Below are 72,089 nucleotides of genomic sequence, written 5' to 3' on the forward strand. Positions count from 1 at the left end.
CATTTGGAAGACCCATTTGCGACCAAGCTTTAACTTCCTGACTGATGTCTTGAGATGTTGCTTCAGTATATTCACATCATTTTCCTTCCTCAAGATGCCATCTATTTTGTGAAGTGCACCAGTCCCTCCTGCAGCAAAGCACCCCCACAGCATGATGTTGCCACCCACGTGCTTCACGGTTGGGATGGTGTTCTTCGGCTTGCAATCCTTTCCCTTTTTCCTCCAAACATAACGATGGTCATTATGGCCGAACAGTTCTATTTTTGTTTCATCAGACCAGAGGACATTTCTCCAAAAAGTACGATCTTTGTCCCCATGTGCAGTTGCAAACCGTAGTCTGGCTTTTTTATGGCGGTTTTGGAGCAGTGGCTTCTTCCTTGCTGAGTGGCCTTTCAGGTTATGTCGATATAGGACTCGTTTTACTGTGGATATAGAGACTTTTGTACCTGTTTCCTCCAAGCATCTTCACAAGGTCCTTTGCTGTTGTTCTGGGATTGATTTGCACTTTCCGCACCAAAGTACGTTCATCTCTAGGAGACAGAACGCGTCTCCTTCCTGAGCGGTATGACGGCAGCGTGGTCCCATGGTGTTTATACTTGCGTACTATCGTTTGTACAGATGAACGTGGTACCTTCAGGCGTTTGGAGATTGCTCCCAAGGATGAACCAGACTTGTGGAGGTCTACAATTTTTTTTCTGAGGTCTTGGCTGATTTCTTTACATTTTCCCATGATGTCAAGCTAAGAGGCACTGAGTTTGAAGGTAGGCCTTGAAATACATCCACAGGTACACCTCCAATTGACTCAAATTATGTCAATTAGCCTATCAGAAGCTTCTAAAGCCATGACATAATTTTCTGCAATTTTCCAAGCTGTTTAACGGCACAGTCAACTTAGTGTATGTAAACTTCTGACCCACTGGAATTGTGATACAGTGAATTATAAGTGAAATAATCTGTCTGTAAACAATTGTTGGAAAAATTACTTGTGTCATGCACAAAGTAGATGTCCTAACCAACTTGCCAAAACTATAGTTTGTTAACAAGAAATTTGTGGTGGTTGAAAAACGAGTTTTAATGACTCCAACCTAAGTTTATGTAAACTTCCGACTTCAACTGTACATAAATATATATACATATCCTTTAAAAAAATATATTTCCCTTTATTACTTTCCAACCCCACCACCCATTCCCTAATTGGAGTAAACTAGTGAACAACAATGCTTAGGCCTATACTTCCAGTTTATACATACTATATACATTTTATGGACACAGTCAATCTTACAATAATTATATTTTGTTTGTTTTCTACTCCTGAACTTCCTCTACCCTCAACCTCTCCGATCATGTTCATGATGTCCATCCGGTTTGCTTCTATATGCCATATCTTTCTAACTGTTCACTTTCACAAAAGCTCTCAACCTATAACCTATATACTTATAATGGACACAGTATGCTTTACATTAGTTATCTTGTTGTTAGTTGTTATTAGTCCCATCCTTCAGCTCCATTCAACACCTCCCATCTATCTCTTAACACCATCCATATTGGATTTCTATTTGCCATATATATTTCAACTGTACTGTGACTTTCACAAAAGTTCTGAACCCTTCTATTCTCATTGTTTCTACAGATTGTAAATAAACATTTTTGCTAAAAGTATTATTATATTATTGATCGATTGACTATGACTTTTCAGATCACCCATGATCGACTGTTACCGTTATACTGTTGACATGATATTTACATTCATAGACTGGCACTAAATGTAACGCCCATCATATCTAAGAACTAGTAATGTAATTCACTTCCCCTGAAAGTCCCTATCTGTATACCTCCCCAATGTTGACCACGTCTATCTTTTGTCTTTGGCGTTTACTTATTTTTCTTCTTCTTGCTTTTCCCTTCTTTCCCTCTCTTCTTCCCACTGCCCCGCTTGTCTTTGTCCTTGCCCAACTCTCCCTCCTCCTCGATGGCCTTGGCCGCCCGTGCCCTCTTCTTACCCAACGGTGTCTTGCTGTACCACATCTGGCAACACATTCACACACATCAATCAACAGTCGGAGAAAATGAAGCCTGTTATACAGTGGCATTCCCTTCCTAACTGTAGGAACACAGCGCCCTCATGTGGTGATTGTTGGAGCATGACTCAAATTTATATATGGAGTTCATTGGATAGTACTGAATTCTGATTATATACTGAATTCATATCTGATGAGAATAGATGTTGACCAATCTGCACACCAGAGGCAAAATATATTTTTATATATAATAATATGCCAAATAGCAGACACATTTAACCAAAGCCACTTACAGTCATGCCTGTATTTTTATTTATTTTTTACATATGGGTGGTCCCGGGAATCAAACCCACTATCCTGACATTTCAAGCGCCATGCTCTACCAACTGAGCTACAGAGTACCATTTGCACTGTTATAACGGCAAAATAAACACTTCCTTCCTCCTACATAGGGAGCTTGCCAATTGTCACCTCTGATTTCTGTGGGAGTTAAGGCTCGTTCGGGTTGCTATACTGAGCACTTTGGTGATAAGCATATGTAAAAAAGCTTTATACAAATCAAAGGTGATTAATTGATTCATTAATTGATTGATTCTACTAAACCTTAAATGCCTCCTCCTCCTCCTTGTAGACAGGGTCCTGTCTGGCCAGTGGAGGTATGAACTCTGCAGCGGTCAGTGATCTGGTAGTCTGCTGGGCCAGCCTGCGAGGGGTCAGAACCAGCCTCACAGCCTGCAGGATGTGGCCCTGGGTGTAGCCATCTGTCACCTTGGCCAGGGAGCTCAGGTCCAGGCTGGGGGGGAGGTGAGCACCACCGCCACGCAGCAGCTCCCTCCACAGCACTGGAGGACACAGCACAGACAGGGATAGAAAGGTTCGTGTTCAAACCAGAAGTGGGCAATGAATACAAAATGAATGGATTTATGTGGATGAAAGAGAAAAAAACGATTTGAAAAGATGCATGTTTACTGGTAGGCCTATCATATGAATTCATTCCACCAGTATTTTTCATATCAATTTCTAGGTGGCTTCAGGGAATGAAACCGCCACAGATTCTGTTTGGCCATAGCCATCAGGTTGGCCCAGCTATAGACCACTATAGACTACTATAAACCACTATAAACCACTATAGGCCACTATAGACTGCTATAGACCACTATAAACCAATATAGGCCACTATAAGCCACTATAGACCACTATAAACCACTATAGACAACCCACCCAGTCTGGAGGCGTAGTCAGGTCTGGGGATGAGGATGATCTTCCTATAGACTTTACAGAAGGGCTTGAGGTCTGCGTCAAAGGGCCTCCGGGACGTCCCTACGACCAGAACACGATCCTCAGGCTTTATGGACTTCAACACCTTTACTAGGTCCTTCTTCAGACGCTTAGGCTCCATCTAGAGAGGGGGGGAGAGAGAGAGAGAGAGAGAGAGGACAGAGAGAGAGAGAGAGAGAGAGAGAGAGAGAGAGAGAGAGAGAGAGAGAGAGAGAGAGAGAGAGAGAGAGAGAGAGAGAGAGGAGAGAGAAACAGCATCAATATTTGTGACCTGTTGCCACAAGAAAAGGGCAACCAGTGAAGAACAAACACCATTTTAAATACAACCCATAATTATGTTTATTTATTTTCCCTTTTGTACTTTAACTATTTGGACATCGTTACAACACTGTATATATACATAATATGACATTTGAAATGTCTTTATTCTTTTGGAACTTTTGTGAGTGTGATGTTTACTGTTATTTTTTTTTGTATTGTTTATTTCACCTTTGTTTATTATCTATTTCACTTGCTTTGGCAATGTAAACATATGTTTCCCATGCCAATAAAGCCCTTAAATTCAATTGAAATTGAGCGGGAGAGATGGAGAGGAAGTGGAGAGGAAGAGGAGAGAGAGAGAGAGGGGGAGGAGTGGGAGAGAGAGAGAGAGAGAGAGAGAGAGAGAGAGGGAGGAGTGGGAGAGAGAGAGAGAGAGAGAGGGGGTGGGAGAGAGAGAGAGAGAGAGAGAGATGGAGAGAGAGAGGGGGAGGAGTGGGAGAGAGAGAGAGAGAGAGAGAGAGAGAGAGAGAGGGAGGAATGGGAGAGAGAGAGAGAGAGAGAGAGGGGGGGTTGAGAGTTATGACTTTCCACATGAGGGCAGCATAAACTAACTCATTTGTACATTTTCAATTGCTCACAGCTGTCAACTCATATAACCCATGTTACCCAACAATGGATGTGGGTCCCACTTCAGTTAATTCACAAACAATAAAATAATGTAGAAGGTTACCTGACAATCTGCTATGTAAACATTTTTGTCAAAACAAGTCCCTTGATTACACTGTTTGTAAATGTGCAGTGTAGTGTGCCGAGGGCTGGTATTGAGCAGTGTTCATTTTGGCACAGTTTTTTAGATTTAGTCTAGTCTTAGTCATTTTGACTAAAATATAATTAAGTCTTAGTCAAATTTCTGTCATTTGAATAATGATTTAGTCTAGTTATTGTCAAAATGACAAAAACAGTGGGCCATTTTAGTCAACTAAATGCCCTTTCATTTTATCACATCACATTTGTATTGCCTCATTAACCTATAGCAAACATAAATCACTGACTTCCATGTGACTAAACAGACATAGCCTTGTCCTACCAACATAAATATAAGAATATATAACAATTATCTGGCCATGTAAATTCTTCATTCAGCCTACATAGATATTACATACAGTGCATTCGGAAAGTATTCAGACCCCTTCCATTTCAGGCACACACAAGCGCAGAGGGAGAGAGAGGGAGAAGCACAATCACCAGATAGTGCTGTAAAGTATTGGTAAAGTAGTATGTGTTGTCACTCTGTGATGTCATTGTTATCAACATTCCACAGGCATTGATGTCCAGAAGTAGTACGAGGACTAATGACTTTGAATGGGAGCTAATGACTATTTCACCCAGTGACGTAGTCGATTCACTTAACCTCGAGTCCCAATCGAGTCCGCAAGTAGCCTAGTTTTAGAACGGCCTGCCAATGCATGATAGAAAGGAAAGAAACGTAGCGCTGGTAATATGAGTCATATCCTTTGAAAGGTAATGGCTAGAATAGAGCCGTTTTCTCGGAGGAAAAGAGGGAGACTTGGCTAGCACGTTGGCTACAGAACCTGGCTATGAAACGCAGTGGGGAAAGTGTGAGGGTTGAGCGAGGCTACAAATTCAAAAAACGTTTCTATACTCAAGGGAGAGAAAAACATAGCTAGACTGTTGTTTTACTATTAAACTTAATGCTGCTATTGTTTTTCATTTTGTAAAGCATCTTGTGTTTCTTAACCAGGCAAAGGGTATCTAACTAGAAGGCTTGTGGTGACTTGCTAGCTACGAGGAAGCAACAGAGTCGCCTGCGCGATGTGTATAATCGGAGGCGGAGCCGGAGTGGAGCCTGTCTGCTTGCTCCCCCGCAGCTCACCAGCTGATGTAGGCTAGACTGTGTGTGCCGGGTGTGGTGCGTCCTTCCCACTGCTGAACACAACTGCACTGTGCATCTGTTCTGCTAATATTCATTGTGCTTCTCACTGAAAAGCTCTCAATCTCTCCAAAAACTCTTGTTCAGTCCACCAGATTTTAGTCACAGAGATAATTTCGTCTCGTCTCGTTTTAGTCAACTACAATAAAAAAAAAAAAAAATCTGGTTCTATTTAGTCAGTTATAGTCTCGTCAATTGCCACTGAAAAATATGTGTTTGCCGAATATTTCATTCACCATTTTTGTTGACAAAATTAACACTGGTATTGAGATATGCTGCTGTTGTGTAGAAAATGTACCTCTTTCTCCGGCTTTGGGACTTTCTTATAAAAGGTTTTCTCTGCATCTCCGATCCATATTACAGAGGGCTGCAGCTGGCGAGCCACCTGCCACAGCAAAACAAAGCAACACAGAGAAGCAACCGTCACATCTATTATTTCACCCACGCACATTAACGCCAATGTACAAACAACTCTCCCCCTGACAACTCTCTCACATACGGGCAAATTAGTAACCTCAACAAAAGAAACAGTCTAACCAGCAGAAACATCAGTAACAGTGTCACACAGACACACAAACAAAATAACACCCACACACAAATCGTACATTAACTAGACTATCAGTAACATTTAAACTACAGAGTATCTCCTTACCCTAGCCCTAACCATAACCCTTATCCTAACCCTAAACTTAGCCCTTACCCCAACCCTTATTATAAACCTTACCCTAATCCTTATTCTAAGCCTTACCCTAATCCTAACGTAACCTTAGCAAGCAGTTGCTTATCAACAGATAGTCAGTTGCTTATCAACAGATAGTTTGTTGATAGTATGACCATCTGTAGAGCATCTACAGATGGACTATCCAAATAAAGTGTGACCAAAGAGTACATAAAAAATGTTCTCTGTAATTCAGCAATGTAAAGTCCATCCTGTTGTATTGGTCTGAATGCAGGCGGGTCATCAAAGCGGACATGAAGAAGATTGAGGCATTCCATAATGGATTCCCCTGAAGAATTTGCTGCATTTTCTGGCCAAATAACATCACCAAGCACAAACTCTAAAGGAAGTCCAAAAGCCAGAGCATCACCCATCAAATCAAGATCAGACGAATGTGTTGGCTTGGCCATGTTCTCCAGAAGGAACAAGATGGCATCCCAAAAAGGTGGACTCTACCAGGGAGAAGAAGACCTGTGAGGCCTAAAACTACCTGGCGCAGAACGGTGACGGACGAGCTGGCCAAGATGAACATCTCGTGTGACGAGGCACAACACGTGGCCAAGGACAGAAAGCGGTGGAAAGAGCTCATTATTGCCTTTTGTCCCAAAGGGGAGGAAGAGGAGTTAGTAAGTCGTTAGTTATGACACATTCAGGCCTTTGGAGATACTGCATTGTGGACTTGCAGTGTTTCCATGGCTGGCATTGGCAAAAACAACTTGGGGTGAGGGAGGCAGTCAAACCCAAATGTTACAAGCCTTTTAGAAACCAACACTGCCTCAGCAAGCAGGAAGTGCTGTCAGGACACGCTTCAGATCTCAACATGCACTTAGAGAGGGTGCCGACCTAGGTGCTGACAGGCCAGATTCAGAACAATGTGGCTATGGGCTCCTGGTTTGTTTGCCTCTCAAGACAGCTGCATAGAGAGGTGTCCAAGCAAGACAAATCTCTCTCTCTCCCCCCATGTCTCTCTCTCTCCCCCATGTCTCTCTCTCTCCCCCCATGTCTCTCTCTCTCCCCCCATGTCTCTCTCTCCCCCCCATGTCTCTCTCTCTCCCCCCATGTCTCTCTCTCCCCCCATGTCTCTCTCTCTCCCCCCCATGTCTCAGATGAGTCAGTGGTGCAGAATGTCACAGTGTAACCGTGAACAACAACTGTGTTGACCGATAGACAACTGTGTTGATCATCTGGGTGACATAGCAACACATAGCAACATCAAGCTGACATAGCAACATCAAGCTGACATAGCAACACATAGCAACATCAAGCTGACATAGCAACACAGAGCAAAATCAAGCTGACATAGCAACACAGAGCAAAATCAAGCTGACATAGAAACACAGAGCAAAATCAAGCTGACATAGCAACACATAGCAACATCAAGCTGACATAGCAACACATAGCAACATCAAGCTGACATAGCAACACATAGCAACATCAAGCTGACATAGCAACACATAGCAACATCAAGCTGACATAGCAACACATAGCAACATCAAGCTGACATAGAAACACATAGCAACATCAAGCTGACATAGCAACACTTAGCAACATCAAGCTGACATAGCAACACATAACAACATCAAGCTAACATAGAAACACATAGGAACATCAAGCTGACATAGAAACACATAGGAACATCAAGCTGACATAGCAACACAGAGCAACATCAAGCTGACATAGAAACACATAGCAACATCACGCTGATATAGCAACACATAGCAACATCAAGCTGACATAGAAACACATATCAACATCAAGCTGACATAGCAACATCAAGCTGACATAGCAACACATAGCAACAGCAAGCTGACATAGCAACCTTGAAGACCATGTGCAGTAGGTACTGGAGGCAGCTCCTGCCAGGGTACTTCCCAGCCAGGTTTCTGGGGGACAGGTTGAAGAGGTTGGCCCCGGTCTCAGTGCACAGAGCATGGACCAGCATCCTCTTCCCTACGCCCCCAGGACCAGCCAGCAGCAGAGTCTTCATCAGGGGAGCCTTCTGATGGACAGACTGGGAACCTGAGAGAGAGAGAGAGAGAGAGAGAGAGAGAGAGAGAGAGAGAGAGAGAGAGAGAGAGAGAGAGAGAGAGAGAGAGAGAGAGAGAGAGAGAGAGAGAGAGAGAGAGAGAGAGAGAGAGAGAGAGAGAGAGAGAGAGAGAGAGAGAGAGAGAGAGAGAGAGAGAGAGAGAGAGAAGAGAAGAGAGAGAGGATAATAACATATAAATGGTGATGGTTGGGTGGCAACCGGGCCGGACCAGGATAGGACTGTATAATGTAACCTCCAGACTGTACTGAGCCAAGCTGTGAATACACTAGTAGTAGGACAACACAGCAGCAACCATGAACCTGTGAGACTAAGGGCTCTATTCAATCTGTAAAGCTGAAGCGTTACAGATTCCGCGATAGAAATGTAAAACTAATTTCCGATAGAGACGACATATGCAGCGTTTACCGTGAATGCAGTCTCTGCTAAAGCGGGAACATTGCCTTTAAATTTCAATCACAGTGTAAGGCTGAACTTCCGCAATGTGGTTTGAATAGAGCCATAAGGTCACCATAGGTTTGTAGCCCTGTGGGGTCTCTGAGGGCCTCAGCAGCAGCAGTGCTGTTGAACTGTTATTAACTGATTAAGCCAGGTTAACCTCCTACCACAGGGAACAATAGTTTAATTACCCAGCTGGATGATGCTGGGCTGGGGCTGAGACTGGGTTTAGGCTGGGGTTAGGTTGGACTGAGGGTGGGCTTAGGGTGAGGCTGGGCTAAGGCTGGAGTGAGGGTGGTCTAAGTCTGGGCTGAAGTTGGTGTAAGGCTGGCTTGAGGCTGAGGGTGAGGCTGGGCTGGGACTGAGGCTGGGGTGAGGCTGGGGTGAGGCTGGGTTGAGGCTGGGGTGAGGCTGGGCTGAGGGTGCAGCATTGTGTGCTCTCTGATACTAACCGTGATTAAAAGTCCAGGCTGGACAGTGGCCAGGACACAAAGCGTGAGAGCAAACACATCCACTCACAACACCCCTCCATTAACCTCTAGACCCACAGACCCAGAGCAGGTGCAGCCGTGTAACCCGTGTCCCCAGGAATCCCCTCCCGTCCCTGGGGTAGGTCCAGCCAAGAAGTCCCACTCCTGCTGCTCTGACCGGAACTCATTAAAACTACAATAGCTGGCAACAGGCTCTGGCCTCTGATCTCTTTCCTTCTATGCTGCAGGCTGTTTATTGGGTTACTTCTCTCTCCGTTAGATCAGATCACAGTGTTAGTTCATTAGGTACACTACGAGCCCTGATTAGAAGACTACTCCTCCCATTAAGGCCTAATGATGATCTCTTTCCTGCCTCTAACCCATCTGGGACAGATTAGCCGATCAACTGACTAGTGCAACACGTGCACATGTCCTTTTCCATAGAAAATGAAATGTAGAAGCTTGAACAATAATGTAAAACAGGTTCAAATAAGGATCGCTATCAAGTTCAAATGTTGTCGCTTTCTTGTGAAAATAACAGGTGCAAACTTTTTATCTAGTCCTTGTGTAATCTCTCCAAGTGGTACACCAAATGTCTCAGACACTTCACTGAGAATGAGATAGAAGCCAGTCTGGACAATTGGCTGTGAATCGCTAACAAAGGGAGTCCACAGAGATATCTCTCCACCAAGGACACGAACTAGCCAGCCTCCCTCCAGACTGAGCTACTGACCCCATTATACAGTATATCATAGTTCAAACTATTGTCAATTCCATTATCCAATGCTTATACTTCAGAAGGACTATTGCAAAAAACCAAACCAGTCTCTAAGGAATCACTGAATCATCATAGAGTAGCTGAAACTGAGCCGACTCTTGGTGAGAATGAGAATAAAGTTCTGGGAACAACAAAACCCAACAATGTCCTATTGTGATTCATTTCACAATAAGAGGTGGAAGCTTAGGCAGTGTTGTGTGTACACAGTGCAGATATAAATAAACTGTAGCAGGTGATGGTGGTGGTGATTATGGTCAGCCTGGCCTCAGACTAGATGTAACAAATTAGTATGATATGTTATGTTTGGTATGGTTAAATAAGACAGATGGTTAGTGGTGGTGATGATGGTGGTGGAGGAGGTGGTGGTGATGGTGATGGTGGTGGTGGTTGTGATGGTGATGGTTGAGGAGGTGGTGGTGATGGTGGTTGTGATGGTGTTGATGATGGTGGTGATGGTGGTTGTGATGATGGTGGTGATGGTGGTAGTGGTGATGGTGGTGGTGGTAATGATGGTTGTGATGGGATGTGATGGTGTGAGTGATGATGGTGATGGTGGTGGTAGTGGTGGTGATGATGGTCAGCCTGGTCTCAGACTAAATGTAACAAATTAGTATGATATGTTATGGTATGGTTACATAAGGCAGATGGTTAGTAATGATGGTGGTGGTAGTGGTAGTGGTTGTGATGGTGGTGTTGGTGGTGGTGGTGATGGTGGTGTTGGTGATGATGATGATGGTGGTGGTTGTGATGTATTGGTGGTGGTGGTGGTGGTGGTGATGTATTGGTGGGGGTGGTGATGGTGGTGGTGGTGGTGATGATGGTGGTGGTTGTGATGTATTGGTGGTGGTGGTGGTGGTGATGTATTGGTGGGGGTGGTGATGGTGGTGGTGGTGGTGGTGATGATGGTGGTGGTTGTGATGTATTGGTGGTGGTGGTGGTGGTGATGTATTGGTGGGGGTGGTGATGGTGGTGGTGGTGGTGATGATGGTGGTGGTTGTGATGTATTGGTGGTGGTGGTGGTGGTTCTTAACGCCGAGTGACATGAGACGTGTTGGGGAGAAAGATCACGTCCCTTCAGGGTTGGGGTGAACGTCAGTGAGTTGTATCCTATTACCATTAGGATCCCTGGATTAGCTTCAGCCCAGGTGCTGCTTCTAGATTATCCAGTGGTGTGGAATATTCTAATCTGTTCTGTTCTGTTCTATTCTGTCCTATTCTGTTCTATTCTGTTCTACTCTACTCTACTCTACTCTACTCTCTTCTGGTATTGTTTGTTTTCACTGTTCTGTTCTATTCTATTCTGGGTTCTGGACCACTGTTACCTGACACCCCTGTGTTCTGCAGCTCTAGCATAGTGGTGGCAGAGACACAGTGACAGAAAGGCACAGCCAGGAGAGAGTGACTGAAGGATCAAAGCTGCTGGTTAAGAGCAGCCAGGGTCACACACAGTTCACAAGGCCACACACACACACACCTCTCACACACTCATACATATCACACACACTCTACTCTGAAAAATTCATGCCATGCCAGCCGTGGCACTCTAGGGTTTCCCTTTCTGTCTCTGGGAGCTGTTGTGCCCGCTCTTAATCCTGGCACAGCAGGGAGACATGGGCAGGGCACTGAGGTGGATTATGAGGTGGTCGGGATCAATTCATCAATTCTAGTACCTCTCAGTCAAATTGCTTCATAGGACAGCAGTCCTGAACTGACTTTCATATAGACATCATTAATTAACCCTAACTGTTATCATAGGCCATATGACATCAAAGGAAGGTGGCTTTAGAAGAGGGATGCAATAAATAATTGATCCAGCTCACACATCCAGATATTAGTGAGTAATGTTATACTGTATAGTATGTAAGTGTGTGTGTGTGTGTGTGTGTGTGTGTGTGTGTGTGTGTGTGTGTGTGTGTGTGTTGCAAGTACAATAAGTATGAATCAGACTAGCGCGGCCAGGTTGTGGGGTGATGTGGTATCAGACTGGCGCGGCCAGGTTGTGGGGTGATGTGATCACAGTCACAATGATGAGTGTGGATGGGATGGGCTCTCTCTCACTCACCCAGAGGCAGGATCCCATAAAGGGCAATGAGCTGTCTGACGTCTGACAGAGAGGGCATGGGCTCAATGTCTGCCTGGCGCAGGGTCGTACCCAGGTAGCTGAACTCACCTGGAGGGGAGAGGGGGGAGGAGGGAGGGAGGGAGGGAGGGAGGGAGGGAGGGAGGGAGAGAACTCAGACATCCATCAGACAATAGTCTTGTTCTTTGAGGTATGGAATTTGCTCTCTGATGCATATCATCAAACATAGATCAACTCAGCAGAAACCCGTACTAATGAAACTAAGACATTTATTGGCTGTAATTCAGGAGCCCCTAAGGCATCTAGTTATACTATAGCTAGAAGTGAAATAAGGGGAGGTATTTAGGCCTCTATCCTGGACAACACGCCAACATCTAAATTATTTCTCTGTGACCCTTTGGCGAACTCTTCGCCTCAATCATTCCAAACTCCCTCCCAACATCAAAGGCACAGTATGTGGATATAATTAAAACCAACAGTAACAGGCTTTGGGGAGCCTTGGGGGAGCCAAGCACGCGTGTGTCTGTCTGTTCAACATGATAGAGTGTGGTGTCATCCTGACTCTTGTTGCAACATGGCCCCAGCGAGAGATCTAGGGCGGGAGGCACGGAGTGAGTGAGGCACAGAGTGGGATATTGAGTCATAAATCCCTGTGGAGATGAGGCAGGCTCCCTGTCTGATATCCAGCTGGCCCTGCTAGGCACTCGTGCGCAAACACACCCTTTCATATACACACACACCAAAGCAAGCAGACACCAGTAACGGTCAGTGACGTTTAAGATGAGGTAGGCCGTTTTTTTAAAATAAGCATGGCCTTATTTCTATTACAGCATATTGGATGACTGTCATTCATATTCCATTCACCCAGTTCAATGTAAAAGTGATAGGTTTAGGCTACTACATGATACTCTAATGTTCCCTAAACCCATCATAGGTTGCTACAAGCTAGCCTATGAATGAAAGTTTACAACGTAGGTGCACACAGGTCGAGAGACAAATTTGAGGTGACAGACAGTGACATTCAATACTGACTTGATATAGGGTGTAATCATTAGTCCAACAGTTGCAAACGAGAGTTTCTATTAGACAAATTCAGGTATGTTTATCCCCGTTTTGTTCCGTTTGCTTCCGTTTAATAAATGTTTTTCAACAGAATCGGCGGAATGAATACAGTTCACTCTCATAACAGCCACGTTGTATTCCTTCTCTTCCCTTCGCTTGTGGACAATGCACAACAAATCTGCTGTATGTGACCAGTCGAAAAAACATTTCCAAGCCAAACCTCAACAAACAGCCTACATCGTTGTCACCATATTAGCTAAAGTAACGTCATAGTCAGCATAGCTAATAGAACTAACCAGTTAGTAAACCCGCTACAATCATGCAGTAACGTTACAGTGTACAGTCAGTAAGCAGTTACACCGGCGGGCCCCGGTGGCAATAAATGATTAATACCAAAAGCTTACCTTGACTTGAAAGAGTTCCAGTGCTGTGTTGGAAAGTCATAGCCAGCTAGCTAACATAGCATCCCTCTGTTTGAGCAGGATGTTTCAGTAGGCTAAACTAGCTAGCTGCATTTGCTAGTGAAACTGAAAGTGAAAAAAAATGTGAAATCTCTCTATTTCTCTCTTGCTTCGCCTTCATTTTGGAAGAAATTAATTTGTTCAAAACTGTTCAACTATTGTCTTTCTCTCTCTTTGAGTCAACTACTCACCACATTTCATACACTGCAGTGCTAGCTAGCTGTAGTTTATGCTTTCAGTACTAGATTAATTCTCTGATCCTTTGATTGGGTGGACAACATGTCAGTTCATACTGCAAGAGCTCTGATAGGCTGGAGGATGTCCTCCGGAAGTTGTCATAATTACTGTGTAAGTCTATGGAAGGGGGTGAGAACCATGAGCCTCCTAGGTTTTGTATTGAAGTCAATGTACCCAGAGGAGGACGGAAGCTAGCTGTCCTCTGGCTACACCATGGTGCTACCATACAGAGTGCTGTTGAGACTACTGTAGACCTTCTTTGCAAAATAGTGTGTTTTTATCAGTTATTTGGTGACATGTGATTATATTTAGTATAGTTTTATCTAAAAAGGATAACTTTTTTAATGTTTTACAATTAAAATCTTTATGAAATTCACTGAGGAGGATGGTCCTCCCCATTCGTCCTCTGAGGAGCCTCCACTGGCATACACACACATAAGCACATACACAACATTCATATAGCTGTAACTAAGCATTATCCAATTGACTGAAGCCAGACCTAAGTCACTGACATGTCAATCTCTTTTATATGTATGCGTGTGTGAGATGTCAGTACTGTACCAATGTACTCAGAGAGCTTGATGTTCATGGGTCTAATCAAAATGCCTTCCAGCACCAGCTCTTCATACAGAGACTCTAGGGTTCTAGAGAGAGAGAGGGAGAGAGAGAGAGAGAGAGAGAGAGAGAGAGAGAGAGAGAGAGAGAGAGAGAGAGAGAGAGAGAGAGAGAGAGAGAGAGAGAGAGAGAGAGAGAGCAGAATTAGGCCGATACCCGCTAATGATCAAAATCCAGAAAAGAGCCGTTAAATTCTACAACCACCTAAAAGGAAGCGATTCCCAAACCTTCCATAACAAAGCCATCAGAGAGAGAGAGAGAGAGAGAGAACGGTGAGAGAGAGAGAGAGAGAGAGAGAGAGAGAGAGAGAGAGAGAGAGAGAGAGAGAGAGAGAGAGAGAGAGAGAGAGAGAGAGAGAGAGAGAGAGAGAGAGAGAGAGAGAGAGAGAGAGAGAGAGAGAGAGATGGTGTTAAACTGAGGGCCGGGGAGCAGGTCACAAACGCACTAACCATTAACCAGGCCTATTGGAGTGGTGGTCACCCCATGACATCCTCTGCCAACCAATCATCTGCTCCATATGGCAGACTGAAAAAGCCTTCTCTTTGTTATTATCAGACACTGACCTGTCGGCAGTCAGATCCTTCTCTTTGTTATTATCAGACACTGACCTGTCGGCAGTCAGATCCTTCTCTTTCTTCTTCTTCTTCTTACTGCCCTTCTTTCCTTTCTTCTTTTTCTACAATGGAGACATTTTACTAAGCAGTGGTGGCTGGTGGGAGGAGCTATAGGAGGACAGGCTCATTGTAATGGCTGGAATGGAATCAATGGAACGGAGTCAAACATTTGATTTCCATGTGTTTGATACGGTTCCATTTAATCCATTCCAGCCATTACAATATGCCTGTCCTTCTATAGCTCGTCCCACCAGCCTCCTCTGGATCTGAGGGTTCTTCCAAAACCACAATCAAGCTGGTAGAGCAGCCAAGGAATGTCCTACAAGACAGTCAGACATGCACACAAGACAGCTGGAAACGTTGAGATGAGTCCAGCTCATAGCAACATAAAAAGGCACACAGAGGGAACCTAAAAGTAACAACATGGAAGATTTTGAGTTCAGAAAAAAACATAAAAAAGGAACAAGTGAGTCACAGTCTTTGGGGATAACATCATGTTCCTGGTCGAAAATAACACTCCAAGAGAGATGATCTTACACAACTTATGAACCAAAATACACTTGGGTGTGTTGTTTAATTTAGTAAATACACCACTTCCCTGTTGCTATGAGAGGGTGTTCCTCTCACAGAAACATTTAAGAATTCCTCTCTCTTTCTTCAGGAATTTTGGACCACTGTGAAACTGTGTTCAATCATAGCCCACAATGCTGGCAGCAAACCTTAAATTAACACCTCTCAAATAATGAGCTATGGTTATGTTGGATGGTTTAGGATTTTACATTATTTGTATACCACATTACTTGCATTACAGTATGGATATGCAAGTCACAAACAAGAGATAAATAGGCCTACTGATTCAATATGTCAACACGCTCAGCTATTCTGGCTGAAGTAAATCACAAAATAATCTGACAAATATGTCTCTGGAGACCAACATGAAAAAAGACTATAGTATACTATGGTATAAATACTATAGTTTTCACTGTAGTGTTTTTGCAGACTTAATTGTGTCACACTCTGGCTCCAGGACTGTGTGTTAGAGCCAGGGTGTATTTCATTTGGTGGTGTTGGGGTTGGGTGAGTTTCATTTTGTTTGTGTTTAGTGGTGATTGGTCAATGACTCCCAATCGGAGGTAACGAGTGTCAGCTGTCGGCTCGTTATCTCTGATTGGGAGCCATATATATACTGTTGTGTTTCACTGTTTGTTTGTGGGTTTTTGTTCCAGTGTTCCATGTTTCTGTCAGTATTACAGAGGACTTCACTATCGTCATTTGTTGTTTTTTCGTGGTTGCTTTATGAAATAAAGTCATTATGTTCACTCCACGCGCTGCGTATTGGTCCGCTCCTTTAGACGATCGTGACAGAAAAACCCACCAAAACAGGACCAAGCAGCGTGTCAAGCGGCAACAGGATCCACCTACACAGGATTTATATCCACCCATAAAGGATTCATGGACATGGGAGGAGATACTGGATGGTAAGGGTCCTTGGGCACAACCGGGAGAATATCGCCTCCCTCGTGAAGAGCTGGAGGCAGCTAAAGCCGAGAGGAGGCGATATGAGGAGGCAGCACGGAGGCAAGGCTGGAAGCCCGGGAGTACTACCCAAAAATTTTTTTGGGGGCACATGGCTTGGGCCTGGGCAGCAGGAGGCTGCCACAGGGAGATGTGGAGAGAAGGCTATCGGATTACGGGAGCCATTGGGGCCAGAGGGAGGGAAGTTGTTGTCGCACGGCATGAGAGACTGAAGTGTGTTACCAGTCCGGTCCGGCCCGTTCCTGATCCCCGGTTAAGGCCAGTGGTGTGTGTTCCCGGTGCGCGGACCGGCCTGTTCCTGCTCCAAGCACGTATCCTACGGGGTGCGTCACCAGCCCAGCCCGGCCTGTTCCTTCAGAGCCGTCCGCCGGACCGGCGCCGCTAGAGCCTTCCGCCAGACAGAATCATACACCTGCTATGGAATCAGCAGGAGCCGACGCAGCCTATGCTGGACTGGAGGCTCGGGTTCGCGGGCAGGAGCGGCTCATGCGTATGGGAGCCGCCCTGCTGGAGGTGATGACTGCAATCCGAGGCTGGGGTCCCTCCACCGCAGCCGCCCAGCCAGCACCATCAGCCAGCCATGAGCAGCCAGACCCGTCAGCCAGCCATGAGCAGCCAGATCCGTCAGCCAGCCGCGAGCAGCCAGATCCGTCAGCCAGCCGCGAGCAGCCAGATCGGTCAACCAGCCATGAGCAGCCAGATCCGTCAGCCAGCCAGAGCAGCGAGATCCGTCAGCCAGCCATGAGCGACAGCCAGATCCGTCAGCCAGCCATGAGCAGCCAGATCCGTCAGCCAGCCAGCCAGAGCAGCCAGACCCGTCAGCCAGCCATGCAGGCAGCCAGATCCGTCAGCCAGCCACGAGCAGCCAGATCCGTCAGCCAGCCGCGAGCAGCCAGATCCGTCAGCCAGCCCATGAGCAGCCGGATCCGTTAGCCAGCCATGAGCCGTCCAGCCAGGATCCGCCAGGAGCCGTCCAGTCGGGATCCGCCAGAGCCGTCCAGCCAGGATCCGCCAGAGCCGTCCAGCCAGGATCCGCCAGAGCCGTCCAGCCAGGATCCGAGCCGTCAGCCAGGGTCCGCCAAAGCCGTCCAGCCAGGATCCGCCAGACCCGTCCAGCCAGGATCCGCCAGAGCCGTCCAGCCAGGATCCGTCAGCCAGCCGCGAGCCGTCCAGCCAGGATCCGCCAGACGCGTCCAGCCAGGATCCGCCAGAGCCGTCCAGCCAGGATCCGCCAGAGCCGTCCAGCGGGGATCCGCCAGAGCGTCCAGCCGGGATCCGCCAGAGCCGTCAGCCGGGGATCCGCCAGAGCCGTCCAGCCGGGATCCGCCAGAGCCGGCCAGCCGGGATCCGCCAGAGCCGTCCAGCCGGACGAGCCGTCCAGCCGGGATCCGCCAGAGCCGTCCAGCCGGGATCCGCCAGAGCCGTCCGCCGGGATCCGCCAGTGCCGTCCAGCGGGACCCGCCAGAGCCGTCCAGCGGGGATCCGCCAGAGCCGTCCAGCCGGGGATCCGCCAGAGCCGTCCAGCCGGGGATCCGCCAGAGCCGTCCAGCCGGGACCCGCCAGTGCCGTCAGCCGGGACCCGCCAGAGCCGTCCCAGCCGGGATCCGCCAGAGCCGTCCAGCCGGGATCCGCCAGAGCCGTCCAGCCGGGACCCGCCAGAGCCGTCCAGCCGGGATCCGCCAGAGCCGTCCAGCGGGATCGGCCAGAGCCGTCCAGCCGGGCCGCCAGTGCCGTCCAGCCGGGATCCGCCAGAGCCGGCCGGGGATCCGCCAGAGCCGCCAGCCGGGATCCGCCAGAGCCGTCGGCGGGATCCGCCAGAGCCGCCCGTCGCGGGATCCGCCAGAGCCGTCCAGCCGCGGGATCCACCAGAGCCGACCGCCGGGAGCCACCAGAGCCGTCCAGCCAGTATCCGCCATTCAGCCTGGTACTGCCCCTTAGTCCGGTACTGCCCCTTAGTCCGACTGCCCCTAAGTCCGGTGCTGCCCCTTAGTCCGGTGCCGCCCCAACAGTGGGGTTTAGTTGGGGGTGGTCATGTGGAGGAGGCTAGGGAAGCGGGTGGTGACTAAGGTGGGATGGGGACCACGACCAGGGGCAGAACCGCCACCGTGGACAGACGCCCACCCAGACCCTCCCCTAGACTGTATGCTGGTGCGCCCGGAGTTCGCGCCTTTTAGGGGGACTGTCACACTCTGGCTCCAGGACTGTGTGTTAGAGCCAGGGTGTATTTCATTTGGTGGTGTTGGGGTTGGGTGAGTTTCATTTTGTTTGTGTTTAGTGGTGATTGGTCAATGACTCCCAATCGGAGGTAACGAGTGTCAGCTGTCGGCTCGTTATCTCTGATTGGGAGCCATATATATCTGTTGTGTTTCACTGTTTGTTTGTGGGGTTTTTGTTCCAGTGTTCCATGTTTCTGTCAGTATTACAGAGGACTTCACTATCGTCATTTGTTGTTTTTTCGTGGTTGCTTTATGAAATAAAGTCATTATGTTCACTCCACGCGCTGCGTATTGGTCCGCTCCTTTAGACGATCGTGACAAATTGTAGTATTCACTGTAGTATACTGTAGTATTTACAGTTTACTATAGTATAAATACTGTAGTAAAAAAGTAGTATATACTGTAGTAATTACTGTAGTGTTTTGTGGACTACTGTAGTATTTACTATAGTGTTTTTGATTTATTATCTTTGACATAGAAGTAGGGGGTTTCTCCTTGAGGAAACCTACTGGACAAATACTAAAACAACATATTTTCCATAACCTGTAGGTAGGTAGGACTGGGATCTGAACGGATAGGTTCAGCGTTTCTGCTCTTATCTATAACCTGTAGGGAACACAATATATGGTCTATACTTGGCATGTAGGTTTCTCACAAATCTCTCAAAAATTTGGCACAAATTGAGATATGGGTGAGGGGAATGGGCAGGGTATATGCAAATTGTGGGGATAAACTGACACTAGTGTAGAAATGTAATGACTGTTCTCATATCTACTTAGTTTGTTTGGAAATGGACAAAACAGAATCCAGAGAAGACAGCTGTGAGGTACAATAAAATGACATTCACACCAACAGACAATGAGGCCAATGACGGATTACTTTCCTTTCATAATATTAATTCATAGCGGTGATTTTCTTTTGAGATGATGGTTATCCATTTTAAATTATTCCCACATTAAGCAATGCTAGAAATGACACAGGGAAGCCATTCTTGCTTACCTATGAAAGGTGCAATCCTTCATTCCAAGTATGCATATGTCTGAACATATGAGTTGGATTAACCCCATATGTCACCATCACCATCCAAACCTATCCAGACCCCATATCCACACACGTGCAGAGCAGAGCGCCTCCGTCCTTTACCTTCTTGCCACCTTTCTTTCCCTTCTTCTTCGTATTCTTCTTCTTCTTCCCTTTCTCTCGGTCCACAGCCAGCTTGAGATTCTTCAGTTCCTGTCTCATCAGCTCATCGACCTGTGAGGAGAGATTGTTAACATGCACGCTCACCAGTCACCACGAACCCTCAGCTCGTCTCGTCGTTGGAAATCGTTCACAGACGTGCAGCGTTTGAAGTCCGCTTCTGATGTATGCAACAGGGTAAAGGTGAATTCTGTTTCATTTGAGGACATTTTATTTTCAAGTGATGAACTGAAGAATTAAAAATTATTTTAAAAGATTGAGAAGTCAATCAAATGAAATTATTTAAAAAGGTTGAAAAAAATGTAATAGGGATGGACTGACATGAATGCGTGGGCTAAACTGTGTTTTCATTGCAAGTTAAAGCATACTGATAGCTAGCTAGCGAACATTAGCTTGCTGGCTCACTAGCTAACGTTACAGTGAGGGAAAAAAGTATTTGATCCCCTGCTGATTTTGTACGTTTGCCCACTGACAAAGACATGATCAGTCTATAATTTTAATGGTAGGTTTATTTGAACAGTGAGAGACAGAATAACAACAAAATAATCCAGAAAAATGCATGTTGAAAATGTTATAAATTTGATTTTGCATTTTAATGAGGGAAATAAGTATTTGACCCCTCTACAAAACATGACTTAGTACTTGGTGGCAAAACCCTTGTTGGCAATCACAGAGGTCAGACGTTTCTTGTAGTTGGCCACCAGGTTTGCACACATCTCAGGAGGGATTTTGTCCCACTCCTCTTTGCAGATCTTCTCCAAGTCATTAAGGTTTCGAGGCTGACGTTTGGCAACTCGAACCTTCAGCTCCCTCCACAGATTTTCTATGGGATTAAGGTCTGGAGACTGGCTAGGCCACTCCAGGACCTTAATGTGCTTCTTCTTGAGCCACTCCTTTGTTGACTTAGCCGTGTGTTTTGGGTCATTGTCATGCTGGAATACCCATCCACGACCCATTTTCAATGCCCTGGCTGAGGGAAGTAGGTTCTCACCCAAGATTTGACGGTACATGGCCCCGTCCATCGTCCCTTTGATGCGGTGAAGTTGTCCTGTCCCCTTAGCAGAAAAACACCCCCAAAGCATAATGTTTCCACCTCCATGTTTGACGGTGGGGATGGTGTTCTTGGGGTCATAGGCAGCATTCCTCCTTCTCCAAAAACGGCGAGTTGAGTTGATGCCAAAGAGCTCGATTTTGGTCTCATCTGACCACAACACGTTCACCCAGTTCTCCTCTGAATCATTCAGATGTTCATTGGCAAACATCAGACGGGCCTGTATATGTGCTTTCTTGAGCAGGGGACCTTGCGGGCGCTGCAGGATTTCAGTCCTTCACGGCGTAGTATGTAACCAATTGTTTTCTTGGTGACTATGGTCCCTTGAGATCATTGACAAGATCCTCCCGTGTAGTTCTGGGCTGATTCCTCACCGTTCTCATGATCATTGCAACTCCACGAGGTGAGATCTTGCATTGAGCCCCAGGCCGAGGGAGATTGACAGTTATTTTGTGTGTCTTCCATTTGCGAATAATCGCACCAACTGGTGTCACCTTCTCACCAAGCTGCTTGGCGATGGTCTTGTAGCCCATTCCAGCCTTGTGTAGGTCTACAATCTTGTCCCTGACATCCTTGGAGAGCTCTTTGGTCTTGGCCATGGTGGAGAGTTTGGAATCTGATTGATTGATTGCTTCTGTGGACAGGTGTCTTTTATACAGGTAACAAGCTGAGATTAGGAGCACTCCCTTTAAGAGTGTGCTCCTAATCTCAGCTCGTTACCTGTATAAAAGACACCTGGGAGCAAGAAATCTTTCTGATTGAGAGGGGGTCAAATACTTATTTCCCTCATTAAAATGCAAATCAATTTATAACATTTTTGACATGCATTTTTCTGGATTTTTTTGTTGTTATTTTGTCTCTCACTGTTCAAATAAACCAAACCTACCATTAAAATAATAGACTGATAATTTCTTTGTCAGTGGGCAAACGTACAAAATCAGCAGGGGATCAAATACTTCTTTCCCTCACTGTATGTGTATGATCTGTGTAGTAATATTATTTGTATCTCAGAAATCGATTTGCATTGCTAGTTATAGCCTAATGTTAGCTAGCTAGCTAACATTGAACCTAATTGGTTAGCTTTAGCTACCTGCAGATTCATACTACAGCATTTCATTAATGGTGGCTAGCTATGACAATCTGTTTGTATTGCCAGTAGTATTGTTTGGGATTATGGTTAATTGCTACATGTCTAAACAAAAGACTCCACTTCGCCAGATGATTACATGACCCATCAAGTTAGCCAGGTGTGTCAGGGGGTGATTACGGCCATCTGTTGTATTTCATGAACATGTGTGAACAATAGTGACCCATCCACTTAGCTAGATGTGGCCAGGGGTTGGTTACAGCATTTCCTTCACATGACCCATCAATTTAGACAAGTGTGTCTGGGTAAGCACTAAGCATCATCTAATAAATATAAAATATTTATACAATATTTTTATCTGGACACTTTCTTTTTTTGACATTACTACTATACAAATATGCAAGTAACCATTTCACTGTACCGTTGACACATTCTGTATCCTGTGCATGGATTGTATTTGATATAGTGTGTGTTTACCAGAGACGGTAATGTGAAGAACAACTTGACCTGCACCAAAGTCAGATTAGGATATAGGCCAAGGACTAGATAAAGTGTATTTTTATCTGGACTTTTTCCTTATTGTAGGCTACTACTTTGGTTGTTTATTAAACTACACACACTGTTTAGCAAATGACCTCATGTGAATCCTTAAAGAGATGGGTGGGCCTAGGGTGAACGATGCTGAATGGGTGTAGACAAAGAAGAGCTCTCCAGTAGGTGTACCAAGACATTCAAGGGCCATTTTCTCAAAAGTGGGGTTTTGAACTTTTATGAACTTTCAAAGCAGAATTACTTTCCCATTGTTTCTCAACTGCAGTGTATGATATACAATGTTCTAGCTCTGAGTCATCTACTTTTATCCAATGTAAAAAAAACACAATTTCAAATTTTGCAACATAAGACCGAATTGAGGCGGTCGGTCACATATGATTGAAGTGTGTGTGTGTTTGTGTGTGAGTGTGTGTTGAGACCAATGGCCCAGTCGCTCACCTGAACTCTGACCTCCTCCTCCACCTCCAACCTCTTCTCCTCACGCACCAGCTGGGCATCAAACCGCTGCAGGAAGTTCTGTGTCTCATCACGCCCCTGCCACACATCTACACACACACACGCCACACACACACACACACACACACACACACACACACACACAAACATATCATCATCCATCACTGACAGTAGAGCATGAGGAAGCATGTTGGATTGGTCAGTAGAGAAAACAGAACTCTGATGCTTCGTCTCCTCTGGAGCGCCAAGTTTCCCAGACAGGACCAGAGAGAGAGAGGGACGTGCAGGTGGAGGAGTTTGACTGTATATGTGTGTGTGTGTGTGTGTGTGTGTGTGTGTGTGTGTGTGTGTGTGTGTGACTAAGGCAGTGCATATTGTCCTCTCCAAGTTGCTCTGTCCGCTCTCAGGCACCACTTCCTGGTAAGGAAATGAACTTCCTGTTCCTGCCACCGGCCTGGCACAACTCCAAGCAGAGATTTCCACATCAAGCCAGACAGGTGGGATGATTGGGATCTGAGCCTTCATAACAACCACTCAAAATGCCAGACAGAACAAAACACTGGTACAGCCAAAGGCCATTACAGTCAGAAGACCCCAACTGCCCTGCCATCTCTCTTCTAAAACATCTCTGACCTCCTTTGGTCTCTGCATTGGCATGATAATGGTTGTGGTAATTTACGTGTCATTTTGTGAGACCTTTTGTTAACATGGTATGCAATAGAGCCATCACAAGATATTTATCAACATCCGACTTGTTTTCGCATTTGACAGATAATCCCCCCCCCTCCTTCGGATGAAGACCTGTCAAGTTCAGGCAGGAGTCAAAGGCCATTGGTTTAACAGCTTGATCCGGTGGCACCTCCATATACGGTGTCTCTTTGAAATAGGATCTTCTCGGAAGGTCAGAGATCAACCTTTCCTCTCCTCCTCCACAAGGCCCCCTTATTAATGTCCCCCGTTTCAAAACATCCCCCAGGCAATCTGATACATATAATTACCTTTTCTCTTCTCTCGTGTGTGTTCTCAAAACTCAATCTGTCTGTTTGTTTAAAGAGGGCATCCTTGCTATGCCTCTGAACAGGGCTTGAAGAGAAAGCAGTGGTGTGAGTGGTAGAAAAGCCAGGTCAGCGTTTCAAGTCCACTATATTGCCATTAGGAGAATTTAAGCCAATGGCAATTTAATCAGTTCACTTGACCAAACTGGCTTACGTCAAGCTTATCCAATATAATGATTCCTCACGACACATATCGGCCACACACACACACACGTAAGAACAGGCTGCTCTGTCATTGGATACACTGTGTTTTATATATATATACCACCTGGTTGGTGAAAGACAAAGACTAGCACTTCAACTGAAGTGTGATCAACAGCGTTTTCCTTTGCCAAGGCTTTCTGTCTGCTACACCCACAGTATGTGCTTCGGCTTCCAATATATATCTAGCCATTAGTATGCTGGTGCACACCTTTCTACCACAGTCCTTTTTTCTCCTTTTTCACTCTGGGAAAACAAGGTGTTTTGAGCTGAGCTGCGAACAGGAAGAGTGAGTCTACTAAGTAACGAGCGCTTCCTATTGCACGATCCTCTGGCCAGGAAATTGAAATTAAATCCATGGTTCACATCCAACCGCTACTCCGTGACGCTGGCCCTGGCTTGCCTGGGCACACAGGAAGAGAGTTCCAGTTCCAATCACGCTCCCAGGGTTTGTCCGTCCATGGTTCCCTTCCAGCCCCCAGCCCAGCTGGGCTGTATGGGGGGAAGGAGAGGAGGTAGTGGGAAAAAGTGATAAAAACGTTTAAAAGTACCCAACGAGAGGGACGGAAACAAAACCAAACCAAAATAACAGGACTAAAGTACCACACAATGGACTATCACCTCAATGAAACACTTAGCCGTGACTAGTGTAAGGACAAGATGTCAAAGTAAAAAAGTCAGACTAGCAAGAAAGTCAACCGTCTTTTGTTTTCCCAACAAACACAAACTCTCAGAGGAACGGACCTATAGACCTGAACCCTCACTGAATTCTGGGTAAATATTTGCTTCACCTTTTCTGCTTCATTACATCTAAATCAACCTAACGAGCCAATCATTAAATCATTTTCCAATTACACACACCTGATAAAACAGAGCTGATGTGACAGGACCACCGTTTACAAAGCACCCTGACGTTTATTATTATTATTTTTAATCAGGCCTTTGACAGGCTGGATGTTTTACATGGGTTTAAGAGCTATATTCTGCTCTCCATGAATGTTAATGACAAATTGTGTTTTAGGATCTTTAATGCCGAGGTTGAAGGGAGATGAACGGGTGAAAGAGAGAAAGGAGGAGAGGGAGATGAAGGAGGAGGAGAAGAGATGAGGGAGGGAGGAGGAGGAGTGAGGAGGGAGGGAGGAGGAGAGGGAGGAGAGAGAGGAGGAGAGGGAGGAGAGAGAGTGGGAGGAGGACCAGCTGCAGTGTTTTATTCCCTGTCCTTTCCCATTACTGTGAGGCACTATGAGGAGAGGTCACTCCTAATAAAAACCTCAAAATCAATCACTCCTCCTCATATTGGAGTCTAGATACAGTCAACCTACAGCTAACTCAGACCGGGGCTAGTTTGGGGTAATGAGAGAGACTGGCCCCTGATATAGGCAAAGCCACCCTATGGCCTTGTAGAAACTGCTGACCTCACTACACAGTGCACACATGCACGCATACGCACACACGCACACACACGCACACACACACATAACGTGATAAACGTTGTGGAGGTGAGCTGTCGAGGTGTAGAGTGCTGGGCCAGCGTCTGGTCTTCATTACATCTCAAAGGTCTGTGTGTGTGTTGCTTCTAACAGGAATGTAACCTGAAGCCCTGTGTTGTACCAGTTGACATTCTGAGGTGAATCATAACGAGGAGAGAATTAAACACCGTTGACTGGGAATATAATTACTTCCTGCTAACTCTACAGCTGCTGCCTGACTATTGGTTCTAGGTTCTGTTACCCTCTCCTTCACCCTCTCAACGCTGAATTAAAGGTGACGCAGAGCAGAGGTGGAGCAGAGACCGTTCTATGGTCACTGATAGAGTAGGGTTAGACACAGGTAAGATGGAAGTCTCTATGAGTGTTGTAATGATTTCTCCAGCTGGTTCTGTTGGTTGGAGCATGATGCTGATCAAAAGACAATTGAGCTCTCCCCCCAAAAAGTTGAGTTTGAAAAATCAGTGAGTGCTGGCAAGACCAATGTTGTGGGTTCAATTGAATTCCCACATGGGCCACATGCCCTGAATATGTGTGTGTAAAACTATGGGTATCTTTGAATAAAGGTGTTATTGTGTTGTTATGACAAATCTAATTAAGCTGGGAACACTGAGAAAGCCGTATCTATGTCCTCCATAGGGATGTCAACAGGATATCCCAGTGATTTGACTCTAATGCTCCCATTGTGTAGATTAGGAAGTAGCAGAGCAGCTTGAAAGGGCTGAATTTGACACGGTGGCACAGATATACACACAGCGACTATTCACACACTTCCCTTCAGCCTCATTCAGTTACCTTTCATCCAAGGATATCACAGGCCCATGAACGTTCAATGAGCCGAGTCAATTCCATTTCAATTACTAAACTGCCTGGAATTCAGAATGGAACTGACCCTAACTCTGGTCCAAATATGTACTATTGAGTTCATATACGTTTAAATGAAACTACTGTGCTATCCGTAATACTCCTCACAGCTTTGGGGGACAAGCCTGTATAATATAATAATCACGCCATTACTCCTCTGAATAATGTTTGTTGTTTTGGCACCAACCATGTAGACCTTCGAGACACGTCCGGAGAGCAGTGGTGACTGATTCCCCATATTTCCCTCAGTGATTTGTGGGGTGTTTGTGCAGCAGTGGAACCGACTGACGAGAAGCCAAATAACACATGAGAAGCTGTAAACCACATGCTGCCCCCTGAGAAGCATTCCACCATTCCACCTAGAACCTTCCACCTCAGGTGACTGGGTCAGATAAGGAAAGGAGTGATGAGACCCAGGATATATGTGGTCGGAGGATGCAGACTCCTCCAGACCGACAGATCCCTCCCTACTCAGGATCAAGATCTTCATCTGGTTGCTGAAACGTTGTTGAAAGGGTTGAAGTCTTTAAGGAGTAAAAGAGTGAAGCCAGACGAGCTCATATGGTGATAGGTGGAGTTCCTCCTGGAGTTCCTCCTGGATGTCTGACCTGTATCTAGCAGCGACAGGAGGAAAGCAGCAGCTTTTGTCATTTCTCTGCATTGTTTCTCCATTAGGGGAGACAGCTGGAGTCAGTCAACACAGACTTCAGTACTCAACATTGTGTTGAAATCTCCCTTGGTCACCTATCAAAATGTGAAAAGAGTGAAACTGACTTAACTAGAAGAGGGGATAGCTGTCAAAGGGATAATGACTAAACCTGCAAAAAGCTAAAACACCAAAACAAAGTCACTCATCAATCTCCATTGGATTTGGAGGAAGCAGGGTGGTTGACTTGAAACAACAATTTGGAGGCTCCAGGTCCAACTGCTCCTCACTGAGTCATTGCGTAAAGGCAGCCATGGGGTTTGGACACACACCCCTCCACGGGTCACTGAGAGACAGGAGCCTGGGCGGCACGCATCACTTCCTCGTTAAGGGCCCAGGGCACCATGGGAGACAGGAAGTCTGTCTGGTGATCAGATTGATTTGTGGTCCCACACTGAGTCAAAGCACCAACAACAGACCCTTGGTAAAGATCCAGAAACCACCACCCTCTCCACTGAAGCTGTGACTCCTGTCATTATACAACAGTTGATAATGTCAGAGACAACGCTGTCTTCAGTGAGACAGCATGAACCATCACAGAGAGAAACACTGTGGAAGGAAGCCTTCCGATCTGTGCCTATCAGCTCGACCATTTAGCAATGCTGTGTAAATAGTTCATAATTGCCTCTAATCACCACATTTCTATGGTCCTCATGTCTACTCTCTAACTGATCTTTGTACATGTATATGGTCCTCATACCTACTCTCTAACTCACCTTTGTACATTTTGTTTCCCTCCAGAACAGTAGGGAGGAAGTTGCTCGGGGGCATTTTCCAGCCCTTCTCCTCCTCCTTCAAGAGACAGGAAATAAATAATTACATTACATTACATGTATTACAGCTGGACACAGTTTTAAAGCTTTATAAGTAGTTTCATTTCGCATTATTTTCTCAAAGTCCCATGTATATTATATGTATTTTAGGATAGATGCAATCTAAGCTAGGCAGAAAGGAAATTGTATTTTTAGCACCTTGTTGTTTAAGGTAATGATAGGGGTCTCGGGTCTTATGGCTAATTTAGTGGAGAGAGTGGATGTTTTCAGAGACTCCACATGACTTGGATAGAGTTCAAAGCTGCTCTACAGATGACCTGCCCTCCACTGTGCTGTGACACCAGGTCAGATCCAGAACTATCTATGATGTGACACCAGGTCAGATCCAGAACTATCTATGATGTGACACCAGGTCAGATCCAGAACTATCTATGATGTGACACCAGGTCAGATCCAGAACTATCTATGATGTGACACCAAGTCAGATCCAGAACTATCTATGCTGTGACACCAGGTCAGATCCAGAACTATCTATGATGTGACACCAGGTCAGATCCAGAACTATCTATGATGTGACACCAGGTCAGATCCAGAACTATCTATGATGTGACACCAGGTCATATCCAGAACTATCTGTGCTGTGACACCAGGTCAGATCCAGAACTATCTATGCTGTGACACCAGGTCAGATCCAGAACTATCTATGCTGTGACACCAGGTCAGATCCAGAACTATCTATGATGTGACACCAGGTCAGATCCAGAACTATCTATGCTGTGACACCAGGTCAGATCCAGGACTATCTATGATGTGACACCAGGTCAGATCTAGAACCAGGACCAGGACCAAGACCAGAACAGGCATGATCAGAATGTCAGATGTTCAGTTTCAGGGCTGTGAAAACGCACTAGGGTTTTAATAGAGACGGATCAGGTAGTGAGGAACTGATGTCGATCATCGTGCTTAAGAGTGTGGAGGGGGGGTTTGAATGACCTGGTAAAGCAGTGCTTATCTATAGACAACACTTCATTCTTTATCTTTATAGGACTGTTCAGGATTGTTCAGGACAAGATTAAGGCAGTCCCATAACAAATCAGACCACAACCATAGACTTTCAAATATAACCGTTCACACCACCATGAGTCAATGTTGAACTTAACCTCCGATACAGACATAATACTGCCAGTCACTCACAATACCAGAAAGCACTATAAAACTCCAAGAGATCAAGTGTCTATTTGATGAGTTCGACCATCCCATACCAAGCACATCTGGAATACTCCTCTAAGAACGAAGCCTGTAAAGTGATGTCCCTTTCTAGCCATGGTATTTCTCCGGTTCATGAGCTGTCTCGGACGTGGTCAGGTGGATGTGACATGTTCCTCCACAGCAAATGAAAGGGGCATTTCTTGGTTTTACGTGAACAATGCTTCCATTCTAGTCTGTGGGGTCAGAGCCAGTCGATATGAGTGATACTGTTGCATAGTAACCACTAGTCATGCCTGTTGCATAGTAACCACTAGTCATGCCATCATATTGATTCTAGAACAGTGTAAGGTCCCCAGTGTGTAGGCTTATCCTTACTGTAAAATGAGAAGTATCATGCCCTCTTTTTACTCTATCCATCTCTGGTAAAGGTGTGAGTGACAGACCAAGACACATTGGCCCTTATCTCGGAGACAGTCAGTCTGCTTTCAGACTCTCTGACAGACTACAGAGTGCTAGTTTAATCACACACACCTCACTCAGAAGCACACTGTGCCATTCTGTCTGAGAGGCTAAAGTGACTCCCAACTACAAAGGAAAGAAGCCCTGCCAAAGCTCAGCTCTGTTCTCCTCAACATCTCTTATCAGTTCTTTTGGCTTTAATCCTACATTATCACCCTCAACAATTATCAAAGCTATTCTATGGACCCTATTCAAGCAAACTCTGTAACCGGATGTCCAGGACTGTACGGTAAACCCGGTTAAAAAGACTATGATTGGAAAAAAGTGACCTCCTTATCCAATAGCTGTTGCTATTCTGTTCAGGAACACATATTAGCTACTTCAATAAGAGAATTAAAGTCATAGAGAAGTCATTCAACAAAATAGTAATGAATACTCTTAGTGCTCTATTCAATCCATATCCTGGAAGTATAGTGTTAGAGCGTGATTTAAATTTAAAGGCAATGTTCCCGCATTAGCGGAGACTGCATTCACGGTAAACGCTGCACATGTCAGCTCAATCGGAATTTGCCTTTACATTTATATTGAGCAATCTGTAACGCTTCAGCGATACAGATTGAATAGAGCCCTTAGTATTATTGGCTTGAGGTGGGACAGGGAGATACATATTGTTGTTCCACAGGGTATGTTCATGGAAGGGAGATGTGGACTGGGACTGAATCCTATGCTTGAACAAACCATTTGAGGAATACTTGACTGGAATCAGAAACGTTTCCTCACAGTCTTCACAGTCTTCAGCGGTTAAATAAATACATAGTAAACGTCTCCATCATTCCACCACAACCTCAATCATCTGAGAAGACCATGGGACAAAGCTCTACCGCTTAGCTTCTGATTTAGTAGAGTGGTGTATTTCATGGTCTTAATTGTGCATGTGCAGTGGGATTGGGCCTTCATGAGGAAAACAGGTGGAGAGAGGCTGCAGTAAAGCGTCTACTTCAATTCACTTAAGAGGAAAAGCATACGACTGAAGATTATTGCCCGTCACCTACACTTTCGTTCTATTGGTTTGGTTATGAGACGCTGCGGTCTTATGAAGGTTTGGGAAGAATGGCATTAAGGTCAGACTGAGATCAGTTATGTTTCAGGGGAAGAAAATAAACTGAGCTCTTCTTATCAAAAGCCTGGATAAAGCAATTCTGAAGCAACTATTGGCCACCAAGCCCTGTCTGTTTAATAACATGAGCCACTATTGGCCACCAAGCATTGTCTGTTTAATAGCATGAGCCACTATTGGCCACCAAGCCCTGTCTGTTTAATAACATGAGCCACTATTGGCCACCAAGCCTTGTCTGTTTAATAACATGAGCCACTATTTGCCACCAAGCCTTGTCTGTTTAATAACATGAGCCACTATTGGCCAAGCCTTGTCTGTTTAATAACATGAGCCACTATTGGCCAAGCCTTGTCTGTTTAATAACATGAGCCACTATTGGCCACCAACCCTTGTCTGTTTAATAACATGAGCCACTATTGGCCAAGCCTTGTCTGTTTGATAACATGAGCTACTATTGGCCAAGCCTTGTCTGTTTAATAGCATGAGCCACTATTGGCCAAGCCTTGTCTGTTCAATAACATGAGCCACTATTGGCAACCAACCCTTGTCTGTTTAATAACATGAGCCACTATTGGCCACCAAGCCTTGTCTGTTTAATAGCATGAGCCACTATTGGCCAAGCCTTGTCTGTTTAATAGCATGAGCCACTATTGGCCACCAAACCCTTGTCTGTTTAATAACATGAGCCACTATTTGCCACCAAGCCTTTTCTGTTTAATAACATGAGCCACTATTGGCCACCAACCCTTGTCTGTTTAATAGCATGAGCCACTATTGGCCACTGACCCTTGTCTGTTTAATAACATGAGCCATCATTTGCCACCAACCCTTGTCTGTTTAATAGCATGAGCCACTATTGGCCACTGACCCTTGTCTGTTTAATAACATGAGCCATCATTTGCCAAGCCTTGTCTGTTTAATAACATGAGCCACTATTGGCCAAGCCTTGTCTGTTAAATAGCATGAGCCACTATTTGCCACCAAGCCTTGTCTGTTTAATAACATGAGCCACTATTGGCCAAGCCTTGTCTGTTAAATAGCATGAGCCACTATTTGCCACCAAGCCTTGTCTGTTAAATAGCATGAGCCACTATTTGCCACCAAGCCTTGTCTGTTTGATAACATGAGCTACTATTGGCCAAGCCTTGTCTGTTTAATAGCATGAGCCACTATTGGCCAAGCCTTGTCTGTTCAATAACATGAGCCACTATTGGCAACCAACCCTTGTCTGTTTAATAACATGAGCCACTATTGGCCACCAAGCCTTGTCTGTTTAATAGCATGAGCCACTATTGGCCAAGCCTTGTCTGTTTAATAGCATGAGCCACTATTGGCCACCAAACCCTTGTCTGTTTAATAACATGAGCCACTATTTGCCACCAAGCCTTTTCTGTTTAATAACATGAGCCACTATTGGCCACCAACCCTTGTCTGTTTAATAGCATGAGCCACTATTGGCCACTGACCCTGTCGTTTAACATGAGCCATCATTTGCCACCAACCCTTGTCTGTTTAATAACATGAGCCACTATTGGCCACTGACCCTTGTCTGTTTAATAACATGAGCCATCATTTGCCAAGCCTTGTCTGTTTAATAACATGAGCCACTATTGGCCAAGCCTTGTCTGTTAAATAGCATGAGCCACTATTTGCCACCAAGCCTTGTCTGTTTAATAACATGAGCCACTATTGGCCAAGCCTTGTCTGTTTAATAGCATGAGCCACTATTGGCCAAGCCTTGTCTGAGCCTACCTTTCCTTCTTCTTTTCCTCCTTTCTTCCGTTTGTTCTTCCCCTTCTTGTCTTTCTTCTGATCCTTGCGGTCCTTCCCACCCTTCTGGTCTTTATTTAATTTGCCTTTCCTCTTCTTCTCTTCCTCTTTCGCTGCTAATTCTGCAGCGACCTATCAGGAACAAAATGACATGAGCATAGAAAAAGAAATGGAGTGTTTGTTAACTGTCTGTAGGTTAGATGAGGACCATGGGTCATTAGTCTACCTGGTCAGGTGTCTTCTGTGCAAATATGGCTGTTGATCCCCCATTCTCGGCATTGGGGAAGTCAGGAAACTTTCCAGTGGCGTCTCTACAATATATAGCATGTTTTAAAAAGGCACAATCTGGGATATTTCCTTTTCTTAAATGATTATTTTCATTACAGATATATACCCATAATTCTTGATGTATTGTACTATGTCACACTGAGAGTTAGATGGCAGACCTCCAACTAGGTCACCAGAGGGCACACCCTCCTAATTGTTTTTGAAATGCCTCAGATACTTCCACTAATTAGGGGTTGTCCATGTCACGGAGCAGTTATCTCAATGTGGAGAGAAAATAATGACTGGAACAGGAATTGCTCTTCGGGAGGCCAAACTATGTATCCCTCCCTTCCAGCTCTCATTATCCTAAACCTTAGAGTAACCCTGTGAACCAACGTTTAGCTTCCAACTTCCTTCAAATCTGGCCCTTTCCTCTTGGCCCCAGAATACTTGGATTCTCATCAGGCAGGTTGAGGAAGCTGTTCCAACAGGGTTTAGATTCTCATCAGGCAGGTTGAGGAAGCTGTACCAACAGGGTTTAGATTCTCATCAGGCAGGTTAAGGAAGTTGTACCGACAGGGTTTAGATTCTCATCAGGCAGGTTGAGGAAGCTGTACCGACAGGGTTTAGATTCTCATCAGGCAGGTTGAGGAAGCTGTACCAACAGGGTTTAGATTCTCATCAGGCAGGTTGAGGAAGCTGTACCGACAGGGTTTAGAGTTTAGACTACCCTGGAGGGTGTGACCTCCTTATCCATCCGTCACGGTGCTTATATTATTGTCAGCAGCTCAGCCGAGGTCACAGCAGAGGGCAGGGCTGTGGAGGCCAGGCTGGGGCCTGAGACACTGCGGGTTGCGTCCCAAATGGGCCCATAGGGCTCTGGTCAAAAGTAGTACACTATATAGGGAATAGGGTGCCATTTGGGACGCAGGTTGTGGAGACCAGGGCCATTGTGGGTCATTGTTTCCTTCCCATGGGAGCTGTTCTCGCTCTGTTCACTCCCCAGGGCTCTCCAGGCCCCCCAGCCTGGATGACTTACCACCATTGTCCTTCCGCCACCGGACATAATCCCCTGGAAGATAATAGGATAAAGGGAAGAAAATGGAAGACACACACACATGGAGGGGAAGACACACACACGCATGGAGGGGAAGACACACACATGGAGGGGAAGACACACACACGCATGGAGGGGAAGACACACACACGCATGGAGGGGAAGACACACACATGGAGGGGAAGACACACACACGCATGCATGTGCACACACAGACACTGACTGTTGCTCATTTCCTCCGGCCATATCCTGCACCTAACAGCCATTAGGCCTCACACTAACAGCCATTAGGCCTCACACTAACAGCCATTAGGCCTCACACTAACAGCCATTAGGCCTCACACTAACAGCCATTAGGCCTCACACTAACAGCCATTAGGCCTCACACTAACAGCCATTAGGCCTCACACTAACAGCCATTAGGCCTCACACTAACAGCCATTAGGCCTTACACTAACAGCCATTAGGCCTCACACTAACAGCCATTAGGCCTCACACTAACAGCCATTAGGCCTTACACTAACAGCCATTAGGCCTCACACTAACAGCCATTAGGCCTCACACTAACAGCCATTAGGCCTCACACTAACAGCCATTAGGCCTCACACTAACAGCCATTAGGCCTCACACTAACAGCCATTAGGCCTCACACTAACAGCCATTAGGCCTCACACTAACAGCCATTAGGCCTCACACTAACAGCCATTAGGCCTCACACTAACAGCCATTAGGCCTCACACTAACAGCCCTTAGGCCTCACAATAAACACACTATTTTTTTGCTGTTGTCCTCCCCCTCCCCTTTTCCATTCCAAGCCCCTCTTCATGACAGGAACAGAGATAGATACATACTGGTGGTGATGGGTTTGGCCGGAGCCAGGAAAGGAGTCTATGGGTGTGGTAACCTCAGCAGCATGACAGTGAAACAGGGAGAGTCGGGTTGGGAAAGAGAGGATCGAATAGAAAAGGTACAGCTACTGTGAAAGAAGATGGACTTCCCCGTTGCCTGCCTGTCTCACCGGCACTCAATAAACCACTGTCTGATCTGCTCCTGCAGGGTTTCCCGTAGGTCAGGGCCGTCCACGGCACACACAGACTCCTTGATGCTGACCAGGGCCCTCTGGTACTCAGCCTCATTCTCCTCCTGGACCATCCTGCGAGTCGCCTCCACCTGCTGTGCCTTCAGCTGGGCCACGCTGGGCCTCTGCTGCTGCTGCTCTGGAGGGACCTGAGGACCAGGCAGATCAGACACAGATATAGAGATTAGATCATGATAAGATCAGTCAAGACCGTTACAATTAGCTTACAGTGAGTTTGGATGAGCCAGCATGTTAAGTAATTGTGAGTGCTGCCCAACCACTATGACAGACAGAGAGCGAGAGAGAGAGGTCCAGTTGCCAGGCCACAAATACAAATTCCACCAGACACCGTCGCCCTAGAGCACACAAAAAAACGATACGTACCTCGGCCTAAACATCAGCGCCACAAGTAACTTCCACAAAGCTGTGAACGATATGAGAGACAAGGCAACAAGGGCCTTCTATGCCATCAAAAAGAACATAACATTTGACATACCAATTAGGATCTGGCTAAAAATACTTGAATCAGTTATAGAACCCATTGTCCTTTATGGTTGTGAGGTCTGGGGTCCGCTCACAAACCAAGAATTCACAAAATGGGATAAACACTAAATTGAGACTCTGCATGCAGAATTCTGCAAAAATATATTCTGTGTAAAACGTAAAACACCAAATAATTCATACAGAGCAGAATTAGGCCAATACCCACTAATTATCAAAATCCAGAAAAGAGCCGTTAAATTCTACAACCACCTAAAAGGAAGCGATTCCCAAACCTTCCATAACAAAGCCATCACCTACAGAGAGATGAACCTGGAGAAGAGTCCCCTAAGCAAGCTGGTCCTGGGGCTCTGTTCACAAACAGACCGCACAGAGCCTCAGGACACAACACAATTAGACCCAACCAAATCATGACAAAACAAAAAGAGAATTACTTGACACATTGGAAAGAATTAACAAAAAAACTGAGCAAACTAGAACACAATTTGGCCCTAAATAGAGAGTACACAGTGGCAGAATACCTGACCGCTGTGACTGACCCAAACATAAGGAAAGCTTTGACTATGTACAGACTCAGTGAGCATAGCCTTGCTATTGAGAAAGGCTGCTGTAGGCAGACTTGGCTCTCAAGAGAAGACAGGCTATGTGCACACTGCCCACAAAATGAGGTGGAAACTGAGCTGCACTTCCTAACCTCCTGCCAAATGTATGACCATATTAGAGACACATGTTTCACTCAGATTACACAGACCCACAAAGAATTTGAAAACAAATCTAATTTTGATAAACTCCCATATCAATTGGTGAAATACCACATTGTGCAATCACAGCAGCAAGATTTGTGACCTTTTGCCACAAGAAAAGGGCAACCAGTGAAGAACAAACACCATTGTAAATGCAACCCATATTTATGCTTATTTATTTTCCCTTTTGTACTTTAACTATTTGCACATCGTTACAACACTGTATATACAGTGCCTTGCAAAAGTACTCATCCCCCTTGGCATTTTTCCTATTTTGTTGCATTACAACCTGTAATTTAAATTGATTTTTATTTGGATTTCATGTAATGAACATACACAAAATAGTCCAAATTGGTGAAGTGAAATACAAAAAATTACTTGTTTCAAAAAATTTTAAATAAATAAATAACGGAAAAGTGGTGCGTGCATATGTATTCACCCCCTTTGCTATGAAGCCCCTAAATAAGATCTGGTGCAAACAATTGCCTTCAGAAGTCACATAATTAGTTAAATAAAGTCCACCTGTGTGCAATCTAAGTGTCACATGATCTGGCACATGATCTCAGTATATATATACCTGTTCTGAAAGGCCCCAGAGTCTGCAACACCACTAAGCAAGGGGCACCACCAAGCAAGCGGCACCATGAAGACCAAGGAGCTCTCCAAACATGTCAGGGACAAAGTTGTGGAGAAGTACTGATCAGGGTTGGGTTATAAAAAAATATCTGAAACTTTGAACATCCCACGGAGCACCATTAAAACCATTAAAATAATGGAAAGAATATGGCACCACAACAAACCTGCCAAGAGAGGGCCGCCCACCAAAACTCACGGACCAGGCAAGGAGGGCATTAATCAGAGAGGCAACAAAGAGACCAAAGATAACCCTGAAGGAGCTGCAAAGCTCCATAGCGGAGATTGGAGTATCTGTCCATAGGACCACTTTAAGCAGTACACTCCACAGAGCTGGGCTTTATGGAAGAGTGGCCAGAGAAAAGCCATTGCTTAAATAAAAAAATAAGCAAACACATTTGGTGTTCGCCAAAAGGAATGTAGTGGCCTCCTGTAGCTCAGTTGGTAGAGCATGGCGCTTGCAACGCCAGGGTTGTGAGTTCGATTCCCACGGGGGACCAGTATGAAAAAATGTATGCACTCGCTAACTGTAAGTTGCTCTGGATAAGAGTGTCTACTAAAATGTAAATGTAAATGTGGGAGACTCCCCAAACATATGGAAGCAGGTACTCTGGCCAGATGAGACTAAAATTGAGCTTTTTGGCCATCAAGGAAAACGCTATGTCTGGCGCAAACCCAACACCTCTCATCACCCAAGAACACCATCCCCACAGTGAAGCATGGTGGTGGCAGCATCATGCTGTGGGGATGTTTTTCATCGGCAGGGACTGGGAAACTGGTCAGAATTGAAGGAATGATGGATGGCGCTAAATACAGGGAAATTCTTGAGGGAAACCTGTTTCAGTCTTCCAGAGATTTGAGACTGGGACGGAGGTTCATCTTCCAGCAGGACAATGACCCTAAGCATACTGCTAAAGCAACACTCAAGTGGTTTAAGGGGAAACCTTGGAATGGCCTAGTCAAAGCTCAGACCTTAATCCAATTGAGAATCTGTGGTATGACTTAAAGATTGCTGTACACCAGCGGAACCCATCCATCTTGAAGGAGCTGGAGCAGTTTTGCCTTGAAGAATGGGCAAAAATCCCAGTGGCTAGATGTGCCAAGCTTATAGAGACATACCCCAAGAGACTTGCAGCTGTAATTGACTTTGGGGGGGTGAATAGTTTTGTACGCCCAAGTTCAGTTTTTTCTCTCATTTCTTGTTTGTTTCACAATAAAACATATTTTTCATCTTCAAAGTGGTAGGCATGTTGTGTAAATTAAATGATACAAACCCCCAAAAAAACAATTTTAATTCCAGGTTGTAAGGCAACAAAATAGGAAAAATGCCAAGGGGGGTGAATACTTTCGCAAGCCACTGTAGACATAATATGAGATTTGAAATGTCTCTATTCCTTTGGAACTTTTGTGAGTGTAATGTTTACTGTTAATATTGATTGTTTATTTCACTTTTGTTTATTATCTATTTCACTTGCTTTGGCAATGTAAACATGTTTCCCATGCCAATAAAGCCCCTTAAATTCAATTGAAATTGAATTAGAGAGAGAGAGAGCGAGAGAGCGAGGAGAGAGAGAGAGAGAGAGAGAGAGAGAGAGAGAGAGAGAGAGAGAGAGAAAGAAAGAGAAAACAGATGTAGCACAAAGGGAAGATAAACAAAATTACCATGGCACCAAGACTTGTCTGGTTATCACCACTGGTACTGATTGGCTGACCTTCACAATACAGACGTGTCTGTGATAGTCTGTGTTTACTGACCCAGAGTAACCCTGCTCCTTTGTTACCCAACACAGTCCTGGTAGAGGGAACAGTTAACAGTGAATGAGGACACCCACCATTCCCAGGAATATCATCTCCTCCAGCCGTTCTCTCCTGGTCCTCTTCCTCTGACTGTAGCCCCGCCAAACCTAGAACACACCAGAAAATCAGGACACCTAGAACACAACAGAAGAACAGGACACCTAGAACACACCAGAAAGACAGGACACCTAGAATACACCAGAAAAACAGGACACCTAGAACACACCAGAAAAACAGGACACCTAGAACACACCAGAAAAACAGGACACCTAGAACACACCAGAAAAACAGGACAGCTAGAACACACCAGAAAAACAGGACACCTAGAACATACCAGAAAAACAGGACAGCTAGAACACACCAGAAAAACAGGACAGCTAGAACACAACACAGGACACCTAGAACACACCAGAAAAAAAGGACACCTAGAACACACCAGAAAAAAAGGACACCTAGAACACACCAGAAAAAAAGGACACCTAGAACACACCAGAAAAAAAGGACACCTAGAACACACCAGAAAAATAAGACACCTAGAAAACAACAGAAAAAACAGGAAACCTAGAACATAAAAGGAGACACGTAGAACACAACACAGGACACACCAGATAAAAGAGGATTTTATAACCAGCATGCCCATACTGCATTACACGAACAGCTGAGAGCTGAGCAGAGCCCAACAAATGCCAAACACTCAGGACCTGGGGGCTGGCAGGCAGCTAACAGCCAGGAGACAGACGCTACTCATGATAACATCTGGCATTTTTAACACAGAAGAGACCCCTCTCTTTGGCTGGCCTGCTCCAATGATATCTCCCACTCACATAGACGAGGAATGCAATGCTCTACTGCAGGGAGGAATGAGCCTACGGATCAGTCACAGTACTGGTGACATCTGATATTAAAGTATTGTCCTATTTTACCAATGTACTGCTTACAAAGTCAGGTTCGTCTAACAGTGTTTGATCGATACCGTCTCTTGTGCAAGACAGGGATTAACATTCACCCAGTGCTCCGCCTGAACATGAACCCTAACATGTCAGGTCAATAGAACCACTTGTCATTACCTCAGCCATGGTATAATGATATATGATCCAACCTATCCATAAAATAGCTACACACCCGATTCCTCTGTGAAAGCAATGTGCCCATGGGGCTTTGTTAGGCCAGAGATGGTTAACACTTGGGCCGATGAGAGAGCAGGGTCGGGGGGAACTGAAAGTGAGTCTGGATTTTAGGTGTTCGTTTCCATGGCCTCACTAATCATGTAATGTGATAACCCAGCGTTTTGACATCTGGGTGTCTGTATTAGAACATCTAGGTGGTGCTATGGTTATGAACCAACCAACAGCAGAGAGGTGACATTGAGATAACATTGTTGAGACAAACTTCTTGTGCCTTTTTGCAATGCAGGCAGAAAACTATATAAACTGCAGTCCATAGCTGGACCCATTTCTCCATACAAAGTAAAAGCAGCCATCGTTTTGGACTTGGACTCAGTCCAAGTGTATAGCAGAGTTTAATGGAGATGGAATTCTGTTACCCATCTTTGTGCAATTCATCAAGAGGTGGTTTGGCTCTGACTAGAGAGAGTGGGATGAACCACAACCCTCTGACTGGAGAGAGTGGAATTAACTATTTTACCCTTATTTTACCAGGTAAGTTGACTGAGAACACATTCTCATTTACAGAAACGACCTAGGGAATAGTTACAGGGGAAACCCTCTGACTAAAGAGAGTGACCATATCAAAGTAAATGTCCAGTGGAAATCTCACTTTTAAAAGTTCATATTCTGTTAACTCATACCCAAATAATGTTGTTAACTCATCCAATATTCATATTTTGTGGACAAAGCATAAATTGGGGGGAAAACACTTTTAAAAAACCAAACTCAAACTTGTATCTCAAACAGACCATTTCAAAAATGCTTATTATTTCCTCATAGAGGATGATGTCATCCTCCTGAGGAGAATTAGCTGGCCAGTCAGTGGTCTGTCTACCTGCATTAATATTTTTTATGCCCAAACCATTCCAAAACAGAAAAGCTGCTTTTTAACATACTTAAAAAATTGGAAGGAAAACTATTTCACACATATTGTAATGAATTATAGGTCATATTTCATAGAAATCTGGAAATACTGGAGAGTTACTTTAACCCCGTGACTTGTGGCTATGTCTTTAGTGGTTCACTCGTATTAAAACATTAGTACTGTTCACCAGCAATTGGAAATGTGGGCCTGGTATTGAAAGTAAAGTTTGCGGACAGAATATGAGAAACAAAACAATAATGATACACTCCATACCTTCTGAATGCGTGTGGCAGCCTGGTCGGGGTCCATGGTGCTGCTGGGAGTTTGGCTCTGGGCCTGGCTCCCCTCTTCCTCAGCCTGCCGTATCTCCTTCATGAAGCGGTGCCTGAGCCGTCCCTGCCGTGCCCGCTCACAAACCTGAAGGACCCGAACAGCTTCCTCCAGACACATGGTCTGAACCGACACCTCCTGACACAGACAGCAGTATAGACATAGGAGGGACAAGAACACTATGAGAGCAATGTTAACCTCGTCCCCCAGGCATATAACTTGGGGAGGAAGCATCTAGTGTGTGAGACCAGAGTAATGTTAACCTCGTCCCCCAGGCATATAACTTGGGGAGGAAGCATCTAGTGTGTGAGACCAGAGTAATGTTAACCTCGTCCCCCAGGCATATAACTTGGGGAGGAAGCATCTAGTGTGTGAGACCAGAGCAATGTTAACCTCGTCCCCCAGGCATATAACTTGGGGAGGAAGCATCTAGTGTGTGAGACCAGAGCAATGTTAACCTCGTCCCCCAGGCATATAACTTGGGGAGGAAGCATCTGCTGTGTGAGACCAGAGTAATGTTAACCTCGTCCCCCAGGCATATAACTTGGGGAGGAAGCATTTGGTGTGTGAGACCAGAGCAATGTTAACCTTGTCCTCCAGGCATATAACTTGGGGAGGAAGCATCTGCTGTGTGAGACCAGAGCAATGTTAACCTCGTCCCCCAGGCATATAACTTGGGGAGGAAGCATCTGCTGTGTGAGACCAGAGTAATATTTTAGTTTTATATTTTATTTTACATCCCCACTATATATTTAGGCTGAGGTAACCTGGTATTTATTTAATGAATTGCATGGAAACAATTGTAGTAATATTTGCTTACATAAGGGAGTCTGATTGTAACTAGTGTGTGTTTCTCTAACCTGCTCAACCTGTTCAATGTGTCCCCCTTTAGCCATGACATGCGCCAGCATCTTCTCTCTGTCCCGCAGCACACGCATCTTCTCTCTCACAAAATACTGAGGGATGGGCACCTCCAGGTCCTCCTGCAAAATATCATATTGCATAAATCTTTCTCTGTCGTTGTGTGTGATTCAATAGGTAGAATCTCTGAGTTAAAGGGGTGAGACATGTTCCAAATACTTTGAAAATTACTATCAGGATACAGAAACGGAATTGTTGTTGAACCTTTTGAGGACCACATCTCATTTTCCTCACTCCCCCTTCACGTCCTATCACTCAGTCCCAGGTACAGTACCCCTGACTCACAGGTGTCAGCTTGAGGTCCTGCAGCACATCATCAAAGTAGTGGAACTCTGAGAACTCCAGCTCCACCATCTCGTTCTTGAGCTCCAGGAGTCTACCCATCACGCCGTCCAACACGTGCCTGACCATGCGCCTCTTCTGGGGGTGAACTATCTGGTCGTAGACTGCCTCCAGGCCGCGGAAGATCTGCAGGTACTTCAGGTAGAAGGTGGCCAGGCCCTGGAAGACCTGCAGCCGGTCCTTCAGCGGCCGAGGGGCAGTGGGAGGGAACTCATCCACCAGGAGGTCCTCCAAGGCTCCATGGGCCTGGACCCACATCCTGGTGTAGGAGCTGAGGAGAAGGACAAGGAGATGGAGGAGAAGGGGAACGAGAAGGAGGAGAAGGGAGAGAAGGAGGAGAGAAGGAGGAAAGAGAAGGAGAAGGAGGAGGAGAAGGAGGAGAGAGAATGAGAAGGAGGAGGAGAAGGAGGAGGGGAAGGAGGAGGAGGAGAGAGAGAGAAGGAGAAGGAGGAGGGGAAGGAGGAGGAGGAGAGAGAGAGAAGGAGAAGGAGGAGGGGAAGGAGGAGGAGGAGAGAGAGAGAAGGAGAAGGCAGAGGGGAAGGAGGAGGAGGAGAGAGAGAGAAGGAGGAGGAGAAGGAGGAGAGAGAAGGAGAAGGAGGAGGGGAAGGAGGAGCAGGAGGAGAGAGAAGGAGAAGGAGGAGGAGAAGGAGGAGGGAGAAGGAGAAGGAGGAGAGAGAAGAAGAAGGAGGAGAAGGAGGAGAGAGGAGGAGGAGGAGGAGAGAGAAGGAGGAGCAGGAGGAGGGGAAGGAGGAGAGAATGAGAAGGAGGAGGAGAAGGAGGACAGGAGGAGCAGGAGGAGGGGAATGGAGAGTGGAGGAGGAGGAGGAGGTGAAGGAGGAGGTGAAGGAGGAGGGGAATGGGAAGGGGAAACAGAAAGGAGAAGGAGAAGGAGAAAAAGGAGGAGAGAAGGAGAAGGGGGAGAGAAGGAGAGGGGCATGCTGCATGTGAATGGAAACGTGATGGACCAGACTAACTAAGCCATCCAGATCAAGTTCACTGGCCATATTTCGAGGGGAGGGTTCTCTTTCTTCCTATTTCTGGCTCTTTATCACTTTCTTCTATCTTACTTTTCTCGACGAACCAAGGCCAAGGTAGAATCCTCACCTGTTTCAGGATAGCTATCCTTGGCAGATGGCAGAGCTATCTCTCCAGGTAATGTCTGATAAGTACCATTAAAAGGTTTGAAGGACTCTAACACTTATTTCTCGCACTTTGCACTAGAACGTCAATAACCCTCTCTTTGTCATGTAGTAACTGACAGGTGGTCTGTCAGTCAAAACCTTCAAACAAGCCTAACACCACCTGGCTAAAACACCTGGGAATGAGAGGGGTGCACTTGTCTACTTGGTCATAGTTTACATCTACTGTAGGTATAAAAATACTTTCCTACCTCAGCCTAGCTGTTGGAAAAATGACTAAGAGTTTGTTGACACATAGAACTATCAATTCCATAGAAGAAAACTAAAATGACTGCTAGATATCCCTAATGTCACTCCCTAACAGCCATCAATAAATAACCATTATAGGCCTACAGATGTTGGATCTTAATTTGACCTATAATGTTACAGCAACATAATCCTGCAGCAACAGGATTTTAACAGATTTTAACATTTAGTCCATAATGTTGCTTGATCGGTGGTTAAGCTTTTAGCTGGCCAAAAGTAGGCTACATGAAAAGTGCAATACTGTTAATATAACTGTGTGTTAATGTCGGTTTTCAGTGAATGTATGTGAATCACGAAGCTCATCTGCATTTCCTGCGGTGCAGGAAAATTCTCAGCCACAAAAGAGTGATCAAATTAAGCTCCTACATCTGTATACATGTAATTATTTTCTCTTTGAACTTTTAACATAGTTGCTGCCTTGGTAAATCTAAAAGAGCTGAGGCTTACAATGGTGAAACCATGCTCCTTTCATATTCCTATGAGGCCTATGTCATTACCCTAAAGACAGCATTTCTATGGCCCAGAGGAACTCTTGTTAGGGAACTGGTTGAATCAAAGCTGCCAGGGGAGAGTGGGTGGGAATGGGGGAGGAGTAGTGAGGACTAGGCTGAGAGGACATTTCTGAGGGGGACATTACAATAAAATGAGAGGGTGTCGGGCAATTCAACCAGATACCCAACTAGTGCCCAGGCAACAAAGCTGTTAAGTCAAAATAATTCAAAGTACCACCATTGAAACACAAAAAACGACAGGGTCAACAAATCACAAAGGCTTATACTGGTCAGGGGACCAGTACATAAAGGATTAGGCTCTATTTTGTTTCATTTGTTTCAGGTCTTCAGTGACTAGACATATTTCTGTGAATACAGCTGTGTGGTAACATTCCAGTAATGACATCTAGGGATGGGTAATATTGCTCAGACTAACTGCTTTTGAAAGGCTTAGCCAGGTTGATACAAGCATGCCTGTCTGTTGTTATGGGAACAGCAAAACACAATGTAGACTTCCTCTCTCTTTTGCAAACTGCTGCTCTCCCATAGCCCTTCTAATAGTTAGGAAATCATACAGGAAGTAGGACCACAACTGACTCTGAGTAAGTTGTTTACTCTGTTTGGGGTTGTGCTGTGCATCTCCTGGAAATATTAGTCTGTAAATGTGGATGTAATTTGGATTTTTCAAGTCCAAGTGTCCTATAGGCCTATATAGTCTAGCCACAACATTGGTGTTACAGAATTTGCACAATATGATATACATCATGTTGATAAAACAAAATAGAATACCTGTGTGACATTCTTGCGTGTAATTCCACGAGCTATGGTTCCAATAGAATTGTGAGTTCGGTTTTTCTTGATGCTCTGATCAAATTGAAAAGATCTCACTTTAATTTCCTAATTTAAAAATAGGGTATTTAATGATAATAGCTATATTTAGGTTATTATAGTGGAAACACAGCTGTTCTGGATCGGTTCCATCCTTGGGATCTCCAGACTCTCAGAAACCGTTCAGCAGGCAAAACATGGGTCAGACAGGTAGGTGCTGGGGAGACCAGATTAAAATCTCTATCACACAAAACAGTAGCCAATAACATCGCATTTGATGTGGGAAAATATCGTCATACTCGCAAATAACACAGAATAAGATTATAATTTTAAACATTAATAATTTGGGAATATTTTATCAATACAATCACACTGAAGATGTCATACTGTACCTAAAAGAGTTGGCCAAAAAAGTTATGCGCTTCCCATCGACTGAAGCGTGTTTGCTTTCTTGCTGTGTGTGCACCAGAGTGTCTAGCAACGAAACGCCACGCCTGCGCAATGAGACTTGCCACTGGATTTGACCAAACGACCGCTCCTGTCGTTTAGAACTACTGCAGAAGAGATGTTGCACTCACTTTACGGGCAGCAAGCGAATTTATACAGAGCATTCCTTTCTCTTTTTTCAGTCTACATTTTCACAAGTTGTTTTTCTAAAGTTGTTGACAATATTTAGTCAACAGTACCAGCACATGTAAAGACAGACACACATCACTCTATGCACACTTAGGCAAATGAGCTGGCTGAATATAGATTAATGGCTTTCTAATGTGCAAAATCAGCATACTGTAAAATTCAATTTGCAGTGAATGCATCAATAGATCCAAAGGACTTCCTTTATCCTGGTGGTCCCCCAACACAAAGGCATATTATGAGTGCTATATGATCCGTCATGCTTGCCTGGTATATTGAATAACTGAATGGTGAGAGTGACAGTGACACACAGGTGCTACAGCCTGTTGAAATGAACTTTCCACGGGTTCACTAATGGATACATAAAAACTGGCAGATAGGCCTATAATGTTTGAAGTGGAACGGTATTTCAGATAACTTTTATATATATATATATTTATATACTACCAGTCAAAAGTTTTAGAACATTTTGCCTTGATGACAGCTTTGCACACTCTTGGCATTCTCTAAACCAGCTTCACCTGGAATGCTTTTCCAACTGTATTGAAGGTGTTCCCACATATGCTGAGCACTTGTTGGCTGCTTTTCCTTCACTCTGTGGTCCGACTCATCCTAAACCATCTCAATTTGGTTGAGGTCGGGGGATTGTGGAGGCCAGGTCATCTGATGCAGCACTCCATCACTCTGCCTAGGTCAGCATCCCGGAGTCGCCTCTTCACTGTTGACGTTGAGACTGATGTTTTGCGGGTACTATTAAATGAAGCTGCCAGTTGAGGACCTGTGAGGCGTCTGTTTCTCAAACTAGACACTCTAATGTATTTTTCCTCTTGCTCAGTTGTGCACCTGGGCCTCCCACTCCTCTTTCTATTCTGGTTAGAGCCAGTTTGCGCAGTTCTGTGAAGGGAGTAGTACACAGCGTTGTACGAGATCTTCAGTTTCTTGGCAATTTCTCGCATGGAATAGCCTTAATTTCTCGAACAAGAATAGACTGACGAGTTTCAGAAGAAAGTTATTTGTTTCTGACCATTTTGAGCCTTTAATCGAACCCACAATTGCTGATGCTCTAGATACTCAACTAGTCTCAAGAAGGCCAGTTTTATTGCTTCTTTAATCAGCACAACAGTTTTCAGCTGTAATAACATAATTGCAAAAGGGTTTTCTAATGATCAATTTGCCTTTTAAAATGATAAACTTGGATTAGCAAACACAACGTGCCATTGGAACACAGGACTGATGGTTGCTGATAATGGGCCTCTGTATGCCTATGTAGATATTTCATTTAAAATCTGCCGTTTCCAGCTACAATAGCCATTTACAACATTAACAATGTCTACACTGTATTTCTGATTAATTTGAGGTTATTTTAATGGACAAAAAAAATGCTTTTCTATCGAAAAGAAGGACATTTCTAAGTGACCACAAACTTTTGAATGGTACTTATCAATGATCCACAGTGCACTTTCATATTCCAATGACATGTTTTATATCATTAAAAGAGAGGTTTAAGGACACAACATGGGCAGTTATGTAGCCAACTGTAAGCTCATAAGGTGGAGGGGAGAGGAGTGTTTTATACCAAATCTCACTGGATTTGCCTCTGATGGGCACAGGCTACAACCTCAGAAAGTACCCGAATCTGGTGTTGGCTTGCAGGACATCAGAGACTGGCCCCGATGGTTCTGTCAGATGCAGTGAGGATGGACATGCATTGTTCAACCAGGTGCAGCACCCTGGCTTTGTCAGTCAGACACAATCTATCTACTGTATCAAATTCCCTGGCAAACAAACGTCCATCCTTCCCTCCTAAAATTAGACAATACATTGGCAAATATTTCAATGAATGAGATTTCACATTGTGCTGTTTTTATATGGCATGGCATATGGTAAGATGTCTTAGCAAAATCAAGATAACAAGTGCCAAGCGTGGCATAGGGCCTATGTGTTTGGGTATAAATTCATCCCAGTAAGGCATGCAGGTGAACAGGTGAGCTCCTAAAGAACGCCAAACCTTTTAGTTTGTTCCAAGAGAGATTAAACACAGTTCAACACTAAATACATTCATCTACGAAGTGTTCAACTTTAACCACTTGCAGGTCAAATAAAGGAATGTGTCTCTTCTCATGCCTTCCATCATCCACATCTTGCCTAGAAGCGCAAACTAATCTTATTTTCACACCAATCTTTTATGCGCGCACTCAGGTCACTCCAAATGGGATTTGGTTTGATAGACAGCCTTATTAGGGAATTTGGTTAAGAAGCCCTTTATCTACATCAGATGAACTTGTGGATTGCATTTAAGTTCCTACATTTCAGTCATTTAGCAGACGCTCTTATCCAGAGCAATTAGGGTTAAGTTTCTCCTAATCGGCTCGGGGATTCGAACCACCGACCTTTCGGTTAGTGGCCCAACGCTCTTAACCGCTAGGCTACCTGCCGCCCTGGATACAAGTTTTATGGCTCTGCATCCAGAATGAAGGTAGTTAGAGGTAGTTTAGTGACCCGATGCTAACTAGCGCTAGCGCAATGACTGCTAGCATGTGACTGGATGGTTGGCTGCAACCGTCTACAGGTAAAACATAGCCTACTGGCTAACAGTTTCTTGCAACTATTTTACATTAAATTTGGGCAAGTATCTACCAATATTCTAATGAATTTAGCATAGACTACTAAATTACACCGTAATGACATCCTGATAATATGGTCCTACAGAAAATCTCGTAAATCTATTATCAGAAATGTCCCCTAAAGAATTCAGCACCAATGCACCATCAGTATCGGGAAGGTGATGGAATGCATAGCAGCAACGCGCTCCGTTGTGACAGACTTTCTAATTGGACGTCAGACTTTTCAGTACTCGGACACAAATAACTGTAACTACTGTTTATATTTCTATTATGTTGTTGGGAGTGGAAATCCGATGTTTCGCACGTCCGTTGATTCCATTGTTGTTTTATTGAAACCTCAATGAATCAGTTTACCAAGCTGCCTAGTTACCCTAGTAGGCGTTGCTCTTTGCAGTATTTAACAAGTGCACCCTGACCAAGCGAGGTAGTCTCGACAGAGCAGGAACGGGAGAGTTCCTCAGTCAATTTGCGTATAACCTACAGACTTCATTAGGCCTACTATAACCTCAATATTGAGTCTAGGGACTCTCAAAAGCATTCACGGAGACATTTTGTGCAAGTTCTGGATTGAAGGAGTTACGAAGGACACAGAAAGGCATTTTGTAAGTAACTTCTAAAAAACACTTTGAATACCCATAGCGCATTTTATCCTACTTTTTCACTGACAGAAAATAAAATACATTTCGTTTTCATAGGCAGTTATAGTTTTCCTAACTTATATGTTATATGTTTGATATTTGTTAGTTTTTCTTGAGTTTAGAAAACGAATGCTTTGACATTACCCAACCATACCATGGCACTGAGATTTGTTGTGCCCTGAAGTTGTCATACATTTGTAAAAGCGCCCCCGGGACTCACAGTTGGGGGTGTGGATTAACAGTGGGTTCTATCGGATTAACAGTGGGTTATATCCCCGCAGACTGGTCTACATCCAACCAGCTCTAGATTGCCCTGTATGTAAGCAATTGATACAGCAATGGATAGACGTACCTAAATTGCACACAATAACGTTATTTTTTCAAATTTAACATAATACATTATAGCTGACAGGTAGAGGTGGAGCGTGTTTAGGAACTGTGGGTCTGTTTATGTGAATAAATCACACATCAGATAATTCATGGAAAAGTCCTGTAGTTTTAGTGTGTATTTCCGGTAACAAAAGTAGTTTATAGTAGTACAACATTCATCTACTGTATCTTCAGAAGACTTATGCACTATCACTAAAATTCCACTAAAGACCCATTTTGGTCGTTCACATATTCAGCAGGCTATATGCTGGATGTATACCATCTATAGGCTACCTTTCAATGCATTTATTTACTACAGATGGTTGTAGAATTTTCACTGTGAAAAAGAGTGAGGGGGAGAGAGCGAGATAAAGCCCTTAAATTGAATTGAATTGAAATTGAGAGGGAGAGAGAGAGAGAGAGAGAGAGAGAGAGAGAGAGAGAGAGAGAGAGAGAGAGAGAGAGAGAGAGAGAGAGAGAGAGAGAGAGAGAGAGAGAGAGAGAGAGAGAGAGAGAGAGAGAGAGAGAGAGAGAGAGAGAGAGAGAGAGAGAGAGAGAGAGAGAGAGAAAGGGAGGTAGTTCCTTGGAGGAGGAGGGAAACAATATAAAGTTGCAGGGTTTCTGCTGAGACCAGAGATAAAAGGAAGATGGAGAGGGAGAGGGGTGGGAGAGGGGGAGGGGAAGGGAGAGGGAGAGGGCGAGGGAGAGTGGAAGGGAGAGGGGAAGGGAGAGGGAGAGGGAGGCTGGAGAGGGGAAGGGGGATGGAGTCTGGAGAGGGGGAGGGGGATGGAGAGAGAGAAGGGGTGTAGTATGTTGAGAGGAAAAAGCAGAAAAGACAGAAAGACAGTGAGAAAGACAGAAAGACACAGCGAGAGCATGAGTGAGAGACCGGGAGCGAGAAAGAGAGGAGGTGTGTATGTGTGTGTGTCTGTGGTAGGATGTAGTATTGAGGTGTGGTGGTGACAGCCGCTGTGTCCACACGGGCAGCTCTTTGTGCCCCAGACGGTGCTAGCTGCCCTGGGGTCGGGGGGGGGCTAGAGGGAGGACCAGGGAACCAGGTGAAGCGCCACTCTGTTTGACCAGTGAAAACAAAACAGATTTACAAGGACTGGCACATGGAGGTGCAGCATTTAATGTTATCCATTCCCAAATGGTGGGATTGATAGCAGTAAAAACATCCAGCTCTCTGCAGCTTTTGTTTTGATGTACCCTCCCTCTCCCAAATGGGGCAGGCTGTCAGTTTTCATCTGTCAGTGATTTAAGGTCATCTTAAAGACAGCTGTCTGTCTACTCATGTTACCCACAATGCTTTTAAGGCTATATAGTAATTTTGTTAGGTGAACAAACATCTGGCTAATGTTATAAGCAAATAAACAAACAATTAAGTTGTTTGATGGCTAAGTCCAGTTAATCCGTTTCAATTGCATTTATATTAGTGCTATTTGTTTTACAGACATAAAGTATAAACTCTGAACATGTCTTATAAAGTGCTCTATTCCATGAAGACCTGCAGTAAAAGCCAAGTAGTGAGAGGTTTTATCAGTGTGTGATGGACCGTTCACCTTCCATAAACATGCGCACACACACACACACACACACACACACACACACACACACACACACACACACACACACACACACACACACACACACACACACACACACACACACACACACACACACATTCCGTCCTGTCCATATCTCAATCGCAGGCTGTGTTCCAGTGTCTGTGACGCTATCACCTTGAGGTATTCCTGGTTCACATTGAAAGCATCAGTACTCTCTTCACTCTCTTCGTGCTCAAGGCTAAGTGAATGTCGTTGGGAGGTCCATATTTCACGGTCATAAAAATGGATGTACACAAATACAATGGAATCATAAATGGCCATGCTCCACATTTACCTACAGTATTTAGTGACATTTATTTGATTTAGCTTAAAATGGACCATGCTAAATTTTGAGTGAATTTTAAAATCTCTGTATAATCTGAAAACCCTTTATTTTGATTTAGTAATATGCCATTTACTGGCTTACTTCAGTTCATAATTCAGTGGTAATACAGGCATAGTTGAAATAGTCGCTCAGCTCCCAGCATGCAGTAGTCAGATGAGTCTAGGAGGAACTCTGCTTGTTATTGATGGACTAGGAGGAACCCGGGAGTCCTGAGGAATGTCTCTGTCTAATGAACTAGATGGAAAACATTGAGAACATTCCTGGACACAGCATGCGGTCGATCTAACCCCCTGACATCCCACCATGCCGCCTCTGGGCATGCCCATAGGGGGCACAGGGGACATGACCCTCAGATTTGTCCTGTAATAAAAAATACAAAAAAGAATCTGTAATACTGTTAGCCACCTTGCAATTTTATGAAGTTGGCTTTAGCTAGTCCAGATAGGTTCCCAATCTCCCAACCTGATAACCAGCTACCAAGAAGCCATTTCAGGCTATCAATCAAGTTAGAGTAGCTAGCTTGTCTAACTATCTTAGCTGGAATGCCTGCAAGGTTGGTAGACTTTAGAAAAGCAAGCAATAACTAAATGTACTGAATAAGACACATTCCTTTCAATCCTTTACCCAGATTTTAGCAGAAATACAGAGAAGCATATTTAGTTTCTTTAAAAAAAGAACCACCATTCAGGAGGATACAGACAGCTCAAGAGGTATGATTAGATATGCAGAAAAATAAACATATTTCTTTTTACATAGAATGAAGCATAATGATTATGGCTGTAGATTGCAGGAAAAAGCTGTTTCAGGTGTTTGAAAAATGCAAAATTCTCCAACTTCAGGACCACCTAGCCGCCCTCCGGACCACCCCCCAGCCGTCCTCACATACTTTGTACCCCTCAGATTTTTGGGGTCATTGACGCCCCTTGAGATGTTTTAGATAACGCCTGTTGTCCCTCTAAACAAATTATTGTTTGACATATTTGGTCCATATGTTTGTGTGATCACCCAGCAAATGTATTGTTTTGCAAACTGACATATTTCGGCTCATACAACCCCTCAATTGATCCATTTGTTTTGTGCGAACTCTAACCAGCGAACTTCTTGTTTTACAGATTGCGGATTCCAGCTTTTTCACAACACGGCCTTCCTCCTACTGCGGCGAGCGCCACCATGAGTCTGAGCGTGAACGAGCTGACGGAGCTGATGGAGATGTGGGAGGAGCTTAACTTCACGGGGGAACAATACGGAGACAACATGTCATCCCACCACGTGGAGGCTCTGCTGTGCCCGGCCGGGTTCAGCCATGGGGCGGTGCTCTACACCCTCTCTGTCCTCTACATCTTCATCTTCCTGGTGGGCCTGGCTGCCAACTCCCTGGTGGTGTGGGTCAACCTCCGCTCAGAGAGAGACCGCTATGAGACCCACCTGTACATCCTCAACCTGGCTGTGGCTGACCTCTGTGTGGTGGCTACCCTCCCTGTCTGGGTCAGCTCGCTGCTACAGCGCGGCCACTGGCCCTTCGGCGAGGCCGTCTGTAAGATCACCCACCTGGTGTTCAGCGTCAACCTCTTCGGGAGTATCTTCTTCCTCACCTGTATGAGCGTGGACCGCTACCTGTCCGTGGTGCTGTTCGGAGACGGAGGGAACAGCCGTAGGAAGAAGGTGGTAAGGAGGGTGATCTGTATCCTGGTGTGGCTGCTGGCGCTGGCCGCCTCTGTCCCAGACACGTACTTTCTCCAGGCGGTCAAGTCCACACACTCTGACGCCACCCTGTGCCGGCCCGTCTACCCCACCGACAACCCCCGGGAGTGGATGGTGGGCATCCAGCTTAGCTTCATCATCCTGGGCTTCGCCATCCCGTTCCCGGTCATCGCCGTCTTCTACCTGTTATTAGCAGGCGCCATCACCAACGCCAACCCGCCCGGCTCCAGCGCCAACTCAAATCAGGAGCGCTGCATCAGGTGAGTGTCTCCCTTACACACACGCACCCTGTGCACACACACACACACACACACGCACACACACACTTATGCTTTATAAATCCAATCAATGATCAATGATTAATCAATGATTATTATTATTATCAGCCGGAAGATCATCCTAACCTACATTGTGGTGTTCCTGGTCTGCTGGCTGCCCTACCATGGAGTCCTATTGGTCGACACTCTATCTCTCCTCAACGTCCTGCCCTTCAGCTGCAGGCTGGAGAACTTCCTGTATGTGTCCCTCCACCTGACCCAGTGCTTCAGCCTCATCCACTGCTGCATCAACCCCATCATCTATAACTTCATCAACAGGAACTACCGTTACGACCTCATGAAGGCCTTCATCTTCAAGTATTCCACCAAGACGGGCCTGGCCAAGCTCATTGACGCATCACATGTGTCCGAGACGGAGTACTCGGCCGTGGCGGCGGTGGAGAATAATGTGTGATTGGCCGCTGTGACAAGATCAGATAGGATACACTTTATTGTCCCTGAGGGGAAAATGTTCTTGGACACACAGAGGTGATGTCACACAACCCACAGAGAACTGACTCTCTACCAAACTGACTCTATTAAAGGCGTGCTGAACAGGCTGAACAGTTAACTGACTGCATGCAGTCCCTGGGAAGGACATCTCAAGCACATCAGACGCACTGTAAAAAACCAAGACCAAATACACAAGTTCTGTTTCATTTACACATTTCGTTTTGTAGTATTTCCCCCTTTTTGAGTGAGTTTGGTTAACTTCCCCCTTGCTTAGTAACAGGGGTGGGGGGTCTTCTTGAGAAAGCACTTCTTCTGAACTGGAGACTTGCTGTCACCCAAACAGATGGGTCAATGACACCGTAAACACACGCACGCACGCACGGACGCACACACACACACACACACACACACACACACACACACACACACACACACACACACACACACACACACACACACACACACACACACACACACACACACACACACACACACACACACACACACACACACACACACACACACACACAAACAAACAAGCAAACAAACAAACAAACACACAGACACACCCACCCACCCTTCCCCCTGCCCTGGTCGGAGCCACAGCAGAGGGAGACGAGGTGCTCTCCTTGTCAGTGTTTATGTGGAGCAGGCAGTCAGTCAACCAGACTCCATTACCCTGAGAGCTGAAGGGACAGGCAGAAGGACCTGCCACTGTGTTTACAGGGAAATCAGGAATGTCAAATGGACTGACAGCCGAGACCAGAGTGAAAACACTATAGCTATATTTTATAGCCTTTATTTCAATCCTTATTACTTTAAGCAACTTCTAGTCTTCACTGGGGCCATAAAAAAGACATTACGAACACGAAAGCCAATCTGTAGAATTTGAGAAGTAGATGTATCTATGTTGATGTATGTATGTTGGTTATTGAGGTATGTTTCAATATAAAGCCAGGAGGATCCAGCGAGCCCCAAACACTCATCTAGATGACGCATTTAGAAAGTGTTGGTGCTTTTTATGTAGAATGAAGGAGTATACTTTCAAATCCACAATATTAGATAATTGTTTATTCTGTAAATATCATATTTATATATTCGTTGATCTGTAGGTGAAGTGATTTTGTGAAGTTTTGTACAGTACAGGTGTGAAATGGAATCAATGAAGGTGTGCTTTCTGTGTAATGTAAAAAATAAATGGCAGTTATGCTAATGTTAAAAATAATATACAATTTGTTATATTTTAGTTACATTATTCTTTTTATTCAACTTGTTTGCATTTATTTCACTAAACTAAATAAATACAAAAGAGCCATTGTGTGTACATTTCAGTCACAACCTGCAAATAATTTGCAACTTTTTTTGAATATGCAAACGCATATTTCTTGCCAGTCAGTTGATGTTTTTACGCTCTTGTGTAAAATAACAAATAAATGCACAAAACAGTTTATTATTGCCTCACACTTCTCTGTCTGAGAGGGGAACATTTGTGTTTTGGAATGTATGGAATGTTCTTCTAGAACTGTAAATCGCTCTGGATTAGAGCGTCTGCTAAATGACCCAAAAAAAAAAAAATATATATATATACATGTGTCTGTGTGATATATATACATGTGTCTGTGTGTTCTAGAATGAATGGGTTGTGTTCTCTTCTAGAACAACATGTGTCTGTGTGTCTGTGTGTGTTCTAGACTGTATGGGTTGTGTTCTCTTCTAGAACAACATGTGTCTGTGTGTGTTCTAAACTGTATGGGTTGTGTTCTCTTCTAGAACAACATGTTTCTGTGCGTGCGTGGCAGAACCTAATCAGTACCAACTGTGCTCCAGCCCAGTTATTCCCTGTAGTTTGTCTCTGGATGAAGAGAAACCCCAAGTGTTCACAGAGTCAGCTAACCGTGTCAATGAGAGACCGTTCTACCCACAATGGTCTGAAGCCGCACCAACTGTGTGTAAATGGCACTGTCCTGGTAGAACCCTGTTGTCCTGCTAGAACACTGTTATCCTGGTAGAACCCTGTTGTCCTGGTAGAACACTGTTGTCCTGGTAGAACACTGTTGTCCTGCTAGAACCCTGCTGTCCTGGTAGAACCCTGTTGTCCTGGTAGAACCCTGTTGTCCTGCTAGAACACTGTTGTCCTGGTAGAACCCTGTTGTCCTGGTAGAATCCTGTTGTCCTGCTAGAACACTGTTGTCCTGGTAGAACCCTGTTGTCCTGGTAGAACCCTGTTGTCCTGGTAGAACACTGTTGTCCTGGTAGAACCCTGTTGTCCTGGTAGAACCCTGTTGTCCTGCTAGAACCCTGTTGTCCTGGTAGAACACTGTTGTCCTGGTAGAACCCTGTTGTCCTGGTAGAACACTGTTGTCCTGGTAGAACCCTGTTGTCCTGGTAGAACCCTGTTGTCCTGCTAGAACCCTGTTGTCCTGGTAGAACACTGTTGTCCTGGTAGAACCCTGTTGTCCTGCTAGAACCCTGTTGTCCTGGTAGAACACTGTTGTCCTGGTAGAACCCTGTTGTCCTGCTAGAACCCTGTTGTCCTGGTAGAATCCTGTTGTCCTGCTAGAACACTGTTGTCCTGGTAGAACCCTGTTGTCCTGGTAGAACACTGTTGTCCTGGTAGAACCCTGTTGTCCTGCTAGAACACTGTTGTCCTGGTAGAACACTATTGTCCTGGTAGAACCCTGTTGTCCTGGTAGAACCCTATTGTCCTGGTATAACCCTGATGTCCTGGTAGAACCCTGTTGTCCTGGTAGAACCTGTTTTACCAGCTGATGGGAAGAAAATAAAGAAACCTAATGGATATCACAGCATGGAAGTTATTGAACACATCCCTTCTTTTCCACAACAAACAGTAATCTTGTTCAAACCTTGTTTATCCCAAAGAACTCTGTATATATGGGGTAGTTTATATGTTTAGCTGCTGCAGATTCAGGACATGAAAGAATAAATATTGAAATCACAATAAATCATATTTCTCCAATAACCTCCATCTAACAACAACCAATACATTATATTTAATAAACACACAAACAAACCACCTCCCTGGTGGGAACAGTGCTCTTCCAGCAGGGTTGTCCCCTGTGTCAGGGGCAGTCCCATCCACATTAGCCCAGTGGAGTGTGATGATCCATGGGGCAACAGACAGACTGACAGTGGCTCCTGAATGGCTCCTGGAAGAATCCTCCAGCCCTGTCTAAACTTGTCCCCTGCCCCAGGGGCCTCAGGCTATGTTTGTTATGTGAAGTAGCAGGTAGGCAGAGAGGCCGTTCTGGGCCATCCCGCATAACAGGAGACAGCATGATGTTTGAAAGCTTACAGGTTAGCTGTTACATGGATTGTTATGAGTGTAGACTCAGAAGCTGGTTTAGGGATATTGGCTATCTGGGGAGTCCAGTCAATGAAATTCAAAGACATGAGTATCTGGTATCCAGCTGGTTTTCAGGGTTAACTAGTTTGGGCATCTACCCAGCCTGTCCCAATCAAGCACTCTCCACTGTGTATAGGATTCTATAGAAGAACGTATAGAAAGAGGCATGACGGTCAGGACAGTAAGACAAATCCAGTAAGACAACAGCTAAGACGAATCCCTGTGCTATTTCTCTGTTTCACTCTCCCGTCCAAACATCAATGGGGATTTCCAGAACAACGGCAGAGAGGTCTAAGAGCAGCGCACCCTCTCCTGTGTGAGGGCCGGCTGAATGGACGGATCGTGGGAGCAGTGTGCGTCTGAATACCAAAGGTCTCCGTGGCGGCACAGCCATGTAGCCGAACAAATAGCCTTTCACCATATCCTCATTCCTACGGGGACACAGAAAATCAGGCGTGTGTATGTATGTGTGTGTGTGTGTATGAGTGTATGTATGAGTGGTTGTGTGTGTGGATTCCTCGTTCTCACGGCCATGAATGTGGCCGTGAGACAGCGATCTGATCCGCTGTCAGATCAGTCGCCCAGGAGTTATGGGCTCATTATCACCCCCTCCCTCATCCTCCCATCCTCCCTCATCCTCCCTCATCCTCCCATCCTCCCTCATCCCCCTGTTCTGTTAGAAGGCGGGAGCGTGAAGCAGCGCTGACGTCTGACGGACTGATCTGGCCATGACAAACATGAGTAGAATCGTCAGACCATCCTGTGCTGAATCTTAATTCCCACCAATTGAAAGTCTTTCTGGAGTGGCACTGGAGTTGAACTGTTGGAGAGAGCTGCCATATCAGTGTAGACTGGAGGAACCTGTTCTTGCTAGTGTCGGATTGTCAGTGGATTCCTTGGAACAGATTTATACACATGAATTAACAGATGAATACACATGGATTGCATATAGGCTGCATCTAGGTAATTGACCTCTCCGTTGGGGTAACAGGGAACAAGCTCTGTACATATCTGATTCACTTTCCAAACCATGACACTGAAATGGATATCAATTGCACTGTACCAAATGTCGAAGTCTGAGTGTCATTACCATAACATAATGTATGTGAGGGTGTTTACCTGTCCAGCATAACAATCAGACCGGACAGAGCTGAAACAATATTGGGTAGATAAGACTCTTCATTGGTATCACGAGGAGTAGTCAGAGCTGAAACAATAGTGGGTAGTTAACTCTTCATTGGTATCATGAGGAGTAGTCAGTAATGAAACAATATTGGGTGGATAAGACTCTTCATTGGTATCACGAGGAGTAGTCAGTGCATTCACCAAGACAAAAGTCTATGTTCCAATATGCATACCAGAATACCATTTAGAATGCATGTCCAATACATTGCTTCTAATTGGTACGCTATGAACATTGGAACAGAGCATCCTAGGCCAATCAGTGAACACCTGCAGAGGTCATGTGGGAAAGGGCGGAGGTCAGTGGATTTGCATGTTTCACTGGCCACCACCCTGTGGGGCCTCTACTTCTGCTGTTAGCTGTTAGCATAGCGCTAATGGGCCATTCAACAGCTGCCTGTGTATACACGGTCTGAGCTGCTAGTAAACTAACTTTCACCCTGCTCCATTGTTTGGTAATCAGCTTGTAAAGTGAAAATAGACATAGTGGTTCTCTCATGGGGGGTCCCTGGACTGGTTATAGGTTAGCTTATTGGTCAGTCTTTATCCAGTGAGGGGAGGACATCCCATTCCTAACCCAGAGAAAGGTGAGGCTAACTGGGACAAGGATCAGTGGAGACGGGGCATTGGGGAATGGACAACCTTCGGTCTATCGGGTCAACTGGGCACAGAGACCACATTATTTTTTTTCTCCAAATGGGATCTTCCTGGGCCAGTCCAAAATGGAAGAAAACCCTCCTTTGTTCCTGTCAGGGGACACCATGATGGGAAAACAGGCATGTAATGCTGGGAAGAGATGGGTTTGGTGATTATTTTTACAGGGTGGTGGTGTTGCTTCTATTCTCTGTAAATTGTGAAAATATCAACAGTAATGTTTATAGAAGAGTTATCTGCAGCAGAATGTGTCTAGGACAGAGAGGGGAAGACAACACACACACACACACACACACACACACACACACACACACACACACACACACACACAACGAGGGGAAGACAGACAGAGCATTCCCTTCCCTGCCCTCCTGCGTGAGGACAATGTTACTGAAAAGAAAGAAAGGAAAAATAAATGATTTTCATACTTTGCCTACATAGGATTTAACCTTTGATTCAATAATAACCAACTGCTGAGCTGATTGATGTCAGGACTACAAAAGGAATGTTTGCAGCCTTTTAAACAGACATTTGAGTGCATTATTATAATATTATTTTTTAGATCAGTGGGGTTAAATATAAAAGGCTCCCATTTAAACAAGATACTAGGGCAACAAACTGTACTTGGTATTCAGCTAGATTCACTAATTGGAAAGCCTTGGCCTGGTTTTCCCCTTTCAAACAGTGAAATCCATAATTCATATTTCTCCCGCTGAGATGAAAACAAGCCGACATCCCCTCGACAAGGGAGGAGGGTTGCAGCTAGCGCCGGCATTGTGGGTCATGGCTCAGTAGCCTGGACAACTTAAGAGGTTAGCTTCTTAGATCTAACCGCTCTCTATAGCAACTAGTCTATTGCAATGGAAATCTACAGAGTTATTGTCAGAAAGTAATATCGATGATTTGCATAGACAGAACGTCTACTCCTCAGTCTAAGCTCTTTACCTAGTTATCAGTTAGACACACCCCAAAATGGTTGAAAAATTGAGATGCAATATTCATAAAAGGTCCTTCTTTCTGTGTGTTAGTTCATCGCGTGCAGACAGTTGTGCTGAACAGAATGTTTCTGTGTGATCTAGGGGTATCATAGACATTCTGTCCCTTCAACCCCCTACTACAGCATGGTGCCCAGGCCTGTCTGGCACTGAGGCAGAAGTTACTTAGTTAGTCAGTTAGGCCTCTCTCTCTTCTGTCCTTCAGAGACATGGGCGGAGTAGTGTGAGTGTGAGTGAGTAAGGGCAGGGCCAAGTCTTCTGTTGAAAAGAAAGAGAGGTTTCAAAGAAGCCTATAGCACCCTGTAACCGCTGTACAGGCAGGGGAGAGGGAGAGAGGGTGGAAAAAGAGAGGGCCTGGGCTACTTCTGTGTGATTGACGGCTCTGTGTGAGAACCTCAAAAGGGTTTCTCTTCATGGTCGAGATGCAGGTCTCTTTCATTCATATTCAAATGATCTAATAATGCATACACAATGGCACAGTAAATCCGCATTCTAACTCAAAGACACACATCTTTCATAGACACACAATCCACAGCTTTCAGCTCCAAAGAGAACGTGACCAGCGCATTGACCAATTCATTGAATTCCGTGAGCTAGACAAGACACACACACACACACACACACACACACACACACACACACACACAGCGAGGGGAAGACAGACAGAGCATTCCCTTCCCTGCCCTCCTGCGTGAGGACAATGTTACTGAAAAGAAAGAAAGGAAAAATAAATGATTTTCATACTTTGCCTACAGACTCACACACACACACACACACTCACAAACACACACACACTCACACACACACACACACACACACACACACACACACACACACACACACACACACACACACACACACACACACACACACACACACACACACACACACTCTCACACACACACACACTCACACACCCCTTCCGATAGGAGTTCCTCCTCTGGCCAGTCTGGTCCATTTGTAGTGAGGATTCATGTCTCTGCTCATCAGTTGAAGCTAGCAGGGACTCAGTAAGGCTTATCTGTCCTGGCCAAACAGTGGCAGCTCAGATTTACATTACAGCTCAGCCGCCCATTGTGAGGACCATTGTCCCTGGCTAGGCCTGGCTAGGCCTGGGTTATCTACTGGGGATTGTATTCAGTGTCATTAGGGAACGATGCGTCACTAATACGCCACCGACACTCCAGCACAGCAAGGGGCTGTCAGATAAGGGTGAGGGAAGAGGGGATAAAGCAGAGTGAGATACACATCATTGCGTTTAAAACACATGCATCTTTAGAACCCCTAGTATATTGGATCTTTTATGCAGTTGCTGCATCCTATAAGTAGGGATAAATTCCTCAAACCTTCAAAATCTAAAATATTTATGCAGTAGCAGTTAAACCCTTTTCCGAGTGGTTAAATCAAACTGCTGAATGGTTTTGGAGAGGCATTTTTTGCGTGTTTGGACAGTGTTTGTGAGGAAACTGAAAGATGGCTAAACATTTTTACTTTTCTAAAGTTACAAATTTGAAACAATCTCCCAGAGATTCTCTTATTGCTGGATTATGGTTAGAGATAAATAGTCCCATAGAAATTGACTGAGCCAGCAGACTCGACCAAATTGCTGTCCATAATTTTAAAAACCTATCCGAAACCATCCCTCCAAAACCCACAAAGTAGCATCAAAATTCTTCCCATTGCAGTTTTTGGCAGGAGCAGGGCCCCTTCTGGGTTCAAGGTAAGGTGGTCTTGCTCTCTACGGTGGTGAAACATGAAGATCGTATTTTACTTAGCACAGTCCCACCGCAGGCGCCTGCATTCACACTGATGGTGCTGTTGGGATAATGGAGCCCACACAGGCTGTGTCTCTGTCCTTGGAATGTTGTCCCAAAGGTGGCCATAACTCCTCCAGCCCAGCATACTTTCCTTTCAGATGAGGAGAAATGAGTAGACAACCTGGAGATGTGGTGTTGGAATCACACACTGATCTAGCTGATCTAGCGATCTAGCTCTAGCCTTGCAAAGAAAGTAAGAAAAGTATAAAAGCTACTGCTGTCTGTCACTACCTCAGAACTAGACTGAAAGAAAGAACTAACTGGATATAGCCTACATAACTAACTGGATATAGCCTACAGAACTAACTGGATATAGCCTACAGAACTAACTGGATATAGCCTACAGAACTAACTGGATATAGCCTACAGAACTAACTGGATATAGCCTACAGAACTAACTGGATATAGCCTACAGAACTAACTGGATATAGCCTATAGAACTAACTGGATATAGCCTACAGAACTAACTGGATATAGCCTACAGAACTAACTGGATATAGCCTACAGAACTAACTGGATATAGCCTACAGAACTAACTGAATATAGCCTACATAACTAACTAGATATAGCCTACAGAACTAACTGGATATAGCCTACAGAACTAACTGGATATAGCCTACAGAACTAACTGAATATAGCCTACAGAACTAACTGGATATATGTGGTCCTCTGTAGCTCAGCTGGTAGAGCACGGCGCTTGTAACGCCAAGGTAGTGGGTTCGATCCCCGGGACCACCCATACACAAAAAAAAAAAATATGTATGCACGCATGACTGTAAGTCGCTTTGGATAAAAGCGTCTGCTAAATGGCATATTATATTATATATTATATATAGCCTACAGAACTAACTGAATATAGCCTATAGAACTAACTGGATATAACCTACAGAACTAACTGAATATAGCCTACAGAACTAACTGGATATAGCCTACAGAACTAACTGGATATAGCCTACAGAACTAACTGGATATAGCCTACAGAGCTAACTGGATATAGCCTACAGAACTAACTGGATATAGCCTATAGAACTAACTGGATATAGCCTACAGAACTAACTGGATATAGCCTACATAACTAACTGGATATAGCCTACAGAACTAACTGGATATAGCCTACAGAACTAACTGGATATAGCCTACAGAACTAACTGGATATAGCCTACAGAACTAAATGGATATAGCCTACAGAACTAACTGGATATAGCCTACAGAACTAACTGAATATAGCCTACAGAACTAACTGTCAGTAGGTGGGTGTGGTGCAGGAATCAGGCGCAGGACGCAGAAACTTAGTCCAACAGACTTTAGTAAACACAACTCAAAATATGAGCCAAACGAGGCCGGAGACGATCGTTACGCACACAGGCGTAAAACAACAGTGCGCACAAAACGTGCGAAAACCCTCTCCAAACACAGAGGAGGAAAAACGAAGCACAGACTAACGACAGTAGGTTCAATCATACACAACACATGACAACCACAACGAGAACTTATAGGACACAATAATGAACACTAAACGATAACAGGTGTACAACAAACAGACAAAACCAAACGAACAACGAAACATACAACGGTGGCAGCTAGTACTCCGGGGACGACGACCGCCGAAGCCTGCCCGAGCAAGGAAGAGAGGCAGCCTCGGCCGAAACCGTGACACTAACTGAATATAGCCTACATAACTAACTGGATCTAGCCTATAGAACTAACTGAATATAGCCTACAGAACTAACTTTATGTAGCCTACAGAACTAACTGAATATAGCCTACAGAACTAACTGAATATAGCCTACAGAACTAACTTTATGTAGCCTACAGAACTAACTGAATATAGCCTACAGAACTAACTGGATATAGCCTACAGAACTAACTGGATATAGCCTACAGAACTAACTGGATATAGCCTACAGAACTAACTGGATATAGCCTACAGAACTAACTGGATATAGCCTACAGAACTAACTGAATATAGCCTACAGAACTAACTGGATATAGCCTACAGAACTAACTGGATATAGCCTACAGAACTAACTGAATATAGCCTATAGAACTAACTGGATATAGCCTACAGAACTAACTGGATATAGCCTACAGAACTAACTGGATATAGCCTACAGAACTAACTGGATATAGCCTACAGAACTAACTGGATATAGCCTACAGAACTAACTGGATATAGCCTACAGAACTAACTGAATATAGCCTACAGAACTAGCTGGATATAGCCTACAGAACTAACTGGATATAGCCTACATAACTAACTGGATATAGCCTACAGAACTAACTGGATATAGCCTATAGAACTAACTGGATATAGCCTACAGAACTAACTGGATATAGCCTACAGAACTAACTGGATATAGTCTACAGAACTAACTGGATATAGCCTACAGAACTAACTGGATATAGCCTACAGAACTAACTGGATATAGCCTACAGAACTAACTGGATATAGCCTACAGAACTAACTGAATATAGCCTACAGAACTAACTGGATATAGCCTACAGAACTAACTGAATATAGCCTACAGAACTAGCTGGATATAGCCTACAGAACTAACTGGATATAGCCTACAGAACTAACTGGATATAGCCTACATAACTAACTGGATATAGCCTACAGAACTAACTGGATATAGCCTATAGAACTAACTGGATATAGCCTACAGAACTAACTGGATATAGCCTACAGAACTAACTGGATATAGCCTACAGAACTAACTGGATATAGCCTACAGAACTAACTGGATATAGCCTACAGAACTAACTGGATATAGCCTACAGAACTAACTGGATATATGTGGTCCTCTGTAGCTCAGCTGGTAGAGCACGGCGCTTGTAACGCCAAGGTAGTGGGTTCGATCCCCGGGACCACCCATACACAAAAAATATAAATATGTATGCACGCATGACTGTAAGTCGCTTTGGATAAAAGCGTCTGCTAAATGGCATATTATATTATATATTATATATAGCCTACAGAACTAACTGAATATAGCCTATAGAACTAACTGGATATAACCTACATAACTAACTGGATATAGCCTACAGAACTAACTGGATATAGCCTATAGAACTAACTGGATATAGCCTACAGAACTAACTGGATATAGCCTACAGAACTAACTGGATATAGCCTACAGAACTAACTGGATATAGCCTACAGAACTAACTGGATATAGCCTACAGAACTAACTGGATATAGCCTACAGAACTAACTGAATATAGCCTACAGAACTAACTGGATATAGCCTACAGAACTAACTGAATATAGCCTACAGAACTAGCTGGATATAGCCTACAGAACTAACTGGATATAGCCTACAGAACTAACTGGATATAGCCTACATAACTAACTGGATATAGCCTACAGAACTAACTGGATATAGCCTACAGAACTAACTGGATATAGCCTACAGAACTAACTGGATATAGCCTACAGAACTAACTGGATATAGCCTACAGAACTAACTGGATATAGCCTACAGAACTAACTGGATATAGCCTACAGAACTAACTGGATATAGCCGAGCTCAGCTGGTAGAGCACGGCGCTGTAACGTGGGTGATCGGGACCACCCATACACAAAAAAAAAAATATGTATGCACGATGACTAAGTCTGGATAAAAGCGCTGCTAAATGGCATATAACTATATATTATATATAGCCTACAGAACTAACTGAATATAGCCTATAGAACTAACTGGATATAGCCTACAGAACTAACTGAATATAGCCTACAGAACTAACTGGATATAGCCTACAGAACTAACTGGATATAGCCTACAGAACTAACTGGATATAGCCTACAGAACTAACTGGATATAGCCTACAGAACTAACTGGATATAGCCTACAGAACTAACTGGATATAGCCTACAGAACTAACTGGATATAGCCTACAGAACTAACTGGATATAGCCTACAGAACTAACTGGATATAGCCTACAGAACTAACTGGATATAGCCTACAGAACTAACTGGATATAGCCTACAGAACTAACTGGATATAGCCTACAGAACTAACTGGATATAGCCTACATAACTAACTAGATATAGCCTACATAACTAACTGGATATAGCCTACAGATGAGTTGATTAGACAGGCGCAGGAGGGTAAATCCCAGAATACAGACTTTACACGCACACAGCTGCGCTGGATAGCGACATCAAATACAGGCACAGGAGAACAATCTACCCCGGCAATACAAGTACGGGTAGCCCACCAAACTACACTCAACTCACATAAAACAATTACCCACAAAGACAAGGGGCAGAGGGAACACTTATACACAGACTAATGAGGGGATATGAACCAGGGTGTACTTGACAAGACAAGACAAATGGAAGATATGAGCGGCAGTGGCTAGTAAGCCGGTGACTACGAACGCTAAACCTGCCAGAACAAGGGAGGCAGCTCTGAGACACTACACAACTAACTGGATATAGCCTACAGAACTAACTGAATATAGCCTACAGAACTAACTGGATCTAGCCTACGGAACTAACTGGATATAGCCTATAGAACTAACTGGATCTAGCCTACAGAACTAAGTGAATGTAGCCTACAGAACAAACTGAATATAGCTTACAGAACTAACTGGATATAGCCTACAGAACTAACTGGATATAGCCTACAGAACTAACTGGATATAGCCTACAGAACTAACTGGATATAGCCTACAGAACTAACTGGATATAGCCTACATAACTAACTAGATATAGCCTACATAACTAACTGGATATAGCCTACATGTGATGAGTGTGATTAGAAGGAGTCAGGCGCAGGAGGGTAAATCCCAGAATACAGACTTTATTCCGCCGTACACAGCTGCGCTGGATAGCGACATCAAAATACAGGCACAGGAGAACAATCTACCCCGGCAATACAATGTACGGGTAGCTCCACCGAGCTACACTCAACTCACATAAAACAATTACCCACAAAGACAAGGGGGCAGAGGGAACACTTATACACAGACTAATGAGGGGATATGAACCAGGTGTGTGTACTTGACAAGACAAGACAAATGGAATGATGATATATGGAGCGGCAGTGGCTAGTAAGCCGGTGACGACGAACGCCGAAACCTGCCAGAACAAGGAGGGGAGGCAGCCTCGGCGGAAGTCGTGACACTACACAACTAACTGGATATAGCCTACAGAACTAACTGAATATAGCCTACAGAACTAACTGGATCTAGCCTACGGAACTAACTGGATATAGCCTATAGAACTAACTGGATCTAGCCTACAGAACTAAGTGAATGTAGCCTACAGAACAAACTGAATATAGCCTACAGAACTAACTGGATATAGCCTACAGAACTAAATTAATATAGCCTACAGAACTAACTGGATATAGCCTACAGAACTAACTGGATATAGCCTACAGAACTAACTGGATATAGCCTACATAACTAACTGGATATAGCCTACAGAACTAACTGGATATAGCCTACATAACTAACTGAATATAGCCTACAGAACAAACAACATTGAGACATTATTGTGGGAAATGGAAGTTGAATCAAATAAAAATCTATTTTGACATGAAAGCTGGATATCTTTTATATTACCTTGTCATCCAATGCTGGATCGAGTTTCTAAACCATGTCGAGGTCTGAATGGAATAATAATAATAATAATAATATGCCATTTAGCAGACGCTTTACAAAGCGAGGGCACATTCATATATATGGGTGGTCCCAGAAGAAGAGAATGGGCTTGGGACAAAGATAACCCATCTGAGACTGAGAAATGGTCCCCTTCATACCTTCTTGCATTTCCAAACACCCCAACCTATGGCGTGCAAGAATGCCATAATATGTCATCATATCTGTGACAACAAGTAATCTATACACACAGAAGTGAACCTTCCTTGACCTCTGACCTAAAAGAAATCCCAGCATGTTGATGAGTTTCGTCTCCATTTTGATTGCTGCTTTTAGCATTAACAGTTACAGGGTTATGTACAAGGTGCACTTGACAGTAGTCCTACTAAGATCACTCAGACAGCTTTGGCCAGAAAAGGAGTTCACAATTACAGTCTCTGGGAGCGGAAACCTAAATGTATATTGGTTAAAGAGCTAAATATGCTGTGAGAGTGAGACGTGACATATCAAAATAGAACCATGTCCCAGAGTTCAGATAACATGTACCATGAATCAGTAAATAAAGGATAGCTCAGTGTTCCAAGATTTAAATCGCTGTGATGATATGTACTTAAGTTAATTTCAATTTAATTGAAACAATCCTTCCCTGGTATGTTCATTCTGATGCAGACTGGGAAACGACTGCCAAGAAAAAGCCTCAATAGAAATATCTTATAAAAACAAACCCTGCTTTATGTGACTGACATTCTATACTCATGCTGTGTTTGAGCTTTATCAGCACTGTAACCCTTTCAACTGGGACTGAAAATCATCAGGCATGATTGACTGTCACGATGTTCTTTCAACAACTAGTTCCAGAAACATACATCAAGTGTGTATGAGGTGGATCTATGCCAATCACATCATTCAAATGAACCCCCTAATAAACCATCATATAGCCTTCCATCAGATCATAATGCATTCTAAGACCTGTTATAAGCATTCATAACAGCTCATAGCTCCTTATATTAGCCTTTATAACAGCATGAATCCCTATAATGACATTCGTAATGCATAACACGGAAATACAACACTGTTAGAGAAACTTAATTAAGGCGATCTTACGTTTACATTTTAGTCATAGCATGCGCTGTTACCCAGAGTGCATCTTACAATGGACATCCCTACACCCAAAACAAGCCACCTGCTCTAAACACCACATAACTAATTAAGAAAGGGGTAGGCAGTTAACTTTTAGATCCACAGAGGTCATGTTTACAGAGAGCAGGTGTGAAACGAAGAGAGCACCAGCTCCACACATTCCAGAATCCTGACCTGGGCCAATAGGAACTGGCGTTGGGGTCAAACCTCACGACATGCTTCACTGACCTCCCCTTCCAGCATGGAGCCCTAGACTAAACGTCTCCAGGACGACAGTGTTTAAAGAGCCTCATTGGCTGAGGCCAGATGTCTTTTACTGGTTGTTCCAGTAGGCCTAGTACTTTAGCTCCCTCAAAATAATCATGCTCCTATTCTTGTCAATCGTAAACGGTCATTGTATGTTTTAGCGTGCCCTCTGTGAAGAAGAAGAAGAAGAAGAAGAAGAAGGGAGATGTGTACTTAATATTTCTCCCTTCACTTGTTCACTTTAAAGGGCAGAGTTTAGTATGATGGATGAGCCTGTGAAATGTGGGCATGTCAGTGTTGGCAAACAAAGCACGCCTCTGCTAAGTAACATGCCATGTTCACAAAAGCCTGGCTGGCCAGCGGGTTGTCTTAGTCCTGCCTCGCTGCTCTCTTTTGGTTTTGGTTTTAGGAATGGTTAGTAGTAATTACAGTAGGACACCCATCTATCGTATGACATGTATAAAATCATTTGAGTTATGTTTTGTTCTACCAACCTCTGTTAAAGCCTTTCATATTAGACCGAAACAATGACTTTATTTTCAATACAAAGGTCAAACTTGGCTAGCAATCTGTTTTTGGGAATGTCTCCAACGCACCTGCAAGAGTCTTACTACTGAAGATGTGTGAATGAGTGTATCCCTTATTAAACTGACAAACAGAGAAATTAAAGCTCCACAAGGGCGGAGACAGCTGCAGTGAAAAATGAGAGATATTAGACAAATGCATCAAATGGTTTAGCTACCTCATCCTGTCTGAGGGCCTCTGTGGTGTGATGAACTCAGTGGTTCATTTATCAAAATGACTATGTTCAGTTCTAAAGGCTTCAGTGTTTTAGTTCATTTATCAAGGTGGTGTCAATGTGCTGTCTTGTCTTCAAGGCTCAGCTATAGTACAGTATGTTTGGGTGAGACTGGAAGATGACGTTCAGACGGTCAGTATAGTCAAATGAACTGGACGATGCTGGGGTCTTTTGTTGACCCCCCCCATCTCTCTCTCTCTCTCTCTCTCTCTGTGTGTAGCGTGAGGGGCCGCTGAGCACACAAGGCCAGCTGACGGCAGTGTGTGTGTGTCTGTGTGTGTTTGGGGGTCCTGAACTCTGTCACTCACCAGGGTCACTCATAGACCTGGGGACAGCGGCATTATGATGTGGAATTGACCTGGGGTCCGACTTCCATTGTGACTTCCTGTCACATAGAGACAAATGCACAAACGTGATATCTGTTTTGTGACGGTGTAACTCAGATTGACAAATGACACCCCTATTTACTGAACGCGTCGAGGCAGCGTTGCCATGACACTACACCCTGGAGATGTGCTTGTCTGTCAGTCTTCCTCTATAGGATGGAAATGGACCAGAGGAAACACAGCATTCTGCATTCCACAGTCTGTCTCTCAGACAGCCCAAACAAACAGCACCATAGTGCTGAAACGTGGATGGGCATAGCATTGCTCCTTTTCACTCTCTTCTCATCACAGGCATGTTTCAGCTGACCGAGGGGTAAGGATGATCAGACAACTGGCCTTGAGTTATTTTCCTGAATACTGGTATGTGTCTGAATACGGGTCCTTGCTTTGGTATATCTTGTGAGATATGACTGGGAACTTGTAAAGAGCTTCTATACTAAACACTGTAAAACTCTTCCTGAACCTTGACATGAACACTATAGGATACTATGGTATTGAGTCTTATATTACACTAAAATACTAGAATTCTCTTAGAAAATAATCCTACATTCTAGAATAGTGCAAACAACAATGGTACAAACAATGGTACAAACAACTGGCCACAGACTAATCCTGAAACATTCTATGATACTGAGAAAATATGTTGCTTTAATTCTAATGCTTCTCTGGGTATGATATTCTGTTGCCAAACAGTATACTTAGCAAAACAAATGTAGGAGCTGATTTAAGCTAAAGTTAGGGTTGAACCGGGATGTGGATATGAAGCTAGGGTTAGGGTTAGGATTGAGGCCAAGGTTAGGTTGAACCGGAATGTGGATATGAAACTAGGGTTAGGTTTGAGGCTAAGGTTAGGGTTGAACTGGGATGTGGATATGAAGCTAGGGTTAGGGTTAGAATTGAGGCCAAGGTTAGGGTTGAACCGGGATGTGGATATGAAGCTAGGGTTAGGCTTGAGGCTAAGGTTAGGGTTGAACCGGGATGTGGATATGAAGCTAGGGTTAGGTTTGAGGCTAAGGTTAGGGTTGAACCGGGATGTGGATATGAAGCTAGGGTTAGGTTTGAGGCTAAGGTTAGGGTTGAACCGGGATGTGGATATGAAGCTAGGGTTAGGTTTGAGGCTAAGGTTAGGGTTGAACCGGGATGTGGATATGAAGCTAGGGTTAGGTTTGAGGCTAAGGTTAGGGTTGAACCGGGATGTGGATATGAAGCTAGGGTTAGGTTTGAGGCTAAGGTTAGGGTTGAACCGGGATGTGGATATGAGGCTAGGGTTAGGTTTGAGGCTAAGGTTAGGGTTGAACCGGGATGTGGATATGAAGCTAGGGTTAGGTTTGAGGCTAAGGTTAGGGTTGAACCGGGATGTGGATATGAAGCTAGGGTTAGGTTTGAGGCTAAGGTTAGGGTTGAACCAGGATGTGGTTATGAAGCTAGGGTTAGGGTTAGTTGATGGCAGACCTCGGGTGGAAAACGCAGGTGGAAGTTATTACCCCTTTGCCGTTTCATTTGTCTCAGGATTCTGTACCCTTCTGTCTTCCTGGTAGGGAGACACTCTATGGAGAAGACCCATTCATCATTTTACGTGTTTATTCCCTCTATTTGAAATCCATCAAAAGATCTCAGCAGCACAAAGCATCACATTTTCCATTTACCAGCTTTATATCTAGGAGCAACATTAACCCCCCAAACTGTAAACCTCAACATTAAACACATTAAACCCAGCCACCCATCAGAGAATGAAGTGGCCCATCTCAGCCCAGTCAAGGGAGGCCGTCATCATTAACTCTACTTGTCTCTCCCTGGCTCGGTGGACTTTCTCTCACTCGTCTGTTCTCTTAGCCGGTAATTAATAACAGTACGCTAATAGGGTCTCGCATGGCCCCATCCATAACTGTCTCTAGACTCAACCACCCAGCCATCCTCAAACCACGGCTCGATAGGACACCTATAAAAAACCCTGTTGGAGGAGAAAGGAATGGAGAAAA

General features: G+C 44.6%; 2 protein-coding genes across 2 annotated transcripts; one reads left to right on the top strand and one right to left on the bottom strand.

Moving 5' to 3' along the window:
* Positions 1–1,639: 1,639 nt before the first annotated feature.
* On the bottom strand, positions 1,640–45,693 carry iqca1 (IQ motif containing with AAA domain 1). Its single transcript, XM_041888885.2, has 19 exons — positions 45,621–45,693; positions 42,408–42,735; positions 42,062–42,184; positions 41,145–41,339; positions 38,876–38,947; positions 35,107–35,315; positions 32,991–33,075; positions 32,747–32,896; positions 28,153–28,228; positions 23,106–23,212; positions 19,921–20,031; positions 15,020–15,066; positions 14,358–14,440; positions 12,019–12,126; positions 8,046–8,245; positions 5,807–5,893; positions 3,240–3,417; positions 2,622–2,860; positions 1,640–2,025 (listed from the first exon to the last, which is right to left on the bottom strand). Exons 2-19 carry the CDS (start codon positions 42,720–42,722, stop codon positions 1,873–1,875), a joined length of 2,538 nt encoding a protein of 845 aa, XP_041744819.2. The 5' UTR covers positions 42,723–42,735; positions 45,621–45,693; the 3' UTR covers positions 1,640–1,872.
* Positions 45,694–48,893: 3,200 nt separating this feature from the next.
* Positions 48,894–54,351, top strand: ackr3b (atypical chemokine receptor 3b). Its single transcript, XM_041889344.2, has 3 exons — positions 48,894–49,087; positions 52,558–53,406; positions 53,533–54,351. Exons 2-3 carry the CDS (start codon positions 52,616–52,618, stop codon positions 53,876–53,878), a joined length of 1,137 nt encoding a protein of 378 aa, XP_041745278.2. The 5' UTR covers positions 48,894–49,087; positions 52,558–52,615; the 3' UTR covers positions 53,879–54,351.
* The last annotated feature ends 17,738 nt before the right edge of the window (positions 54,352–72,089 follow it).

The sequence above is a fragment of the Coregonus clupeaformis genome, chromosome 35 (assembly GCF_020615455.1).
Source record: "Coregonus clupeaformis isolate EN_2021a chromosome 35, ASM2061545v1, whole genome shotgun sequence".
Classification (NCBI taxonomy): Eukaryota; Metazoa; Chordata; class Actinopteri; order Salmoniformes; family Salmonidae; genus Coregonus; species Coregonus clupeaformis.

What these genes read in the sequence shown, in the direction of transcription:
- iqca1 (XM_041888885.2), bottom strand. Translation starts at nt 42,722, where the DNA reads ATGTGGGTCCAGGCCCATGGAGCCTTGGAGGACCTCCTGGTGGATGAG. An exon ending in CTGCCACACGCATTCAGAAG is followed by an intron (nt 38,948 to 41,144) that starts GTATGGAGTGTA and finishes GGTGTGTTCTAG; the next exon opens with GTTTGGCGGGGCTACAGTCA. An exon ending in GGGAAACAAAATGTACAAAG is followed by an intron (nt 23,213 to 28,152) that starts GTGAGTTAGAGA and finishes GTGTGTGTGTAG; the next exon opens with ATGTGTGGCAGGGGCGTGAT.
- ackr3b (XM_041889344.2), top strand. Translation starts at nt 52,616, where the DNA reads ATGAGTCTGAGCGTGAACGAGCTGACGGAGCTGATGGAGATGTGGGAG. An exon ending in AATCAGGAGCGCTGCATCAG is followed by an intron (nt 53,407 to 53,532) that starts GTGAGTGTCTCC and finishes TATTATTATCAG; the next exon opens with CCGGAAGATCATCCTAACCT.